The sequence below is a fragment of the Conger conger genome, chromosome 7 (genome assembly GCF_963514075.1).
Source record: "Conger conger chromosome 7, fConCon1.1, whole genome shotgun sequence".
NCBI lineage: Eukaryota > Metazoa > Chordata > Actinopteri > Anguilliformes > Congridae > Conger > Conger conger.
Genome location: NC_083766.1, coordinates 26,539,463 through 26,602,361, shown reverse-complemented (window position 1 = coordinate 26,602,361; position 62,899 = coordinate 26,539,463). Strand labels below are relative to the sequence as shown.

The 62,899-nt window shown below is 43.9% G+C and overlaps 1 protein-coding gene across 4 annotated transcripts; it reads left to right on the top strand.

The window, feature by feature from the left end:
* Positions 1–21,760: 21,760 nt before the first annotated feature.
* On the top strand, positions 21,761–49,723 carry gabra1 (gamma-aminobutyric acid type A receptor subunit alpha1). 4 transcript variants are annotated; one of them, XM_061248613.1, is made up of 10 exons: positions 21,761–21,862; positions 24,736–24,836; positions 28,786–28,898; positions 30,398–30,465; positions 32,334–32,554; positions 33,561–33,643; positions 34,374–34,517; positions 35,482–35,634; positions 44,345–44,547; positions 46,243–49,723. In XM_061248613.1, the coding sequence occupies exons 2-10, from the start codon at positions 24,760–24,762 to the stop codon at positions 46,558–46,560; spliced, it is 1,380 nt and encodes a 459-aa protein (XP_061104597.1). In that variant the 5' UTR covers positions 21,761–21,862; positions 24,736–24,759; the 3' UTR covers positions 46,561–49,723. The 4 variants fall into 4 exon arrangements, with proteins under 4 accessions (XP_061104597.1, XP_061104595.1, XP_061104596.1 ...); XM_061248611.1 differs by lacking the exon at positions 21,761–21,862 and adding an exon at positions 22,127–22,981; XM_061248612.1 differs by lacking the exon at positions 21,761–21,862 and adding an exon at positions 23,072–23,200.
* Positions 49,724–62,899: the final 13,176 nt, after the last annotated feature.

Here is a 62,899-nt window from a genome sequence, read left to right as displayed (position 1 = left end):
TCACATGCATAAGTAGTTCCTAATAAAGTGCTCAGTGAGTGTATATAGTTAAGCACTTATAGAATTATTACTCTCTATGTATACGGTTGGATATTTACTGAAATGATTCAGGTTTATACACCTCTTGCTTTTGGCTACAGCAGAAAGACTCCCTGGGTGTTGAACTCAAAAGCCTTCTGGTTTAAGTATCGTTCATTAAAACACTTTTTCTATGCCATTCTGTACTTGTTGACTCTAACCTTGCGCTTCACCTGACCCATCTTAGCTGTAGATGTGGTGTGCCTCAAGCGTTTTCACATGAATCTGACCTGAGTAGACACTGCAGGTATGATGGACAATGACCCAGAGCCCAAGGGAACTGAGAGAAAGGAGTGTTTTTACTGTGTGCTGAAGGTCTTTCCTGTTTGTAGATAGCATGGTACTGTTTGCATGTCCTCAATAGTTTAGGGGGTTTAAGAGTTAAACACTCCCCTGGCTTCACACACTGTGCATTAGGTCAACATTCGCTGCAATCCCTGTTGCCGCGGTTTCTCCAAAGCTGGAATAGCAGCACAGATCTCAATGGATAGTCTTGTTCATTTACATTGGGCACATGATGGAATTTGTAGCAATGGAGTGGTTTTCAGGAAAGGTCAATAGGATTAGCAGTGAGGATGCAGCCCCCCCCCAACCACCCACAGACACACAGCCACACACATAGACACGCACACACACAAACACGCTCACACATGCACACATACACACATACACACTCACACACACACACACATACACACTCGCACACACGCACATGCACACACATACACACTCGCACATGCACACACATAGACACACGCAAACGCACACGCACGCACATACACACGCGCGCACACTCACACACATACACACAGACACGCATACACAGGCACACAGACACACACACGCAAACACACACACACACACGCACACACATTTTTATACTTTTATTCATGTCCACATGCCAAAGCAACAATAAAGGACATAAACAATAGAGACACTCAGTACAGAATAATGACACAGGCGCTTGCAGGATTATTAGAGGTAAAGGTAGCAGCGCCGCCTCCAAATATGGAGGTTACCTGTCATTGCTGTCAAGAAGCAATATCCTGCAAGCTGCTTTGCTCGCAATTTTGGCATTCCTGCCAAATTCAGACCCCTTACCTACAGTCTGTGGCACACACACACAGGCATTATCTTTCATTATCCAACGTACACACAGCTAAGGTGGGTCAGTCGAAACCAAACTTTGATTGATGTCCAAAGGTTTAACATGCAAAGTCTTCTGCTTTTGTGCAGTAATGCTGGAATGTAAAAAAACTACAGTACATACCAAGGAGATTCGCTGGGACCAGGTTTTTGGTCATTTTTGTATTTTCTATGCACTGCGTGTAGTGGGAGTGATATAGCAGCTGTGCTTTATTTGTGTTCCTCGCAGAAACGACAACGGCTCCAAAAATGTCTCTTCTCTTTCCAGATGTTCATAAAATGTACGTGATGACAGGGTTGTCATCGCAGAATTGGCCAGTATACCGGTTTTTATTGTACCCAACATCAACATTACACATACATTTAGCAAGTGTGTGTAGCTGGGGCATTCCTTTACTCTCTCTTTTACTGGTCAGTGAGTATATGACATGTATAAACTGATCTAACTTTATTGAGTGTCTTAATGTGACATTATTTCAGGTAATATGTATAATATGAAGCTCTAGACTTTGATGCATATGTTGGGCATGATTGTTTTTGTTTTCCAAAACTTGTCATTTTACCTTGTATATTGTGACGCTCGTTTATTTTTTATTTATTTTTTTACCCTAGAACATTCCCTCTTGATGCTCAGTTTGACTGAAGAAAAATATTTTACTATTGGGATTTGATTTTATTGCATATTGTATTTATACTGTACCGTCTGATGAATGTAATGCTATATCCTTATATTTCTGATCCCACAGGGTTTTTATCAATGTTTAGTTATGCTGAATAAATTAATCTTGCATATTTATGTGATTGCTTCCTACCTACAAAAATAAAGTTTATGTACTTATGGTTCTTTAGAATAAATTGTGCTAATTACTTCAGGGTTGCACCCGATGTTGAGTTTGCTCCAGTTTTTCCTCTTTCGCACTGCTCGGGTAATGGGAGTTGACACTTAAACTTCATTGCTGGCGATGTAAGCTTAAATAGCTTGTGTACACTCCAACACGGCGGGATTAGGCTGCACATCCACTGTTGCATAATGCTATATTACATATTTCTCTCCCTACGGAGGGATTTTTTTACAATGTAAATCCGAATAGGAGAACAGCACTGCTGTTGGAAGCAGAGAGTTTTTCACGTTGTGTTTTGGGCGTGTAGACTTCAGGAAATAAATGTATCCCCAGCAACGGGGCTGCCTCGTGTTAACGGCTATGTAAGCAGGGTTGCCAGATTGGGGAGAGTTACTGACCCTCAAAAGAATTTGACTCTGTTTGGGCCTTTCAGGTGATTGGTGAAGGATTTTTAAGGTGGAAGGCATTGGTCTTTAAAAATATTTAGGTGAAGAGGGGGGGGGGGTTTGAGAAATATATTTGAGGGGAAATTACCACCAATCTGGCAACATTCCCTGAGAACAGGAGCACTGGCCCTAAACTCAGCTTTGGCTGGATGTTTGCCTTCCCTGCACCTCCTGTTAGCCTCCCTGTCACCTTTCATTTGCATTAGAAGCTTGAGATGGAATATATATATATATATATATATATATATATATATATATATATATATATATATATATATATATATGTATGTATATATATATAATGTTCACAGTTCCACTGAGTTCTTGCAGTTCCAGCAGACAGTCATACATAGGCATTTAAGTGCTTTCTGTTCAATAAACAAATTATGGTTCAGGCGCTGGCAGAAGATTACACCCTGTGGGACTCCCAGGCACAGAAATATCCCCAGTAAGGGCGCTGAGACAATGCGAGTGACAATCGCCAATTAGGCACAGGTGGCTACTGCAGGATTCTGCAGCCTGGGCTTTAAAATAAGGACGAGGACTCTACCAGAATGTGCCCTGCTTTGTACACAGCTTCCACCTCCAGTGCTCGGTGCATGTGCTTTTATCCAGACTGCTGCCCTGTGTACCTTTGTGAATACCAGGTCTGGGTGAAATACGTCATTGTTTTGGAGTCATACTTGTCTCCCCCTTTTCTGACTTAAGACACTCAGCTGTTTTTGTGTTTTATTTCAACGTTTGAAAAGTCAGTATGAAATTTCATCTGTTATTGATGAGATAATGCACAGGTATGTATGGTATCACAACATGTTCTGTCGGACCTATCTCTCAGACCAATAAACGTGTTTACCGGTAAAAGCTCAAGTTGGTTGGAAACCCTGGTCCTAGAGAGACGTGGGGTGTGCTGGTTTTTGTTGTTGCTCAGCACTTAATTGATCAATGAAAGCAGTTGATTACACAGTTGATCGGTTGCTGATTTTAAGGTGAAAACAATAAGCAGCACACCCTGTGGCTCTCCAGGACCAGGGTTGTGACTTAACATAATTGACATTAACAGTATGGTACTGTTTATGTGTATGTGCATGTGTACAAATTCCTTTGCATGTTTGTATGCATGTGAAACAGGCCAATATGGATCGACCAACATAAAGATCAATAATGATAAAAATCAATCAATGGCTAGGATTGTTTAAAATGAACTGGTAAGAGCTGGTAAGAAGAGTGCTAATCAACTGCACATACACTCACTGAGCACTTTATTAGGTATTTATTAGACTTATTTTTTAGACTTAAGTTTTCTGCTGCTGTAGCCTATCCACTTGGATGTTTGATGTGCTGTGTGTTCAGAGACGCTCTTCTGCATACCACTGTTGTAATGCATGTGTTTGTGTTTAAATATTTGCATTAACAAGCTGGTGTACAGGTCTACCTAATAAAGTGCTCACTGAGTGTATGTTCCTCAGCAGAATAGCTGTGTTGAATGGGCATGTTTAACCCTTTATGGTGTGAGGTCACAATACATGATTAGAATGTTGTTAGCTGAACATTCTAATGCTGATGTAACAATCATGACTGGTAACTGTGAATGCAGTGGAATTATAGAACCCTGAGTTTTAAAAAAAATCAGACTCTTCAGAGTATTCACTCAAGACACTGTATAGCATTGTAATTTGTGCAGAATCTAATCACCCATGACCTCAGGATGATTGAGGATGATGCCAGCAGGGGGGTTCCAGTGCCAGCCCTCTACAGAAGGGTCCGTGGCTAAATCAGGACGAAGCTGGGTTTAGACCATCGCGCTGCGATGTTTCAGCGTCTCTGACGCTCCCGAACGCCTCAGGGCTCCTTTTCCCCAGTCAAAAAGGGTAGAGTGCCACCTATTGGTGCACAGCCTGTATCCCTCTCCTCCTCCCCACCTCCTCTGCGCCTCCTCCCGGGTCCGCTACTCCATGCACGAGCAACTCCAGGGTCACCCGTTATCAGCGACTAGTCACCCCTCTGTTCATGCTCCGTGTTTTAGGTAGTTTTGTGGAAGTGCACAAGCTGTTGTCTGTAGTGTGTTTGACGTGTGTGTGTCAGATCAGAGCAGGAGTGTATAAAACAGGAGGGAGAGATGATTTCCCCGTGAGGAAGAGGAGCTCGGAGATGAAGAGGACAGCTGTGAGTCAGCTTCGTCAGGCTCAAGGTCCTGACGTCTCTCTGTCCCCGTCACAACCACCCCCCCCCCTCCATATCAGGCACATCCGCTTTGTTCAGTCTGTCACATGCAGTCTGATTCATCAATTTTACTGACACTGACAGACAGAGAGAGAGAGAGAGACAGACAGGGAGGGAGAAAGAGACAGGGAGAGAGAAGGAGAGAGAAGGAGAAGGAGAGAGAAAGAGGGACAGAGAGGAGGAAAAACGACTGAATAAATAAGCGAATCACAGATGCAGAACCGTTCCGTCTTTCCAAAACGCCAAGCCGGTTTCTCAAAAAAGCGGAAAAAAAGCGGCACGGCTGTGAACTCGCTAAATCCGGCAGCGTCAAGTGTCACACACATGGGTTCACGTGGCAGCGCGCCATCCCTGCTGGGAGGCAGAGCTGAAATAACCCACGCGGGGCCGATATAGACGCCCCTGCGATGGGGAGGGGGCTCTGACATCACAGCGCCGGGTGGGCACCCCCCGCTCCTGGAGAGCCGTGGGGCGGGCCGGCTTTCGCTGCTGCTCGCCACCACATCGATCACCGAGAGCAGGTGATCACGCGGTTAACGCCTCTCGCCTCGTTTCTCCGGGTTAGGGAATCGGCTGCTGATATTAAGGTGAAAACAAAATCCGCCCCCTCCTTGCGGCCCTCCAGGACCGGGGTCGCCGACCCCTGCCGTAACGGCTTGTCGATTTTCTTGCTGGGAAGGAAAAACGGGGAAAGGTCATTCGGAGGTCGTTGGCGGTTAATGAAAGCGGGTAAGCCGGTAACTGTTTCCTGTGCTGTTTATGATTAAATAGCAATAACGCTGAGGGCGAGGGCTCGCTTCTTAAGCATGGGGGGAGGGCTCAGGTTGCCATTGTTTGCTTGGGGGTGGGGGGGGGGAATTCATGATTCAGGGGAGAATTAAGACTTGACCCCCAATGACTGGATTTTATGTCTTATGGGGAAAACTAGCCAGGGATCAGACCTGGGTAAATGATGTAACTATTTTGGATTCAAATAATTTTCTGTGTTCCATTGATCTTGTCTGAAGTATTGGAACCTATGAAATACTCTCAAAAAAGCAAAAAAACCCACCTTCTAGTCCTCTCACTTGGTTCAATCGCACCAGGCAAGATCGGGTTTACAGGGCCCTTCACAGGTTCCAATACAGCAGACAAGCTCAGCATAGCACAGAGAAGTATTTGAATCCAAAACAATTACGCGTTTGACCCAGGTGTGCCGGGGACGTGCGGGTGAGTGAGGTTTGTCAGGAAGCCGATGGGGTCCTTCAGCTCCTATCTCTTCCTGTGACAGACGGCCTCAAAGCCCCTCTCCTCCTGAACAGGCCCAGCTGTTATCGGCCCCTCCTCAGGCCAGGATTTCTGCTTTTGTGTCTGCAGAAAAGCCCTGATCTCTATCCCCCGCGCGGGTGCTGCTGTTCTGCCACGCTGTCCCGCAGGAAGCTGTCCTGTCCACCGATCACGTTTTACGTTTCCTCTTCCATTCCTGTTCTTCCGATGAGCTACCGTTCGTCACGGTGAGGTCAAAGGAGCTGGAAGCATCTTTAATAACAGGTGAGCCGTTTATTACCGTTCAAACTCAGGTGTCATTCAAATCTTGGGAAAAAACACGGAAAATGACGGTCCTCCCTCCTTCTACTTTCTACTGAACCCAATATAAATTGGGATTATTGAATCAACTGTTGTGTGTCGAGCCTCTATCTATTAAAGGGAATCGTTCTGTTTAATTTGATAGGGAACAGCGTGTTCTAATTAAAAGCCCTCAAGCGAGATGGTTAAAAATAACTTAAATCACTGACAAGTGACCTCTTTCGATTTGCTCCCTCACTCCTTCTCCACACATCAGATGCTTGGGAAAGGGAATATCTAATGAGGGATTGAAATGAGACCCCCCACCCCCCGTTCTGACCCGAACGCGGTTACCTGCGTCTGAGATATGGCAGTCCTCCTCCTGACCTTGCTGGGGGGGTCAGCGACCGGGACCACGCCGGAGACGGAAGCCCTGAGGCAGCAGTATGGAATTCCTATTCCCGGTCTCCTCGTTCCGACCCCTTCCACCACCGCCTCCACACGGGCAGTAAGCTGGCATAAATTATCACAGGGAGTCAATCTCGCTGATTATGCACACAAACGCACGTACACGCATGCATATTCAACGGGAGATTACAGTAAGTCGGATCGACGTTTTCAGGGGAAATTTTCTCAATCGCCGGCATTGGGTAACTCAGGCCCAAAGGGCTCTAAGTTTTTGGGACATGCAAGGTTAATCACCTGTGAATCTCCAGCAGAACTTTTTACATGTGCGTATGATTAATGGAAACATTTAGTAATAAATACATAGAGGGTGTGAGGGGGGTGACTGGTTGACTAATGACTCACGCGAGATGTAACTGCAGGGTTCTAATCAGCAGGAAGCAGGCTGGCCAAAGAAGTCCTGTTGTTCTGTGGTTATATCATCCATTTCACAATTACCAGACCAACTTTTTATGCTAATTTTAAATTAGTACTCTTTGTGCTTAAATCTGTGGCTCTAAATGAAAACTTGCTTCTTTCAGTCTCAACTTACTCATGAGATAATAAGTCTCCATTAGTCAAAAATGAAAGCTTCACACATCCTTGATATTTTCGTTTTTTTCCCGCGTCCCGTTTCCTTGCTGGGGGCGTGGTCCCTGACGCACGCGGTGAGGTCGTATCCGTGGTGAGGTCGTATCCATGGTGAGGTCGTATCCGCGGTGAGGTCGTATCCGTGGTGAGGTCGTATCCGCGGTGAGGTCGTATCCGCGGTGAGGTCGTATCCGCGGTGTGATGGCGTACCGTTCCGGAACGCGGGAGGCGCTTGCGTAGACTCGGCCGACCGGAAACGTTGGCCGGCACGCGATCGGAACCCTCCCAACGCCGTGGCGACGTGGCTGTTCCGGGAATCTGGGTTAAGAAACAGTGACGCGCTAACGAGCGTGCATGCTCACGGGCCGCACGCTGGGGTGAGCGTGGGGGGAAGGATGGCTGGCGGTAGACCCCTCTGAGAGGGGGGAGCGGGGTGCGTGACTCAAGGCTCCGCTCCGCGGAAGCGAGGTCTCATTAAACCCTGATCACCGCATCGATTCCCCGCGCGCTCCCCGCGGGACAGACCGCTGAGCGAGGGTGTCCACCGCTCCCACCGCGTCTGACAGCCGCAGTACGCAAGGGCCCTCTACAGCCAGGTAATGCGCCAAATCCACAACCCACCAAAATCTAATGACTAAATTGGTCACTTTGACCAAAATTAAATGACTAAATTGGCCACTTCGACCAAAATCAAACGACTACATTGGTCAACTTACATACAATCCTTGATCACTCCCTACTCCCCAGCTAGACCACTCCGGTCTGCCAGCTCTGGTCGCTTTATGGTTCCCTCTCTACGTGCACCTGGCGGTCGAGCTGCACATTCACACCTGTTTTCCGCTCTGGTTCCTCAGTGGTGGAATGACTTGCCTACCACTGTCAGGACAGCAGAATCCCTCCCCCTATTTTGATGCAGACTAAAAACACACCTTTTCAAACTGTACCTTAGTCCTCCCTCCTGATTTCCCCCACCCCCCCCTTTCTGATATCCCTATCCCTCTTGCCTAACCCCCCCAAAAAAAAAAAAAAAATTGCACTTATGATGACTATATGTTTAGAACAACACTTCATGTGTATTTTACTAGTGGATGTGATGCTTTAACTTGTGGAAGAACCTATGCACTTGTAAGTCGCTTTGGATTAAAAGCGTCTGCTAAATGACAAAAATGTAAATGTAAATGTCACTTCGACCAAAACCAAGTGACTAAATTGGTCACTTTGACCAAAACCAAGTGACTAAATTGGTCACTTTGACTAAAACCAAGTGACTAAACTGTCACTGGAAATGTGAAGTGAAGAGGTCTCATTGCCATGAAGATCTGCTGTGATCTCAGGAATTGTTGCGGGATGTCTTAATGCAGATGGGCCTACAGTCCCAGGTGCTGGAGAGAGCACTTTGGACTAAAAGCTTCCAGTTTAGAGTGTTCTCAGAGACTACTGCTGTAGAAGTGCTCTAAGATAGTCTTTGGGGGAAAGAGACTACCCTTTTTTTAAGTGACATTCATACAAATCACCATTACATACTCTACCACCATTTCTTTATTTTTGTGATTACCTTCAATTATTTCTGCATCTCCAGTTCTGTATCTGTCAAGTCATTTAAAAGGTCAGGGGCAGGGCTGCAGGGTCTGCTACTTTCCTTTCTTACGCGGCACTTGACTAATCTAATAAAGCAGTTGAATACACATACTTATGATTACATCATGACCACAGTGGATTACTAATGTGGAATGCTTACTGAATATTACTTGTCTGTAATACTACACTACATAGACTAATAGCTAATACAACACTAATAGCTGTTGGCATTATCGTGATCAGCACCACCATCGTCATAATAAGTAATTCCCAGTTTACTAAGTATTCAAGCACGTCTCTATTCAATGTGCATATTACGGTCAAATCTGTATTATGATTTTGACATTTCGATGACTGGCATGCATAATTAAACATTATGACCATGGCCTGCCTGTCTACAAAATGGCTGACATGCAAAGCAACTGTCACTTTGTTTACACTTCTGAGTGATTAATTGATCTCCCAATATACAAACTTCACACTCAATGCAGAGACAGACTTAAGAGGAAGGTCGGTTGGTTATCAAAGTTTTTGACTGGTTTTGTGTTCCTCATTCAGATGTAACTCATTTCACTTGCTGACTTGTGTCAAGGACTGAAAGAGGAAGGATGGATCTGAGCCTCCAGGATGTGTAAGTAAATACACGATTCATCTATGTACATCAGGACTGCCCAACTCTGTTCCAGGAGATCTACTATCCTATAGGTTTTCATTTCAGCCCTTGGTTGGAACGCCTGATTCAGTGTTCTGAGTGAAAACCTACAGGACGGTAGATCTCCAGGAACAGGGTTGGGGAGCCCTGCTCTTGCTGTTCAATGAGGTGTGCTTTGTTAGGGTTGGAGTGAAAACCCACAGGATGATAGATCATCACAAACAGGGTTGGGTAGCCCTACTCTTGCTGTTCAATGAGGTGTGCTTTGTTAGGGTTGGAGTGAAAACCCACAGGATGATAGATCATCACAAACAGGGTTGGCTAGCCCTGCTCTAGCTGTTCAATGAGGTGTGCTTTGTTAGGAGCTATATCGACATCATCATGGTTAAACATTGGCCGTTTTGACAGAAAGCTTCCTGCTGGCCGTAGTCACACGCCCATGAACGGCTGTAACCTTCAGTGATGAGCTCCACCACTCTGGCACATTCCGTGGTCTGACGGCACTCTGCAAAAGGTCAGCGATTTCACTTTAGAAGATAAATAAAATACCGGAGCAAAAAAAAGGTCAAGAAATGACGAGCTGATGACTTTTCCAATATGACGCAGTAAGCAGCTTACTACTATACACGTGTAAGCCAAATGAGATATATACGGGGAATATTTCCCACACGGAGCTTCTTTAATATATAATCAGGACATGGATATAATTCTGCCACTAAACTTAAAAGCGAGATAAAAGGCTCTCCTCCGGAGTCTGGAGAGAGTTAGAGAGAGGGCCGCGTTCCGTGGCACGGGGACCGCTGCGTCAGGCCAGGGGCCCGAGCGGGAGGCGGCAGACGGAGGACTCTCTCAGCATTCAGGGCGTCCTGCTCGACTCCACGTTTGATGTTGGCATATCTTAAGCGAAAGATGGATGGGCGTGTGAGCGGGCTGGACGGAGGCTATGCTAATGAAGGCCTCTCCCGGGCGCCAGGGCAGGGGAACGCCTATCTGCCGGGAGAGAGCTCCAGCAGCCGGGAGACAGGGGGCCGAAACAGCTCTCCACATATATAAGGTCAGCTCCGCATAACCATGGAAACTGAAACCTCCACAGACTACAGTAGCAGAAGACTCCCTGTCAGGTAACTTGAGTTGGAATTCACTCCGGCGGAGAAATAATGTTCCAGCTGTTTGCCTATCTCTTGCTCTCTCCGCTGTGTGTGTGTATGTGTGTGTGTGTTGAGACAAAGAGACAGACAGAGAGACACAGTGTGTGTTTGAGACAGAGAGACAGACAGAGAGACACAGAGAGTGTGTGTTTGAGACAGAGAGACGGACAAAGAGACACAGAATGTGTGTGTTTGAGACAGAGAGACGGACAAAGAGACACAGAGTGTGTGTGTGTTTGAGACAGAGAGGCACAGTGAAAAAGTGTTTTGAGAGGGTGAATAGCCAACTGAGAGCTGTGCTATTCACCAGATATTCTGTTGCATAACAGTCTTGCCGTAGTGCTTTAAGTCTATGTGCCAAATGAATGTTTTTCTGGGTAATTTCTTTCAGCGAAGCCCCAGCCAGTACAGTGATGCTTGCGGAGAGCTTACATAAAGACCACTGTGTCTCGCTGTCACGATGTCCGCGGAGTTCAGCCAAGCGCACCGCTGGACTGGCCGCACGCAGGGTCGCTCGACCGAGGGGAAAGCGAGCCGGCGTCCTTCCCCCGCTCCGCGGTTGACAAAATCAATTCTGTATTCCGCTCCGCCATTAAGAAGTATTTAGCCATCCGACATCATTCCCGCCTGACATTTTGCGTTTTCATTATTTAAAAAGGAAAAACGTCAGTCACCACATTGATAATGCGTCACGCCCGCTCGGAGATGGGTGTCTGACAAGGACGAACACCCCCTCGAGAAACCCCCTCTCCTGGCCGTAAACTATCCTGGCAGACCGGGGCGGACGCGAGCGGAGGAAGGAGGGCCTACTCAAGCGTGCCACCTGTGCGCCCTAGCGAGTGACAGCGGAAACCCGGCACATACGTCTCCAGACCGGGCGTTTCACATCAGACCGAGGCCGTCCCTGCCCATTCTCCGCCCGGTCATTCTGAGCCAAAGTCCGCTAAATGAACATTTTGCAAAGCCAAACAAGTTGCCTGTTGACTTCTGAAGCTTCAGTCGTCAAACTTTCTGAATTTTAAACTGACACACTGCGATAGGCCTATTTCAGGTACAAACACATTTCATACATAATATAATATGGAATACATGTAAACCAGAACGACAAGTAGCTGTATTCTATATTAACAGGATAACAAACAAAAGAGTAGGATTTCTAATCGGAGGAATGAACCACCACCACCATATTATAGATCTGGAATCAACCGGTGTGCTTTGTGTGATTTGGCTGCATTGCATGTTTTTTTTCCAGTGAGTTGAGAAGATAAACAGATTTCTGCATCCCACCTCATAGTGACCAAATGTACATCTTATGTGGGTAGCTAAGCAACGGAGAACGGCCCCCTGGGAAAGCCACAAATGAATCATGCAACATTGTTTTACTTTAACACGTTATTTTGGGCTTACCAAGGGAGCCCTTGCCCTTCCAATAATAACTGCCTGTTTAAAAAAACACCAAATCAATCAAAATGCACGCCAAGTGTAATTTGTTACACAGTTGAATAAACATCTATAAATGCAGCCGAATAAATATGCATTAATAAGGAATGTAATTCATTAGCGGCTGAAATCTGAATGTGCTCGTACATCATACGTGGATATCACATTGATTAAAACGATAAATGAAGGCTGTAAAGAGCAAGGCATTGTGGGTACAGAATCATAGCATACCGATTCCACAGTGCGCTGCTGACATGAGGTAGTCAGTCATAACTGAGTGGCTGAGGTTAATAACAGAAGAGCATTCTCAAATATATACAGTGTTAACATTAACTTATGTTAAATTATGTATTGTAACTATGAGAAACTCATGTTTTATAAATGTTTTTCATTACCTGATGCAGCCTATGAATGCGCAGTCTGCATGTGACAGGGGGACAGGCTGTGTGCTGGTTGCTCTCCTCTGCGACACTGTCCTGAATGAGTACAGCGCTCACTAGAGGGCATGTTGCTGTTGCTGTTTCACAGACCCGTGCCTCCCCGTCATGTGGGGCAGGGCTCACACAAGCTCATCTCCATCTCCAGGGCCTCTCTGACCCTCTGTCCTGCAAGCATTACCCCCTCCAGGCTCTCTCAGCAGTGGACAGGCCATTTATATTTTAGCGGAGGCTAATTTATCTTGTTAACCCTTTACAGCGTGAGGTCACAAATACGTGATTAGAAAGTTCTAAACATTCTAATGCTGATGTAACAATCACTACTGGTGACTGAACACAATGGAGTTCTAGAACACTGCATTTTGTTAACTGAACATTCTAACGCAGATGTAACAATCATCACTGGTGACTGAACACAATAGAGTTCTAGAACATTGACTTAGAATTGTGTTACATAAGTTGTGGGAGTTGCGGAGGTTCTGAAGGAGCTGGATGCTCAGGAGACCCAAACAGATGCAAAGCCTCGCCCCCTCGTTGGCTCCATGGCAGGTTTCTGAGCTTGGTCAAAGCAAGGTCAGCCAGCTGTGGCGATGATGGATATCAATGTGATGTGGAACCGACACAATGCCAACTGTGATGGATCTGACTGTCTGCATAAGGTATTTCAGACTTTTACTCAAAAGACACTATGAACATGAAATAATTGACTTAAAGGGAAACAGCAATGCAAGGAAGAATGCTATGTTATTTTGTATTTGTATGATATTTAATCAAACCCTGAGAATCAAACCAATTCTGAAGGTTGTGACTTTGTCCATGTTTTCAGTAGTAGGACTATCATGTTGTGAGTCATTGCATATAAAAGTACTCTCTGACGTGCAGATCAAAATACACAATTTTGCACTTCAAAGTGATCGCCATCAGCTGAGAACAGCCAGCACAGGCCCTGGATATGGCTGTCGGGGCAGTGGAGTAGAAACACTGGATACCTGAAAGCAAGCCTACAGGCTGTAATACAGACAACATAAACAAATAAATAAATGATAAACAATGCATGAATAATTCATCAGGAATAACAGCTTTTTTACGGTGCTATTATCACTGAAAGACGAGCTCTTTACTTTAAAAATTTTAAGAAAACGAATGTCCGTTGAGCATTACAGAAAGGGTGGTTTCTTGACCAGCTCACTCAAGGAGAGGGTAAAACTGGAGATGCTGAAAGAAGCAACAGAAGTACCACTGGCCTCTACATCCCCACCTGCCTAAGCCTGCCTCCATCTCTGAAACCCTGCCATGCTCACACGGCGAGATCAAGGCTTCAGTCTTCAGCACCACGGACAGATCCACGCCCTAATGGAAACCTGCCATGCTCAAGCAGAGAGATACAGGCTATGGTATTCAGGGCCATGGACAGATCCACACCCTCCTGAATACCTGCTGTGGTCAAGCTCCTGTAATATAGACTACAGCCTTCAGGACCACAGACAGATTCACATTCTTATGACAACCTGCTGTGGTCAAGCAGAGATATAGGCTAAAGTATTCAGGACCATGGACAGATCCATACTCAATGTGTTTGTGAGAGGATGCATGCGAAATGAACCAACCTGCTTACAGTCCACAGGGGCAGGGAAAGGAAAGCTGCATTGAAAAGCAGGAGGCCTCAGCATAACCAAGAGGCCGTCGTTCAGTTGTCCGTCGCTCTGGGGTGAAAGAGTTGGAATCTATTCAACAAGTCCTTCTGTGGAATCCTTCAAACACAGAGTTGCCGCAGGGATACTGTGGATTAATGTGCATGTGTGCGCGTGTGTGCATGTGTGCCTGAGTGTGTGTGTGTCTATGTGTGTGCCTGAGAGTGTATGTGTGTGTGCCTGAGTGACTGTGTGTGTGTGTGTGGGCCTGTGTGTGTATGTGTGTGTGTGTGTATGCCTGAATGATTGTGTGTGTGTGTGCCTGAGCGACTGTGCATGTGTGTGTGAGTGTGTGTGTGAGTTTGTGTGTGTGTGCGTGTGTGTGTGCCTGAGTGACTGTGCATGTGTGTGTGAGTGTGTGTGTGAGTTTGTGTGTGTGTGCGTGTGTGTGTGCCTGAGTGACTGTGCGCGTGTGTCTGTGTGTGTGAGTGTGTGTGTGTGTGAGTGTGTGTGTTCAGAGTTATATGCTGGGTACCCCACTGTGTTCCAGTCCTCCAGATCAGTATGGAGTGTTCTTATTGCACACATTAGACCCACTCTTTGTTTCTCCAGCAGCCCAGCATGAGTCCTCTAACCTCATAAAGAGGCGTTTGGCTATCTCTGCTATGGATGAACACCCATTCATCAATCCCTCATCCTTACCATATCAGAGGTAAGCTAAAACAGGCTATTGTGTTTGGTTAGAAAAATATGAAGAGTTATGTGGCCAATGCTGCTCTGTACTTTACTGCAACACCAAGACAGGAAGTAGTAAGTAGGAAGTAGCATCTGTAACCCATGTGTGTCTGTCTCTCAGGTGTATCTCTATATCATGTGTATCTTTGTGTGTCGTGTGGATGTCATGTCTGGGAGGGACTATATATTTTTTAATATCATTTTTTTTTTTTCTGCAGGGCTGACACAAGCTTGTCATGTTCAGTGATTTATTCTGAACACAATCACCAATTCAAACCACACGCAGACACAAGATTAACCATCTATCTCTCTCCCTCTCTCTGCCCCTGTCCCTATCTGTCTCCCTCTCTCTCTGTGTGAGTGAGAGAGAGAGGAGAGAGAGAGAGTTATAGGCCTTGTGTTAATGCTGTTCTCCATATATGAGGTCTCTGACATGTTCATTGTACATAAGAGGCACTTCATTATACCTACTGCATGTGTGTTAAAGTAATGCACATAATGTTCGTATAAATCTTCATCTAACCACCATGTCACTGCTGTCACTGTATCACGCAAAGGAAAAAAGGCAAACATGTAGTGTTGTACAGGGTTAGAGCATCATATTCTCAAGGAAGTGTCCGTACAAGGCTACCTTATTTGTTAGTGTCTATCATGGAGTCACACCTCAATGGTTTGGTGTCTCGAACATGGCATAAATAAAACGATTTGATGACAGGTGTGTTATCTTGAAAATAGAATGTAAAATAAATAAATAATCATATTTACAAATATGCTGTCAAAAACAGTTTTCTAAAGTTTTATTTTATGTGGTCTTTCCTCTAGTATTGATTCCGATAATGTGCCAAAACATTGGAAGCATTTTCTCCTTGCAATGATTCATTTGAATGTCAATATCCTCTTCATGGTTGCCAATACCAGCTCACTGAGCGAAGAAATTTACTGACAGAACTTACACTCAAATCAGATCAAAAGCATGGATTGCATGACACGTTTAGATCCATCACTGGCGTCCTCTTTGTGACGTATTTCGAGACTGAAGTGGGTCTTACGCCTGTAACCTTCTAGAGTGTGTTTTATTGGAAAGAGAACAAGAAGGCAAAAAGTAAGACACCCAGCCGCAGCAATTTCCGCTTTGCTTTCTGTAATTCTGGAGGCTCCCGCTACCGATCTATATCTACACTACGCCGGCACATGTTGATTACGTAACCTTTCAAACCTTTCATTGGCTGTCCTCACCTCAAGCAATCATAGTAATAGATCCGCACACTTCCGTTTCGGGTTTAGTTGATGCTTAATGTAATTAATTGCACACACACACACACACACACACACACACACACACACACACACACACACACACACACACACACACACACATAATTATGACAAGAATATGTCCCGTTTTCACTTAAATGACAAACAACCAACATAAAATGCTTAAATAACAATACAGTACATATTGAAAATACAATAAAAATAGAAAACATATAATACATTCCTTCTCAGAGTTGCCTGCTATCATAGCCTAGCCTACATGTTACTCAACCTTCGGTCCAGTATATGCACTTAGCAGTGATTGTTCTGCCCATTACACAAACGATCGTTTTTGATATTGCCGGTGAACCAAAAAGTTCCTCCAATCCCGAACTGAAAAGCAGATAAAACGGATGAATGACTCATTAATTGCCTAGATAATTACGTTTACCCTTTGGCTTCCGCAGCGAAAAATTACTGCGCGGAAATGTCAGCATTGTGTGTTTTCTTGAGTTGGAAGTGTGAACTGACTGTGGTGGTCAACGTTAGAAAAATGCAGCGGGGAGAAGGGAAATAAGCAGAGGAACAGATGGCCAGAGAGGGTTTAATGCGAGAGCCAAACTGTTGCATTTTCGTCATTCTCGGGTTTATAATCAGTGTTATGTAAACTGCGGATTCCCTGCCTGGTTCCTGTATTACGCACTGGAGCCCGGAATGATTCGATCCCACATCTCCCATATGTACAAGCTTGTTGCAAATACTGGACCCCATCAGCACGTCAAAGTTTGCTTATTTATGCCAGATTTTTTTGTCACATCTGATCATACATAAATTATAATTCATACAAATGTACACTTGGACTAAACAATTAGGGAAATGTAATTCCAACCTCCACTCGTGGGGTCATCTGAAACTTTCATCTCACATTTAGAATTTTGTCTGCAATTTCAGGGACCTTCTTGGACGAAGAGATTTGATTCTAATATAGGTCAACGTATGTTAAAGGAATGCCAGCCAACAGGCCATAGCCTTCTATACGCAATCCGTCGGTGGGATTATCGGATCCATTGAACCAGTTGAAGCCGCCGAGAAATTGCTGCAATTCAGTGACAACAAGAACCACGTCAAAAAAGGAAGCAGACACCTCGCAGACCAGGCCAGCTGAAATAGAAACATACGGCAGTTGCTCAGATATCACCCGTCAAACAACTCAACTCATGCTATAGTAGGTTTTAAACAACTGAAGCATGAATTTAACGCCGGATATGTACACTTAAAATCTCAATTCCAATACGAATGCAGGGCCTCTATGACAGTGCACTGTTAAACAATGCCTTAATAACCAACCCGCCACGCCGACTCGCACCATGACTAATGTCTGCAGTGAAAAAGGGGAAATGTATCTAAACAAATAGTCGGGTGATTAAAGGTTAGCTGGTGTATTTATCTCAATATGACACGACTGGCTGGGCTGCAGATGCCGCTATGAACTTTGCATTTATAAACGGAGTCTGCAGACAGAGCGTGAAGGTAACGTGATGCCGCAGATGAGCAAGAGACCCGCCGTTTAAAGGAGATGTACGCGCAATTGAGGAATTATATCGCGACATAAGATAGAATAAAAAAGGTATAAGCCGATGATTGCATTCCCTGCGACGCAGCGTATGGTAACTTGCATGGATGAAGGTGGAACCAAGGTGAGCTGTTTCTCAGACTCGAGTTTAACGACAAAACGACCATATGTGTTCCACACATGAATAACACTAAAAAAATACAAAAAATTAACTTACAGTCGTGACAACAAAGTTTATGGAGATTCGTTATGTTCCTTGTTTTCTATTTCAGCTATTCAAGTTTTCCATTCACACCAAAACGAATGTAGCAAATATCAATTTGAAGAATGCAGTGGAGCTACTCAACTCCACATCCTACGGGCTGCAGTGTCTGCAGGTATTTGTGCTAACCAGGCACTACGCCACCTGATTTCATGAATGAAATGAGCTTACTTCCTGAACCACAGAGGTAAATAAATTAGAAAAACTTGGAGGAGTAGTGCATGGTTGGAGCGAGTACCTACAGACGCAGCCACGGGCCCTGCAGTTGGGTAGCGCTGCGACATACAGTAGTGACAGATTACTTTGGAAATGCTAATACTGTGAACACGCTACATAGCCCATCCAGGTTCATAATGTTTCTTAGCGTATAAATAATCGCTAGCCAGGAGCCTGACCTTCAGAATGCCACAGGTCTATGCGCCTGCCTTTCTGCAAGTCCTGCCAAGCTATTCCATTCAGGGATTGGACACAATAAAGGAAGAACCACTTTCGCAAGGAATTGACTGTTGCCTACATCACAACCACAAAGGCAGCTCAACGGGTGAAGCTGAATGCCAATTTGCAGAATGGCAGCTGTGAAAGGGTTAGTGTGATACGTGAGTATCCAAAGCAACATGAGACTTAGTGTCGAACAATGCTCCAAAGAACGCGAACTAGTCAGTTGACCGAATTGCCATCGCATCGGTCACAAAGAATTGCCGAATTATTTAACCGTTTAAGGCGTGGGTTCACAAATATATGTGATTCGGATGTTCTTAACTGAACACTCTAACGCTGATGTAACCTTCACTGCTGGTAACTGAAGCAATAGTGTTCTATAACTCTGACTTGGAATGTTGAAAAAAACGTTCCAACAAGCCTACTCTGAAATGGTTATTGTTGCAAGTGGAGCAGTATTCACACAGAATAAACTGCTTTGACATAGAGGAAGAATGACCACAAGCTTACCAATAGGGACAGATGGACTCTAAAAGGGATCGTTGCTATAATCCAGAACCATGGCCTCAAAATGCACCAGATAATTATTAACTCAACACCTCTCTGATCCAGCCTCAACAAAAACCGTAAGCCATTGGCCCTTTCTGTAAAAGATTAGACACCCATGCTCTACACCAGGGGTGGGAAATTCTGGTCCTGGAGGGCCGGTATGTATACAGGTTTGTGTTTCCACAAATTACCCTGGCTAATTGAGCTAGCTGGCTGTATACACCAACACTGGATCACTGGTTCACATTTCATAATCGGACACAAGAACAGTCTTCTGCTCTCCTTCATACACTGAAGCAGAAATATCAGATGGCATAAATATCAGGGCCTAATTAAGTAATTAAGGCCAGGAGTTGGCATGAAAACCAGAAACAGATTCAGCCCTTGTTGCCCATCGCTGCCCCGCACAGTCGTAAAACAGCCAAGCAACAAGACCTGGTGTACCCTGCAGTGCAAACACTGGACCCTCGCCTACTGTGTTCCACCTAAGGATCGAACCTGCTGCCCCCATGTAACAAGTCAACTGAATGAATATGCCGCCCCACTGTTTACCTCAGGCTGGATTCCGTAAGTAGTCCAGACATGCAGGCCCCACAAAGCCTGCTGGCGTTTTGCAGGTTTCTGAAAGCACTTTAGAATAATTGCATCTGGAGCACTGTGAGCCCATGTACACTTACAGTACAAGGGAGGCTTCACAAGTGAAACTCATGAATTGCACTGCTCAGCTGCGGAGTGATTGATGTGGGTATAAAGCTGGTATGGCGATGCAGCCCTTGTAAATCCTCTCTACCCTTTTCCTCGTTTCCTTTCACAAAGAGCTTCCACCCTGTGCTGTGCCCCTTAACGATATAATAGCGTTATAATATATTTTCATCTTTGAACCAAAGATGCTGAGAGGAAGGGGCATCTTAGCCGATGCTCTTCAGTGTGATACCTGCACCTTTATCATTATCTTAAATATGCAAACCTTCCCTTTTACACACTCATGCATACATGTATGCATACGCACATGCACAAATAAACATGCACGCATACACATGGACACACACACACACACACACACGCATGCACGCACAAACACAAACACACCTGCACACATACACAACACACACACACACACACACACACACACACACACATTAAAATCTGTCATTAACGTCCCTATGGTTCCGTTACTGATAACAAATGTAACTCTACAGTGACATTGTTATGCTATACATATATATGCTATATATCTCTGTTGTAAATATAGTACAGTGCAATATATACGGATCAATTCATATCTATATGTGTTATCTAATAATGCTGATATGTAGCATGGTGCTACATAAAGTGCCCTAGGGCCTTATCAGCTAAGAGTAGATCCTTCACATCTTGTAGTGTAGGTCACAGAGGACGTACGAAACGAACCGTTGCCCTTTTCAGCATGTGTATTCGATAGGACAATTACAAAAGTTTTCAGTGTGAATCATTTTCAAAGTTACCCCCCAGAAAAAAACTCCAAGTGCTTGTCAAACGTGATTGCGTATACCAGCGTTTCAATGTCTCTTCGACCGCACGAGTGCATGTATAGCGACATGCCCCAACAGACTGATTTTAAATTAGCCAGGCTTCCGCCGCGAGAAGGGGTCGTGGGTGACGCAATCCGCCAAGTGATTAGGATTCTAATGGCGATCGCTTTCACTGTGTTGCATTACATATCATTACCGTTTGTCTCCAAGTTCTCTGCGGCACTGTTGAATTTGCTTCAAGTCAAAGCGACATGAAACCATTTTTATTTCAGCACCAGCTGGTTTGGAGCTATCCGAAGTTCTGAAACATCTTTACCTTCTGGCTCGGAAAAACTTTGCTGTCACTATTGTGACACGATTGAACACAATCTGGCGCGGTGACTCACTATGATGGGACTCGATTTAACTTCTGCCGGAACTGATTCAGGCTTAGGCTCTGTTATAACAACAAAACAACCCTAAATGGAGAACAGACATGTTTTTTAATCGTATATGTGCAGAGGTAGGCTTTTGCGGCTTCTCAAACTTTGCCCCAAAATGAGGAGTTATTTACAAATATGGTCATTATTGATGTACCGTCGCCTCGTCTCTCATTTTGAGTGTCTTCTGTTGGAGGCTATGATCAAGTCTATGATCTAAAGTGTGATGATGATTATTATTATTATTATTATTATTATTATTATTATTATTATTAGTAGTAGTAGTAGTAGTAATAATAATAATTCTTTTTTTTATATAGTTTTTTTTATTATTCCTCGGAATCACCACACTACATGAAAACACCTGTTTACCTCTGAATATCTGGTAACACCAAAAAAAAACTCATTCGTGAACTTTCGTGCGTAAGTCTGATGATACGGACAACACCCCCCCCCCCCCCCCCCCCCCCCCCCACACACACAGACCCACACATACACACACACAAAAACACTAAAAAGCGTATGCTTTCAAGCTTTCAATATGTGTTAAACCAATGACTGGTTGGGTATGTTTGACATTACACATTGAAATCTGTTTCACTTTCTTGGCGCAGTTGTGATGCACAGTCGACATCAGTTTAAGGTCATAACAGTTTGGCTATTATTTCTAGTGTTAGACAACACACCAATCACAACCCCTTTAAATAGCCCATGTATTTACCCGCGCAACACTATCCGGTATCAATGCCCCTGATCTCGTTCCAAACGTGGGACAAGAAGCGAGCCGCTGCAAGCGCAGTAAACTAATAAATAAATAAACCATTTAGTCTATTTGCCATGTGATGGGTGATGATTTGCCTGTGAAGGACGTGTGGATTTCAGTCGTCTGTAGCAAATGCATTTTGAAGCAATTATTGAGATCGGTGGGTGTTCTGCCTTGAAGAAGTTATTTAGATAGGGAGCGACATCGCTCCTGTTTCCTGACATATTTCAACGATCGCCTGGCTTGTAGTTTTAACTTAATTTAAAACGTTAATGACAACGAAAGCTACGCTCAGTTTCGCCGAACGGCTTTGCGGAGGCATCGTACGGCATAGCCTGTAGAAGCTACAGTATTTGCTCACTCGTATGCTACGATAAATAGCAACGTGACATTATGCTGTAGACACAGACGCCGTGGTGCTGTTTAGAGGAGAATCCAGGTCTTTGAGAGCAGGCTACAGCGAGTAATTTAAGGTGATATTCGGAGTTCGGAGTCACATTAGCTCGTTCGGTGTGGAGAATACAGTGTGGATTTCTTAGGATTGGGAAGAATGTCTCCTTGAGAAGGAATTCCGTTTCTTAAAATTTGCATGAGGCATATTCATATTCATATAGTATTGCTTTTGACTTTATGAAATATTTGATTAAAGATCTTCGTTTTAGTATCAGCGGACGGTTATGCTTAATGTTTTTATTATAGAAATGTAAAACTGTATTTTCGATTGCAAAACATCAGAGATCCGTCTAGTGCAGGGAAAAGGAGGGGAAAAACAAGAGATCCGGGTTGAAAATGTAAGAGGATTTGATTTTGCAGCCACTGAAAAGAGATTAAGTCGACAGCAGTGGAAGTTAAATTGTGCTGCATATAAAAAAATGGGCGGATTGGTCTTTAGATGAGAGATTGGTACCACCTTCCATTCTAAAATAAAATCGCCCTGGCATGAAGTCACAGCCTATTTCACATCCGGTTTACCCAGGGACATATTACTATTGTCTTGGTAAAGAAAGGCTTTATTTGGCTGCAATCTCTGAATTTAGAGTAGATTTTGTAGTTAGATTACCAATTTGCAGGGACTGGGAAGAGTCTAACTCCCCACACGAAGGAATAGCGCGCGAGACCTGCGCAGGCTCGACATCGTCAGCAGCCGCTACACGAGCCTCCAGCTAAAATTCGGCAGATCAGAGATCTATGAGGATTTTTCGCAACGTATCCGTCTAGAAAAAAGGTATCCGTAAAAGTTGAAGGATACGACACAGTTGAATATCACTGGCATATCGATGTAAGTGGTTTCATATTTTTCATGTTGTTGGGCTTTTACCAGTTGAAAATTCGGAAAGGGGGGGGGGGGGGGGGGGTGTTGGGGGAAGGGGGGCTGTTGGGGGTCGACAATAGCAGTTGGAACTGCATTGAGTTCTGATTTAGCTACATAGTCAGGGTGCTGTGGAAAAAAAGAATCATAAAAGGAGTTTCGTGGAAAGTGTGAAATGATAAGTTTGAGGTAGGAACGGAGGTGCCTTTATTGAATATTGATATTCTTTAACTGCCTGCTATTTTCTGAAGGCTGACTTGTACGGAGCCTGCATAGCGGTTATACTATAAGAGCATACAGTTAGGCTACTTAATTGCTTGACGTGTTCGAATTAAAATACTGAGCATGTTTAGAAGAAGGCTGCGTGCATGGCAGGTGTATATTACATTGATCTACCAACTTTAAATATATTTAAAGGACGTCCATCTATGAAATTAGTTCCAAAGTCTAGTAGTATGGTAGACTTAATCTGCATTATCCCAGCTTCATCAAATCCTTGTCGAGTAAAGGAATTTTAACATTATATTAGACATCGATTGCATTGTACGTTTTCGGCACATCCTAGGCTGTCTTGGTCGAATTAAACCAGAATAGAATTCGCAGTTAGTATAGTGCACGTTTCAATAACACGTTCATCATATTTATTGCCAGTCGCCTGTGGCATAATGGTTTTTCTATTGATTAGAGCGTCTTTCGCCGGGAAATTAATTGCTTTAGAATCTCGAGAGTATTTTGTAATGCTTAGAAAATTAAACCGACTGAGCGTGAATTCTGTCAAATGTCATTTTCAGCAAATCATCACTCGGTTTCCTTTGTTTAATGCGTTAACCTGTTAGTTTTCAGCACTGAAACATAGTGTGTAGAAACGATATTATGATGGACGGAGGCAAAAACGACAGCGTATAGGAAGATTTGGTTGGTGCTGACTGTCTCCTATTTTCAACTATATTCGCGGATTATGCGCACAAGTGCCATGGTAACAAACGATGTGACATTTTAAATAGGTTTTTGTCAGATGTAAGTGACGGTGGAGCATGATTCCCATGCATTGTGCTTGTGTTTATTGTGTGTCTTGTGTTTATATGTAATCTGTCATTCACCCTCGTGCATTACCCGTTCGAAGGCTGCAGTCACGGGAAGGCGTTCTTCCGTGTGTGCTGCTGCCTCAAAACCTTGCTGGTTTTTGTAAACCACGGTGAGACTATTTCTAATGTGGAATCCAAAATCGTGAACAGCTTCTAAAGGGTGAAGCATCGTACGCCGCAACAGCACGCCAGGCGAGCAGCGAACAATAATTGGACCGATAGACTCGTTGGTGACACCGTTTACACCAAATGATAACATATTTGGATTCAGATGGTGTTTATGTAAGTGACACATGGTTCGGGCATAGCGCGTGCAGATTGAAATGTCACCACGACAGCGTTTAAAACGTATAGACATGCTCGATTCATGTCTGTTGACATCTGACAATTAGATACATCATTAACGTTTTCTGAAAATAACTAGGCATCTGTTGTTAAACAGACACCACGGTAGACTGCACGGTTCTAGAAGGGTGGTTTCCAAATGAAAGTTACTGGTGTAATTCTTGTGGTCTTTGGCATCGTCTTCCTGGTCTAAATTGAAAGTATCTCATTGTTAATCCATTAGCTTTCTTCATAACATGTAAATCTGACGGAACTGTTTTCTAATGCATTTGTTTGTCTTTCCTTCCCCTGTAGATAAATTTCCCTCAGTGAAAAACAATGTTGGGACGAACGGCATCAGCAGTACTGTGTATATGGGCCTGCGTGTTGGTGGTAAATGTCTACTCTGGAAAAAGGTAAGGACGCTGTTTCCAATGTTACGTTGACTAAGCCGGCGTGTTGCACAGAGCCTGTACAGTTAAGAGAAACAACGTGCATTCTGCACTAACTGCAAAGGCTGTATTCATCTTCTCTAAATCCCAGGTTGAGCAAAATGAAAAGTCATTTAATGAAGCAGAAAAATTATGTTTTCATAAAGTTCATTCTATTGTTGCCAAACTAGTGAGCTAACTGATCATTAGGCAGCCAGGGAAAGCGTGATAGTAATTATTGTGTTTCTGCACCTTCCCGTTTGTCCCGTATATATTGTTATTAGAGTTCTTTGTAATTAGGATCTTGATCCAAGATGCTCTGCTGTGACCTGTAATAAGTTCACGAATTACTCTGCGCTGGCGGTCTATAACACTCGAACAAAACAATTGTTGTGACATCACGGTCATTATTTGATTGAGCAGACGTTGTTTTGAAGAAGCGTATAATAGTTCATATTCTACGCACTCTGTAACTCATGGCTGGTGTTTAGGGGACAAAGCGTTTTATCAAGAGCACAACATCAGTGTGCCAAAGTTTTGCTCATCCTGTAGAGATGTGTGTGAGATTGCAATACTACCAATAACTGCAACAATAATATCAACAGCAGTATTATGTTTACAATTCTGCCAACTTTCTAAACTGTTATTATAGCACTTAAACCTGAAAATAACTGTAGCGGAAGGCCTGTCTTTTAAAAAGGGAGGACATATTTTGGTCACTTCCAGGTTGAAAATCTATGTTCAGCTAAATGTGCCAGATTTTGATGTGAATTTGACACAAGAAGGTTGCGAAAGATTTGAATTATAGACCTACAAAGCTGTGTGTGTGTGTGTTTAATTGCTTGCAGTTTGTTCCAAATAAATCTTGCCAGTACAAACCTAGAATATTAATGTACAAGCACCATAGAAAGTGGTTGTCATGGTGCACAGATGCTACATTTGGATATATTTGAATTGTGTACGTCATGTTTTTTTTACAGGCCCGAGCATTTCATTTAAGCTGCCAGCTTTATGTCTATCAAACCTATATATATCTTATATATCTATCAAACCTAAGAAAATGACATGTATTCCTTTTATTTAGAAACCTTTTGTTTGTGGTCATAGCATTGATATGCTTTCCCTAAAGTGCTTGTCTTTAGTGACAATGTCAGTGTCAATGGGCTGTAGGTACTGGGAAGTAGTCATAACCCTTTGAAGAGTATTTTTTTTGGAATGTTTTTATTTATTTTTTAGTGTTCTGTCAGTTAGTCAGTGTTCTAGAACTCCATTAGTTTCAGTTACCAGTAGTGATTCTTACATCAGCATTAGAATGTTCAGGTAAGAGCATTCTAAACACATATGATCTCACACCACGAAGGGTTAAAAGTGCTTTAAAAATAGATGGGCAGCGTATTCTCTGTGGTACCTAAACTGAGTGTCATGTTATTAGCGCAAATCTGAAGGCGTGTGTGCTTTAAAAAAAGAAAGAAAAAAAAACCACGGAAAATGTTAGAAAGATTTCTCTGTGATGAGTCCCAAATAGTGTGATACATTTCCTCCCTTTGATTGGCGTCTGCATTCCTGTTCAGTTGGAATGAAGTGGCGCGGCGGAACGCTGAAGCGGCCGTGCGGACACGTTTCCAGCCGTAACGTGCCGTGCGTGTGCCGAGATCCCAGCCAGTCTGCGGAGTGCCGGGAGGACTCCTGTTAATGTTCAGATGACCTGTAGATGGGGATGGTGTACAATATTTTATAAGGAAGTGGCCCCAGCCCATAACATGTGTGCGGCTCACGCCTCATCTGCACTTTTACTCCCCCAAAACATATATATTCTTTCAGATTCATTTTCATTATTCACACTGTGAAGTACTCCAAGGCACGCGCCATTCCGGCGACGGCTAGCGTTAGCGTCCACTGAAGAGTAATGCCACAGTGTATCAAAAGCCTTGAGCTTGTGTGTGGCTTCACTAGCGCACAGTCATAAACAAACATTCCTTCATTTGGAGGTGTGTGTGTTGGGGGGGAAGGGGGGTGTGTTTGTGGGTATGGGGGTAGTGTGATGTACAATATAGCCACACCTGACTTTGTGTGGATGTGCAATGGTTAGATTTTTTCATCTTTTCTGTTGGTTAACTTGAAAATGGTCCACATTTTTAATTGGAGTTTTGGTGCTCTGTCCGGGGTTGAGAAGTGGCCGCTTTGCTGCTTCTGTTTGGATTAAAAGGTTTAGCTGGAGCTAGACTGCAGGTGCATTACTTGACCAGGGAAGCAAGACCAGAAATTCATGTTGCATTCGTAGTCTTTTTTGAGATTCCCTTGGAATCATTATATTCAGGGTAGTAGTGCAGTTTCAAATGAACATGTTCAGATTCTGAATATACTGTAACATTGTGCATCCCCCCTAGTAAAAAATATTTGCATTGGGGTACTATTCTGAAATGTGTAATTTGGAAGAGGCGTGGAGATAGCATCAGGAGAGTGAGCAGTCTGGAAATTAATAATAGGAGCAATTAAGCCGGTTAGCATGTAGTTCATGACATGACGCTGAAAGCAAGTCTTGATTTTGATAATCATTTAGCAACATGCGTGAAAATCCCCTGCTCGTTCCCTCAGTCCTAAGTGCCTTTCTGTTCCTTCTGCCGATCTTCCTGCCTGCTATTTATTTATTTCAACCCCCCCCCCCCCCCCCCCTTGTGAGTCCTTGTTAACTAATCTTGATGACCTCCTCCTCTCCTTGGGGCAGATGCAGTATGGAGTTTGTTTTGAAACAGGGAATATATATTCAGCATGCAATCAAACCTGCGTGGTCTGCTATCAGAAAGAGAAAGGAAAAAAATGTGATTTGCATCCGGTGGAAGATTATTGATGTGAGCAGATTTTGGTTTTGCAGTGATTGTTTTGCAAGAGCAGAAATTGCCCTTCACAGGTAGAAAAAAAGGCGCGTTCGCCCACCTTTATTAAGCCAATCATTATGTTCCAAATCAGTGTTTGTGGGAGGGAGGCTCGCCTGTTTTTAGTCAAATTTGAAAGTGCTGTTTTTTCGGCTGTGGTATTCATGTTTCTGAATGTATTTCATGGTGATGAAATGTGTGCATGCACCAGGTTCATTGATATAAAAAGACTATTAAAACATTAATACTGCATCATAAAATTCATACATGTTGTTTTCCTCTGTGTTAAAATGATACAGGAACACATTAGCTTTCTTTTACTCTCTGACATGTTCATCGGCATTTGCGTGTATTCAAAGTGTGTGATTTTAAATGTACAACAGGATGCGATTTGGTGGAGGTCTGTGTAGCAGCTTAACCCCTCCGCACACTCACACAAACGCACACGCTCACACACTCACGCTCTCACACACACTCACACACGCTCTCACACACACACACACTCACACACACCAACACACCCACACACACTCACACACGCTCTCACACACACACTCACACACACCAACACACCCACACACACTCACACACGCTCTCACACACACACTCACACACACACACACACTCGCCCACGCTCTCACACACACACTCACACCCTCACACACACACTCACACATGCTCTCTCTCACACACACGCACACACACACACACACACACTCAAACACACACACACACACTCACACACAGACACACACACTCACACACACACACACACTCACATGCACACTCATGCACACGCACACTCACACACACACACACACTCACACACACACACACACACTCACATGCACACTCATGCACACGCACACTCATACACACACTCACGCGCACAAACACCCACACACACGCACACACTCTCGCACACACGTACTCACACACTCACACACACACTGACACACACACACACGCGCACACTCACTCACACACACACAGACACATACACACACATACACACACACACACACCGGTGTTATTCAGGCGTTCTCCCATCGCTTTTCCAGCTCCAATCAGAACAGCGTCTCTGACGAGCAGAAGGACAACACCACTGTGTTCACCCGCATCCTGGACAGCCTGCTGGACGGCTATGACAATCGCCTCAGACCTGGCCTCGGAGGTACGGCCCCTGCCTGCCACTTACACACCATCCATTACCACTCACGCTGCGCAAAATGGCCTCTCTCGCTGATTAACAACTTACCCAGGGATGTTTGGGTCGGTCATTTTGGACACGGTCCACTTGACAGGTTCAGGCGTGTGTGTCTGCGAGTGTGTGTGTGTGTGTGAGAGAGACAGAGAGTTATGTTCATAACCGTTTGAAAGTCCCTGCTTGGGTTGTTTAATGGCCCTTGCCTGTTGCTCAGTCTTGGCTCAACTTTACAGCATGTCGGGGGCGGGGGGCTGGATGCAAACAGGGCGGTATTGAACGCACTGACCTGGACGACAGTGTGGTTGAAGGGCGAGGGAATTGCACAGGGCCCAGGCGATCACAGAACACTGATTATATGGATATTGCGCCCTGTTTTTACCACCGCAAGGACAGCGCAGAAGGACAGGACTTCATTAAACACTTTGTACGAGATAGGTTCACCAAGGCGTGGACAATTACTCCCTCGAGTGCACAAGATCAGAGGAGCGTTGAGGTTTGAGTGTCCCTCACCCGCACATCTAAGGTTACATTACCCAGGGTTTCTTAACCTTCCAGACACACACGCCAGTCTATTTATATCTCCACCCAACATAGGGCTGACCACGTCTAATTCCCACCCCTAATTTTAAATGTCCATCGATTTATAACAATAAATAGTTCAAGAGAAAACCTTAGCCACTGCGCTACAAGCTGCCCAAGTTAGTATAAACATCCATGTTCCTCCCCCAGAACATGCAATATCGGCACCCTAATCTTGTATACTGTACACTGTAGCCGACAGCCATGCTTGCATAGGGTGGAGTCAGAGGAAGACCTTTCGTAGGCAGCTTTGGCCTGCAGTTCACGGTTCTAGTTCTGATGCTAAACTGACTGAACCCTCCCACACCCTGTGAGACATAATCTAGAAATCTAGATTGCTCATCATCTTCTAGATCTACAGGCAGCACTGACATGGTCTGGATATAAATCTAAGACCAATGGAGCTCATCCATGCACCACAGCATGGTGCCTTAACCTGATGAGCCACCCAGAAGCACAACAGTCTATCTTAGGTACGCCTCAAACAATTATGTTTCAGTGACACTGACAACCGCTACACACATATAACTGCTGCAGCAACCACATACAGTGACATCATGAACGCTTGATTACGGAGTGCAGCACAACCACACAACGCATGCATGCACACACACACATATACAGACACGTACACACACACTCACAGACCGTATATTCATTTGAGTTTTTTCTTGCTCTATTATGACCCTGAAACAGCCAGTCGCTCTTGAAAAAGGAAGTGCAGAAAAATAGGCAGTTGACAGTTGAGCAGTTGACAGTTGGGGGCTCGGTGACAATTTGGGAATGATTAGATCAACAGTGAGCAATACTCCTGAGGAGTAAGAGGTAGTTGGAGCTAACGAGGGACACTGATTGACACTCACTCTGCTAATTTCTTGCTTCAACAGAGCGCGTAACTGAAGTCAAGACTGACATTTTCGTGACGAGTATCGGACCCGTCTCAGACCACGACATGGTACGCCCATCTTTCCCTCTTTAAATGTCGCCACCCCTCCATATCGCGCTCACCCCGAACCCTCTCGTCACGGGAGAATGACGGGACCATTTCCGTGGGTCTGTTCACTTCATTTCCCAGAAAGGGGACAGTGATTGATTTGTGGCCCTTGGGAAATAATGCCAGGGTGTTTAAAAAAAAAAAAGAAGAAGAAAAAAAAGATCACTGAAATTATTAGTCGTTCGATTTAAACCACATATTGAAATTCCTTTATCTTGGTCTACTGATGCAGGTCATTTTATAATTAGCATTTCCTTCCATGGGGTTTGCAGTGGCAGCAGAAGGCTTAGAAAAATACATTGCCTTCATTTGATTGTTACTCATGATCTCCATTCCGTCTTCTGTGGATAACTGTAGGTTGATGTAAGCGTTTAATTTAAATATTTATGAAATGCGAAATTATATACTTTGTTCACGCAGCTATTGGCAGATGTTTCCCCTATTGGACAAATGCCTTGGAATCTTGGATATCTTGACCTTGTTCTAGACAAATCCATGAATTGAACCCTGTGACATGTGGAATGGCTGCTCCTTTCCAGTGACAGCTATGCTGTCTTAAAACAGTGACAGTAAATCTCTGGCAATTACCTCTTTGAAGAGGAGGTTTGTGGAATGTTTTTTTTTTTTTTCAAAATTCGAAGTCAGTGTTCTAGAACTCCATTGTACTCCTTTGTAGTAGTCATTATTACATTGGATTTTTGAGAACATTCTAATTCCGTATTTCTGATGTCACACCTTAGAGTAGGCATATCACTGGGAAAAAATCCAACGAGCTCTCGTATTAAAACAAGTAACAACACAGAATAAAATTGTCACTATTGAACATGTCAAATTTTGGGACGGGCTGTTGTTTCCTCATCACGTTCGAAGAGAAAGATTATTTTATGGCCTGGTGCGCTGGAAGGAGACTTCCCTCCGTATCCATCTTGTGTTATTATCTTCCTTTGTTGTTTCATATTTGTGAAGCCATAGCATTCATCTCTTCTGCCATGTGTTTTTGACATGATGTGAGATAATTGCTTTTTGTGACATATGGGCCCACGGTTTCTGCAGTGTTCAGTCACTGAACAGGCTGCAGCTAACCTGTTTTTTCCCTCATTTTACGTTCCGTCTGCACCGCCCGTCAACTTTGTTACCTGCCAGAATAATTAACCTACTTTGCAGGAAAAGGCATAGTGTGATCTATTTGGCAGGGTCTGTCAGGGAAAGTGAATGAATTAAAGAAGAGCCTCAGTCATCATGACCGTTACTTAGTGTCTGAGTCAATGCGGAAAAGGTGCATTCTGGTCAGATAAGCACACAAATTGCGTGGCGTGAATTTGCCACACTTAGGTAATGTAACTTTTATGAAAGCCCTTAAATCTAAAGGAAAAACCCCATTAGGTTTTTTTAAAAAATGGGCCACTGCAGATTATTGGAAGTGGGATGACATGCCAGAGAGAAGGGTTATCAGAGCGCTGGGTTTTCAGCTCCGGGTATTGAATGTGCTCTTAAGAATTAAAAGCTGTAGAGAGTGGAACTGGAGGGTTGGCTGGGAGACGATGGATTCAATTAGCATTTCATAGGAGTACACCACAGACATCTCCTTACACCTTTTCCCCTTTCATAGGAGTACACCATAGACATCTCCTTACACCTTTTCCCCTTTCATAGGAGTACACCATAGACATCTCCTTACACCTTTTCCCCTTTCATAGGAGTACACCATAGACATCTCCTTACACCTTTTCCCCTTTCATAGTTGTAAACCATAGACATCTCCTTACACCTTTCCCCCTTTCATAGGAGTACACCATAGACATCTCCTTACACCTTTTTCCCTTTCATAGGAGTACACCATAGACGTCTTCTTTCGCCAGAGCTGGAAAGACGAAAGGCTAAAATTCAAAGGGCCAATGGCCGTGCTCCGTTTGAACAACCTGATGGCCAGTAAGATCTGGACCCCGGACACGTTCTTCCACAACGGGAAGAAATCGGTGGCCCACAACATGACCATGCCGAATAAACTGCTCCGTATCACGGAGGAGGGGACCCTGCTCTATACCATGAGGTAAGAAAATACTATAGGAAAAGAGTATGGGATGCAACGGGCGGAGGAGGGGGCACAATGAATAGTTCACATCCTTTTGTTGTCATTCGGCCTTCAAAGACGCACCCCATTCTCTCTGCGGTCTTCCGCCTTCAGGCGTTGATCGCTTGTTCGATAGCCCGTGAAGGTCAAGCTGAGGGAAACGTATCATTAATAAATTCTTTCCTAAGAGAGACACTGTGTGGGGCCTCCACTTATATCCCGCGGTTGGAAGGCACGGATCACGCTTGGATAACCCTTTGTGAGAACGGAGGCTCCAGAGGGAGCGCAAGAAGGATCTCGCCTGAGATGCAGGCGACGCACGGGACAGATCTGTATGAATCTGCCTGGAGGACCTATAAATTAAAGTGGCACGCATCAACTTTCAGCTGTCCTGTAAAGAGCGCTAATGTCCGGGGCGCTGGGGACTCGATAAAGCATCTTTTAACGTGTTTATTAGGAGATTAGGGCCCGGTGTGAGTACATATTTATGTCAGGCGGATGACGAATTGGAGACATGTCCCGGTTATATCGACGTTCCTTCACGCGGGCTGTCAGAGACGGCTGCGGGGCCCTTGGAGTCTGTGGTGGATTCAGGTTCAGTGGTGTGCCGTATTCTACCGGTTTTACAGTGGAGAATACCGCTTTGTTCACAAGCCGAAGGCACCACAGTGTGGTGTGAATAGCTGTATTCAAAAGCCAAAGGCAGCAAGGTTTGGTAGTGCATACTGAATGCCCTCTCTTTCCTGGTCTCCTTCTCTGTCACTGCATTTCTCTCTTACTCCCCTCTCTCTCTCTCTCTCTCTGTCCATCTGCTTTTTTCTCTATCACTCTATTTCTGTCACTGTTTCTCTCGCTGTCTATTCCTATCTCGCCTCACTCTCTCTTGCTCTCTCCCTCTCTCTCCTCCATCTTTCCCTTCGTCCCCTTCTCTCTCCTCTCTCTCTCTCTCTCACCCCGCCCTTCCTCCCTCTCTCTCTTTCTCCAGATTGACGGTGAGAGCAGAGTGTCCCATGCACCTTGAAGATTTTCCGATGGATGCCCACGCCTGCCCATTGAAGTTCGGCAGCTGTGAGTGCCTCCTCTTCCCTCTTATAATGACAGAACGCTGAGAGGTCCTCTGGCTGTGTGTTAACGAGTGGCTGTCGTCACGGCGACGTGACACACCCGAAGCCTTGTGCCACCAGGGCCGTTGACCCTAAAGAGGGAACGTGAGCTCGCCCGCGACCGACTGTGCAGAAACCACGTCATGATATGAATTTCAAAAAGCAGCCGTTACCTTAAAGCCTTAAATATTTCATTGGTGCCAGAAAACCCGGCTCTGCAGTGCTGACCTGCTGAATCGCAGGAAGCGAAATGTTCTCTTTTTGGGGACAAACATGGCAATTACGAGTTTTACGCTCTCACCTTTGGAAGCTGCTGTGAACAGGGTCACCCTCTTCCACAAGCCCAGAAAACAGTCTGTTCAATCAATAGAAGCTCTTCTTCTGGCTATCTCATGCTACTCCCTGTATACCTGTTCTTATTCACTTATTAGTAGTGTAGCCCAGTATGGGAAAGCAAACACCAATACAACTGGATTCATTTGTGAGGTAATTAAAGGTAGGAGCTTTTCAAACTTGGGACAACAACAGTATCACATCTGGTTGTAGGTCCAGTTTGTTGCTGTGAATTACTAGGTCTTAGGAGGTTATACGGAGGTGTTCAGGATGATTTCTGAGGCGTGTCACTTTCTCCAGTTAACCCGTGTGAGATTATTAGGGGCTCCTGTTTCTCATGTGTTCTGATGCTTGGCCCTCAGATGCCTACACGCGTGCGGAGGTGGTGTATGTCTGGACGAGAGGGGCCGCCCAGTCCGTGGTGGTGGCTGAAGATGGGTCTCGACTCAACCAGTACGACTTAATGGGCCAGACGGTGGACTCCGGCGTGGTCCAGTCCAGTACAGGTCAGTGTTTAATTTAAACCCGTTTTCACACCGTGAATCACTCAGAGACGGAGAGAACCCTCTGAGATGTGCTCACCTGATAGGACCACTAGCGAGAAAGAACGTGACTAGTTCTTTTATGACAATTCTTGTGGTGGGTATTTGACGGTTTTTAGCGGTTTTGTCCCACTGATACGAACACAATAAATGCCTGCGGTAAGAAAGGCTGTTGTAAACTGTACTTTGAATAAAACCACAAGTTAATAATGCTGAGACAGCCCATTCAATGCCTCTTTTACTGGCTATTGTTTAAAGTGTCAGCGCAGATCGGTGGCGAATGAGTGCATGTTAATTCCGCAGAGTGATTGATTGGAGAGGGCCCGGCTCATTCTGCATGGCTATTGCTTAAGCACTTATTGATTTGTTTTCCATTGCATGTGTCACCATAGAATATACATACCGGTCTATCATGACCTGATGGATACCCATATTAATACCAATTACTGTCCTAGCCCATACCGCTGGTTGGTTCATAAACTTAAACGTTCAGTTAATTACGCGGACGCTGATTGGGCCTGCGAGAACTTCGATAAATCCATCTTCTCGCAAAAACAACTTGCGATAAGAAATAGCGTTTTATTGACTACGGCGCGGAGAGCCTGTGGGAGACAGATGTCCCCGACGCCCGGGTGTAATTGTGGGAACCTGCTGAGTCGGGGCGGATATGAAGGATGTTATCGCGCTGCAGGGATCAATAGGTCAGTGCGTTCCGCCGTTTCCAGCGGCCGTCGCCCTGACGGGATCCGCCGGGGGAGGGATCGGGAAGACCGACAGAAAGGCTCATCTGGCGACCCCGCCCCCTCTCCCCCGCGCCCCCCGCTCCACGCCGACGCCTCGTTTATTTACCCGCCGCCACTTCGCTTCGCGTCATCTGGGTTTTCATATTTGTGTCTATATAATCTCTTTCTTCATCTTCCGCTCGCAGGAGAGTATGTTGTCATGACAACACACTTCCACTTAAAGAGGAAGATTGGCTACTTCGTCATCCAGACCTACCTGCCCTGCATAATGACAGTGATCCTGTCCCAGGTGTCGTTTTGGCTCAACAGAGAGTCAGTACCCGCTAGGACTGTGTTTGGTGAGTGCTCGTTTTTCTGTTTCATGTTGATCAAAGATCAGGGGACATGACAGAGTAATACACGACCCACACACACACACACACACACCCACACACACTGGTGAGCCGAGTTATCACTAACCCTGGGCCCAGTCCTTGTGAAGGACTTTCCAAAAATAGAGATGAACAAATACTGACAAAAGATTATCTGCCGCCAGGCAAGATACCGTGAACCCAGGGAGGTTTTTAAAAACTGTCAAGTCACAGAATTCTTTTTTTTTGGGGTGTTGCTGTTGTTAATCTTAAGAGATGTGCAACTCCTCTTGTTAAATGTGAAATTAAGCTATTGTTTCTAACAAAAATAATATTATTTTAGTGTTTTATTTGAACAATCACTAATTACAGCTGTGCAGCCCCAGTTAAGCAGGGTATGCAGTTATACTCACTCGCTTGCTTTCTATCATTAACCCTGTAGGCTGTGACATCACATGTGATTAGAATGTTCTTACCTGAGCATTCTAATGCTGACGTCACAATCACTACTGGTAACTGAAAGCAGTCAAGTTCTAGAACACCGATTTAGACTTTTGAATTGAAACATTCCAAAAACCCATACTTTTCAAAGGCTTTAAGGCATGGGCTAGATCCTGCTCCTCTTGAAAGACCCTCTGCTCTTTGTCTAAGCTGTACAATGCACGGTGGCCTTATTTCCCAAGGAGATTGCGCACGCTGACGAGTTGAGTCAAGGGCTCTTTAAATCCCCGAACAGACAGAACTGCGGTGGTGTCCTGTCATAAGGGGAGGAATCGGAGGGAACCCGGTGACTTATGTAAGAGAAGTTGTTGAAGGGAGGGAAGATTTTTTTTATTATTTTCGCTTCTCCACTGCGGGCTTGCCGGCTCGGTGTCCTTGCTCGACCTTACTTACGCTGTTCATCGGCGTGTTTGGGGTAGTGAGCGCTCTCCTCCCGGCTGAATAATTTAAAGTTGCACCCTGCGATTCTCAGGGAGGGAGCCTGGCGTTGTTTATCCCACACCCACCCCCCCTCAGCCTGAGATTAGATGCCCTTCTCACAATGAGGCCTTTCAGGCCGAGACGCAATCCAGGTCAAGATGTATGTTCTGTTCACGGGACGTTGGCCATACGCGTCCCCCATGCGCTGGCATATCTTTTGTCCGGGCGTCCTCTCCTCTCCCTTTCAGATCAGCCCGCTGTATGGCTTTTTATGCGCTGTGCACATTCCCTTCTGGGCTACTGGGACACGTATCCGGGAGGAAATAACCCCCCCATCCCCCCCCCCCCCCCCCCCCCCCACAGCACCCCGTGAGGATGTTTAACTAACTGCAGATAATGAGTGCATGACATACCCGATCCAAGGGTATCTGAAAACAACAGTGACCAGGCCTGGGTGTAAAATAAACAAAATCTCACTAATCCAATGCGATGCGATTCATCATGCCCTAAAATGAAAGGAGGATGGGGTGGTGGTATATTTTATTTTTAGCACAGCATTAGCTCACCAGGCCCCAGCAGTGCTTTTCTTACAGAGCCCCCATAGGCAGCTGAAACTAGCACATGCATCCCAACCTCTGGGCTACACCTGGCGTCCTTCATATAGATTTTAGGCTAAACATTTTTTTTTTTAAGAAGTCCTGCTTGAAATATTTGTCCCTTCTGGAAGGGGGAAATATGCAGGCTCAAGCTGGGTTTTTTCACTGGTGTAATTAAGAGGCGATTGTCTCCGTGAGCCGGGATGGGCGATTGAGACCTCAGGCCCGGCTCTCCGTGAGCGGGGTGGGCAGTCGGAGAACACGCCGTACGCAGAGGCTGCCTTTTAGATAAATAGGCAATCTGAGAAGCCGGGAGTGGGCACGGACGTCTATTTGTCACCGCGCCGATTAAAGCCTGCTGATATATTCAGAGGACCCGGATAAATAAATAAATAAATAAATAAAGTGCTTTCAATTGCTTTATTTATCACAGAAATGAAAAAGCCAGACAAAGGGGCTCTAATATCAAAGGCAAATGGAATTAATATGTTCCATTATTCTTTGTTTTTACCGCATACACCCCCCCACGCCCATTACTGTCAGTCAGCGCCAACAGCAGCACTGAAAGGGTTAATGTCCCTCCTTTCCCTCGCTCTCTCTCTCCCTCCCTACTTCTCTCTCTCCTCCCTCTCTCTTCCTTCCAACCCTCCCTCTCTCCTCCCTCTGCTCTCCCTCTCTCTCTCTCCCTCCCTCCGTCTCTGCCCTTCCTCCCTCTCTCCCCCTCTCTTCTCTCCTCCCTCTCTCTTCCTTCCACCCCTCCCTCCCTCTCTCCTTCCTTTCCTCCCTCTCCCTCCCTCTCTCCCTCCCTTCTTCCCTCCCTCTCTCTCTCCCTCCCTCCCTCCCTGGCGTTTAGAGCGGTTCAGGGCGTATTTTCAGCGGCTGCAGTAAGCTGCGGTTGTGATGTATCTGCTGATTAAGGGCCGGAGCCCGAAGCGTCTCTCAGGCCCGGTCCGGAGCCTCCTCCGGCGGACCGAGAGCGGCTCAAAGCCCCCTGACTCTGTCCTGTGAGGGGAGGCCCCTCGCCGCGCGTGATGAAGACGAACGGCTGCCCGTGACGAGCCGAGCCTCCTCTCTTTTTCTCCCATGATGCCGCCCGCGCAGGCCCCGCTCTGTGGGCGTGCGTTCTGCGGCACACGGCGCGATGCTCGCTTTTTACATTCGTGTATTTATTATTTATTTACTCATTTGGCTTGGATGCTAAATACAGTCGCGCGTCACATTGGAGTTGGAGAATTAACTCATTCATTCATCAACATTAATTAATGAAGAGGCGGCCTGTAGCCTAGTAGCTAAGGCGCTTGACTGAGACTCAGGAGGTTGGTGGTTCAAGCCCCAGTGTAACCACAATAAGATCAGTGCCGCTGTTAGCTGCTTAATCCAACAGCCTAAACAACTGTAAATTGCTTTGGATAAAAGTGTTCGCTAAACCACTGTAATGTAAGTGAAAAGATGAGGTCCATTTATTTGATTCCTCTTGGGTTCTGAAGATTGAGACTGATAGACCATGAAGAGCCCCTCGATCATCTCCCATCTTGTTCCTCACCTGAGGGTGATAATCTTATTTCCGGGGGCTGTGGTCTCTCGTCATTTCTCTTAATCTCTCTGAATTCCTGCGTGCCCCTGCAGCGTTTGTCGGGGGACACCTCGTTAAGAGACGCACCTCATCCGAATCAAATGTCCTCGTCTCCACGCGCGGGATTAAATCGGGTGAAAGAGGCACAATAATGGAGTTAGCGCGCGATTCGTCGGTTTCTAAACTTCTCGTATGAGCGACTGTGTTCGTTTAGGGTCTGTGAGCCCATCGTGGCGCATTAGCCCACGTCAGAACTGTCAGACGGGATTGGAGACCATCGCTGAAAACCCCCTTTCAGTCCCTGCCCCCCTCCTGCTGGTTACAGGTGCGGGAAAGGGATTGTGGTGTGCGCTTCGGGTGGGGTAAGGGTCAAAATAGCCGTGCAGCCTGTAGCCTAGTGGCTAAGGTACATGACTGAGACCCAGAAGATCCACACAGCCGTTGGGCCCTTGACCGAGGCCCTTAACCCCACATTGCTCCGAGAGGGATTGTCCCCTGCTTAGTCTAATCAACTGTAAGTAGCTTTGCGTGAAAGTGCCAGCTAAATAGCAAATTATTATTATTAAAGTGCTTGAAACAAGCATGTTAAAAAGATGTGACCTTTGGTCAGATTTCCGGGCAGGATCCCGTCCGGAGGACGTTCCGGATGGCGCAGGAACGCCACTCCCTACTGCAGCTCCGACATTCCGGGCACGGCACACAAGTAAAGCCAGTTACCGCATGTGAAGTAGTAGTTTCCATGGCAACGCAGCTTTGTGTCTTCGCCGTGCGTAAGATGGTGGATCCTCTCTCGCTACCTCTGAGGGAAACGGGGTCGGACGGAAGCACCCCCACCCTCCCTCCCCTCTCCCCGGACGCAGCGAGGCTTTTCGGTACCTGTGCCCCGGGGGCAGTATGCCAGCTGGCCCGGTGCGGGGGAGTGCGTGGGGGGGCGCGTGGGGCCCTCGTGACGCCGATCGCTCGCAGCACAGAGCGCTCCGGAGCTGCTCTCCGCGTTAAAGGCGAACTCCGCCGCGAAATGTTTATTTGCACGTACCTCAGCAGCCAAGTGCGTCTCCCACAGCTTCGCACTCCAGCGTGGCTCTGCTTTCGCTCGTGTTAGCGGCTGCGATGTCAGCTGGATGAACCTTTCGTATTTACACCGGCGTAGACGTCTCTTTCTTTCCCACTGTGTTTACCGTCGACGGTAGATGCAAATACAATATGATGTAACCTATGCTAGTTTAATATGCTGCCATGGGTTTTCAGTCAGGAAATATATCATTTGTTGCATCCAGTAAACCAAAACTAACAGCGCTTGGAAAACAAGATGGATACCTCTGTTCGACAGACCTTCCTGCCTACCAAGACACTGTTCAGGCTCACTGTGCGGACATCTGTATAAAACCATGCCTTTACTGGCACGGAACAAGAGGCAGAATGTGAATTTTGCATTGGGTTTCTGATATTTTATTCTGGAAACATCCAATATTCGATAGAGGAAATATTGGCAAGCACTTATCCACTCTAGACTTTATGAAAACGGTTTACACCTAGCTTGCATCACAAGGACATTTCCAGCTACCTAAACTATGAAACGACATCCTGCATTGCTACCTGCCCAAAGCTACCTACCCACAACTTTCTGGCGAAGGAGTACACCATCAAATAAAAGTTTTGGGCCATTCTTGCCCTTGTGTTGTTTTAATGTAAAAAATGACACGCCACTATGTTTAGCAGCAGAGAAAACCCCCTAAACAATATTTTTTCATCTTGAAATTTGATGACAAAATTTGTGATGAGTGACACTTAATAGATTTTGGGTTGAAAATTCAATTAAGCGCTTTATTTTATGGGTTGAGTGCAGGCGGGTAATTTTTTACCCTTAGGACAAGGGGAGTATACAGAATGTTAAGACTACACAAGGGTTAAGGTTTAAAAAAGGGAGCATTTTCCCTCCATGCTGATGAATGGCTTGTGAGCCCCGTGAGGGAAACAGACATTGTTTATGAACCGAGGAGGCTTCTGAACGTGAAGAGTTTAGAGACCGACACAGGAGTATGATACAGCAGAGAGGGAGAGCCCTCGGTCTTCTGAGCGCAGGCCTGCAGACCCTGGCTCACCCACAGTGGGAGACTCTGTGCAGCCTGTGCAGATACTATGTGCTGTGCTGTTTGGGGAATATCACGGTATTTCCAGGGTTGTCCGATGCCTGGGATGTCGGGTTTTGTCATTATCAGCATAGGACCGAATTGTGGTCCTGACCGGACAACACAATGTCTGACCTGAGTAAGCTATTGAAAGAATGTAGCGTTTGTTTGTAATGTAATGAATTTGTGCCGTTTGTTTGTAATGAATGGGCATCTAAACCACCCCCGGCCTGTACTTCCCCCTGATAGCTTCGCCCCCTGTTTCGCAAAAAGGTACCGTTAATGAATTGCCCCATCCATCACTGTTTCCAACTTCCTAACCCCCTCTCCCCCCAAGTGCATCATTGGTTGGCCCTTCACAAGCTCCTACCTGGATCGCGATTAAGCTTCTGCTTAATTCGCTTTCTTCTGAATCTGGAAACCTGGAGAAGAGGCAGGGGTGGTCTCTTAAACAGCAGTTGCCCAAGACCTGGGTCCATGAAGGTGTAGGGTGTCTTTAGGGAGGGTTGCGACCGCACTGTCAACCTCGATTTCAATACCATCTCCCCTTCCGATCACAATCGTCACACTATCTCTCCTCCAGGTCTGTGATAGCAATCTCCCCCAAACCCCTCACCCCACGGGAAATCATAATATCACCGTACCCCCAACACTCCGCCCCCCACCCCCCCATTCTGTGTTATACAACGTCTTTTTGATGGGGGTCCGCCAAAGGTCTGGGTGGGGGTCCCTGAATCTCAAAAGGGTGAAGTCTTTAGCGATATGGTTATCGAAGAGGACCTGTATCCAAAGGCTGGTGGGTTCAGCTTCCAGATTGCACCCTGCCACTGTTGATTGGGTTGGGGTGTTTAACCCAGACTACTTCAGTTAACATCCTTCTTTACAAAGTGGACAGTACTTAAACTGTACTATAGGGCACTCTAGAAGTGGGTGTCTGCCAACCATATAAAACATACTAATTAAACCAAACTGCAAAAAAAACATACATTTTTAATTCTGCTAATTAGTAAGTTCAATCAAAAACGACACCGTTTGCATTGTATTCCACTTGATTTATCACTTGCTGTGTTATAGCAAAGTGAAATGTAATGGAAGCCTGGTATTCAGATGGGTCCGGGTAGTTTATTTTCGGAGGATTTGTCGCACTTTAGCAGACATCGCTCAAGGCTCGGTTCACCACCGACGGTGGGATGTTTATCTTGTTTCCCGCTCTGCCCCCTGAAAGGGAAGCGATGCCGGAACCTTCCGGAATCACGCGGCTGCCAGCCGCAGCGACATTATTAAAACGCTACCTCAGGCTCAGCCCCGGGTCAAACGGCAGGAGCCACAATCCGGCGTGAAGTGTGCGGTGATTCAACATGTCCCCAAACGAAATGCGTTTCTGCCTCCTCCTGTCATAAACGCGTGTCACCGGTCCGGCGGAGAGCGGCCGGTAATAAAGCAGGCTGGAACATCTCGGCGAGAGAGGCAGACAGTTGCGCCGGCCTGCAGAGTTGGCAGGTTTCGCGAGACAAATAAGCGGCTTCAGAAGCGTCGACGGAAGGAGCCCAGGAAAAGTGGAAGAGAACCGGGGAGGGAGGTGGAGGTGTGCGCAGGGAGAGACTGGAGAGTAAGGTGGATCGCTAATAGCTACATTTACAACTTAATTTGTGCAATTAAGCCGTACGTAACCATGAATGAGCCCAAAAAAATGAGCCCGAAAAAACTCAACCCACTACTAACAAGTGACTTTGGAGAATAAAAACAGACCGTTTTATAAGCAGACTTGGCAACACCGCGCTTTTCAGCTCACCTGTGCATGTAATGAGAGTCCTGGGTTATTGATCAATATCTTCAGAGCCTCTGAAAATGTCGCACCTTGGAAGCCGCCACGCTACGAGGATACTATGTTAGCAGGAGCCTCTGGGTGCTCTTTGCCAGGATGTCTGGGCAGCAGAACATTGTGGGCTTCTGACGGGGGTAGCCTGTCGTCTAGTTGCTAAGGCACGTGACTGGGACCCTCAAAAGATCATTGGTTCAAGTCCTGGTGTAGCCATAATAAGATCCACGCAGCTATCGGGCCCTTGAGCGTGGCCCTAAACCCTGCATTGCTCCAGGGCAGGTGTTGTCCCTTGCTTAGTCTAATCAACTGTAAGTCGCCTTAGATAATAGCGTCATCTAAATAACAAATTATATACATTTTCTCACAAGCCTCCTCGTCCCTGAGTGGTTAACCTCATAATCTCAAGGCACTTAGCCATTTGTCAGCAAAGGGGGCGTTTAACTTTTAAATTATTCTGTCCTTCCCTCTCTCTCTTTTTCTGCGACTATGTTCCTACAGGCTGCGTGTGGAATATTGCTTATGATGTCCTGAAGATCAAAGTAGCGTAGCATGAAGCTTCAGTCCCACAGTAAACAGATTGTGTGCTTGCATGCCTGCATGTTTAAAATGCACAGCCTATGACGGGCTGCCTGTCACATTGTTCATGCGACACGGGAAGAGGCAAATCCAGGGTGCTTTTTAAAAATTGGCAAGCTTTGCGCTAGCTAATCTAAATTTTATGCTAAAGCTGTCAACTTAATGGTAGCTTATGCTTCATCCATTTAAACAGTTTTACTGTATCCAAATATGATGATACAGATTCAAGTTTCATGATTTTACATATGTCTACAGCAACATGTTTTTTGTTGTTGTAATTGTTTGTTTTTAATAGACAGAATGGGCTTGCATGCAAGTGAGGGTATAGCTTGGACTATTTTCTTAAATTCTTAACGACTGGTGGTACAGGTTCCGCTGTTCCAGTGCAGATCAGAGAAGGACCTGAACTGAGTTAATTACTGTATGGATGCAAAATATTTCAGTTGCAAGTCATGGAAGTCACATCTTCTAATACTACTACTAACTATTAATAGCTGATATTATAATAATTCTACTACTGCTACTACTAATATAACAATACTAGTACTACTCATAATAATAATAACAATAACAATAATAATAATGATGATGATAATAATAATAATAATACTAATAATAATAATAGTTATTATTATTGTTATTATTGTTATTATTGTTGTTGTGTTATTATTATTACTACGACTACATTGGCCACATTGGTTTCCTCTGGGTAGACATGCAGGTTAGATTAATTGGAGAGTGTAAATTGTCCTATCCTTGGGGTATGAATGTGTGAGTGTGTGGGCCCTGCGATTGGGGACTTGGCCTGTATTTCTGCCAATGTGTGCTGCCCCACCCCCCCAACCCGGAGGAAGTGGTTTAGAAAAGAAAATGGGGGTGGGAAATAGGAATAGGCGAATAGGAAATTTGATTCATCTTTTGGATTTTTTTTCTTGGGGGGGCACTAACAGGACCTTGTTAATTTCGGGGGGAGGGGAGGATTTGATGTCGTGTCCCCTGCGACCTGCCCGGACCCTTCGTCCGTGATGGTGCACCCTGCACAGCCTGACTGCATCCTTCCTTCCTTGTTCTGTCTCTGCAGGAGTGACCACTGTCCTCACCATGACAACCCTCAGTATCAGTGCTAGGAACTCTCTTCCGAAAGTGGCCTACGCCACGGCCATGGACTGGTTCATCGCCGTCTGCTACGCCTTCGTGTTTTCCGCCCTCATCGAGTTCGCCACGGTGAACTACTTCACCAAGAGGGGCTACGCTTGGGACGGGAAAAGTGTTGTGCCTGAAAAGGTGAGTCATCACTACAAGCTCACCAGCTGAAAACATCATGTAGCTGGATGTTGTTTCCCAATATACACCCAGGGAGCACTTTATTAGGTATTTAGACTTATTTTTACTTCTGTTGCTGTAGCCTATCCACTTAGAGGTTTGAGGTGTGTTCAAAGATTCCCCTATGCATACCACTGTTGTAATGTCTGGTTATTTGTGTTATTGTCACCTTCCTGTCAGCTTCGAGCAGACTATCCCTTCTCCTCTGACCAACAATCATTCCACGGTCAAAGTCACTTAGATCACATTTCTTCCCCATTCTGACATTTGGTCTGAAAAACAGCTGAACCTCTCAACCACTATGGTTCTATGCATTTAGTTGCTGCCACATGATTGGCTGATTAAATATTTGAATTAACAAGCTGGTGTACAGGTCTACCTAAAAGTGATCACTGAGTGAATATCAAAATACAGAAAAAGCCTGTTACCCTGTAAAATGTTCAGTGTTAAATGAACTCATACAGGGTGCATATGATCCTTATTGGAGTTGAATTAACACTGGCCATGTTTCCGTGCATTAGTTTAATAACTGCACATAGGGATAGCGGTAAAACTTTTCATCTTTTAAAAAAAACATTTGATACTACACTTAGAGTAATGAGGATGAAATTATTGTGACTGCAGCTTTTCATTATGTCATAAATATATTCATCAGTATTCAGTGGAATGATGTTACGTTAAAACAGATGTTAGCCATTAAGGAAATTCCATTTGGAGCTTGAATGTGATTGTTCGTAGGTTGCAAAATGGCTGCACACATATAATTCATCTGTCTCAACGTCAGCTGGAGTTATGGGACATGACATCACCACTAACGGGTGATGCTTTCTTTAGTGACAAATCCCCCGTCACCCGTCATGGCCAACCCAGTGATCAGTGCATGATATGAAGCCACACGCAGTGAGCACTTAATTAGGTATTTGTTGGACTTATGCCTGCAGAACTGCTGCTTATTGTGTTTATTGTCTTTCACATCATTCTCTGCAAACTCTGGAGACTGTTGTGCGTGAAAATCCGAAGAGATCAGCAGTTTCTGAGATACTCAAACCACCCTGTCTGGCACCAATAATCATTCCACGGTCAAAGTCACTGAGGCCACATTTGTTCCCATTCTGACATTTGGTCTGAAAAACAGCTGAACCTCTTGACCATGCCTGCAAGCTTTCATGGATTTAGTTGCTGCCACATTATTGGCTGATTCAATATTTGCATGAACACACTGGTGAACAGGTCTACCTAAAGTGCTCACTGAGTGTAGTTTAGGTAAGCTAGGCATTACGTACCCTTTAGTGGTAGGAAAATGGTGGCCATTGTTGGGTGGAATGGCCTGTTCATTCGTCATTTTGTTATGTTATGTTGTGCTATTTTATTTTGTTATGTTATGTTGTGTTATGTTAAAGCTACCGATTCAAAGTACTTAAAGCAGAAACTATTCTGCCCCCGTAGATTAAAAGAACTGAATCTTTGTAAATGGTACTTTTTCATTTTTTTGAAGACATTAAAAGCACATATTTGGGCAGATCACAGCACAAAGCTTTTGTGGGGTTGTAATTCATGTGAATTATTTAGTCAGTTTGCTGCAGATTTTCAGCAGTTCTCCATGCATGGCATTGTACCCTGCGACCACGCTCACGTGAACGCTGTTTTCTCTCGCAGCAAAAGAAGAAGAAAGAGTCCATGCTGAAGAAGAACAACACCTACACGGCTGCCACGGCGACCGCTTTCGCCCCAAACATCGCCAGAGACCCTGGTTTGGCGACCATCGCCAAAAGCGCCCCCCCACCGCCCACCGAGCCAAAAGAAGAGCCCAAACCCAAACCGCCGGAGGCCAAGAAGACCTTCAACAGCGTGAGCAAGATCGACCGGATCGCTAGAATAGCGTTCCCCCTCCTGTTCGGAACCTTCAACCTGGTCTACTGGGCCACCTACCTCAACAAGAAGCCCAAGATACAGGGGATGCTTCAACCACACTAATCTTCGCTAGGTCTCCTTTTCTCTCTTTGTCCAAATGTTTTGTTTGAGGAAAAAAAAAAACGGTGTCTGAAGTGGTCCAGTTCCCACAATGCTTCTGTGTCACACAAAAATAGTATACCTTCAAGATTAAAAAAACATCTCTTAGTATCTGGGCAATGTGGTAAAAATGTAATGGAACCAGTTTGAGGGGGATTGTGCTACTCTATTAAAACAATATGCTACAGTAAAGTATACGCAAGAGAATGCTATTCTACAAATGCACATAGCCTAACTATTGTTAAAGATCTATTTTTTTTTCTAATATTTTGTTGTGCATTACACCATCAATACGTAAACACAGTTATATGGGAAAATGTAATATTTGCATGGGCTGATTTTATTTCTCTTTTTTTAATGATCAGTCAGCATCTGACAAATGGCCTATGGTTTTTTCTTCCTGTTATCAGTCACAAAATGCTACCTTGAATGAAAGTCAGATATTCTTCCATACCTTGTAGTTAATTCTTTTTGGTTTATGATTTATCGGTTTTCTTTATCTTTCTTGTTTTACGTCAAGATAGGGTTTCAGCAATAGCAATAAAACATGTCTCAGTGGAAACAATTTAATTCCATTCATGGATTTAAAAAAGAGAAAAATATCCTTTGATTATCACATGCTACATTAAGCATACAATTTATTTAGTTTTATTGTAAATACTAATCAAGTGTTAGAGATGTCAATATTAAGTTTAAGATTTGCAAAATGTAACTGTAAGATATAACTAATCTAAACAAGGGAAAGAACACGTTTTTTTGAAGATCTGTGTATGAAATATTGAACATAATCGGTGTGAAGAGAGTATTTATTGGTTCACTTTTACCCGACTGTTTAGTAACTAAGTTAGTGTTCCATTAAATGCTGGTTTAATTTGCCAGTGGATATTGCAGATATATAAATAAACAATATCCAATCTTATATATCTGTGTGTATGTGTACACACTTAAAAAATATGTTTTAAGAATGGGATAGTGATGAGTAAGAATGTAACTGTAATTTAAATGTCGGAATGCATTTTATATTTAGAATTGAATCACTCTTGTTCTTTGTTTTTGGTTCCTAGTTTCTCTGGAATAGACACTTAGAAATGGCTGTAGGTCCTGGAGGACCCACGGGTTGGGTGTTTAGGTGGAGCTCTGCCAAAAGCCGGTGAATAGGGCAAATGTATCGAGAGTGAAGAGCAGTGCCTTTCAAGTTTTCAGGGTTGACTGATCGTATGAAAGGCTGTTCCCTCCGCTCCGAGATCCCACCCAACTTATGTTCTGTCCTATCGCTGGGGCTCTCTTATGTCCCCCTACCCTTTTAGACCATGCTCAGAAAGTACCAGCTACACTGCCTTCTATCTCAAATGCCCTTGGAAGATAAAGACAGTTTTTTGTTTTCCTTTTCTAACACACTTATAGCTGCTTGTCAAAAGAGAGACGGAAAAAAAAGCACCAGCGTTATAGTTTAGTGCTGTATCCTGGACACTATGATGTCTTCTGTTATCATGATGATGATTAATGTTTTATTTTTGTTGCATGAAATCAGTCCCTCCTCCAAAAAAAACAAAACAAAAAAAAAAACAAACAACAGAAACCAAACCACGACAGATAGATGGGGGGGAAAGACTTTTGGTTTAAAATTTTCACTCTGAATACAAATATGAATTGCAACTTTCCTTTGGCTAAAAAGCTTTCAGTTTGTTTTGTTTTTTTAAATTACGTTAATGTAGCAATATGTAATTAGTAAGGGCTTTTTCACAATCTCAACAAAAAAAAAGTTATTTGAGGTGGTTTCCACGGTAGCTTTAGGTTGACCTCAGAGGGAAGTATAGACGTGTACAATGTTGAAAAAGAAAAAGAAAAAATAACTTTTTCACCACATATCGGAAGGAGATGTTTTACTTTTATCTTGCCCTGGTCTTAAATCAATTGAAAAGCTGATGTCACTTCAAACTCATGTAGATTAGCGGGGAGGGGAGAGGGTTGGTGGGTGGGGAGGTTGGGAGGGAGGGACATGTCTGTTGTGGGTTTTATGGTCTCTAAACTCAAAATAATTCCTCTGCACATAGAGTTGCAGCAGATCCAACAGAGGACCACCATGGTAGTGTCAGGGTATCAGAACACGGGCCATAGGGGGCAGCTGTCTGCCCACCAGGGACAGTGAGGGGGTGGGTTCGGTTTGAGGGGGTGGGCCTGTTCCTACCGCAGTAGATTTTATGCAAGCGCACAGTTACAGAGTCCATTGGAAACTCTAAGGATGAAGACCCTTGAGATATGATGTATAAATGTATAGATATTTTGATTCAAATCTATTGTATGGATGTTTATCATGCCTAAAGTATATATATATATACATATATAAATATTTAATAATACTAATAGTAATAATGATAATAAATATTGTTTGTATCAACCTATTGGTATGCATTTTGCACATTAGAGCATAATTTACATTTAAGTAGTCTGCTTTGTGCTATGCAAGAACAGCTTTGAACCACTTTAATTAGTTTTCCTTTTCATTGTATTTAAAAAGAACCAGATATTGTATACAGCTTAACTCTTTACTAGAGCCAGTGTATCCTATTTAGCTTCTATCCATTGTTTTGCTCTGTATTCACTCGCCAAAAGAGTATTACTTTCAAAATGTGTATCTAAATGGAGAGGTTGAGTGTCATTCGTGGTTGATTCAGAAATGACATTGAATGTTAATTGAATATCTATTCAGAGACATGGCAATAAAAAATTTAAATTTCATATTTCCGTAAGGAAACGTATAATTAATCCACTAAATTCCCATATTTCAAACGCTACTGTGAAAAATATTTAAGGACATGACCTCAGAACATGTCAAATACTATGTAGAACCATGTTGCTGTGTTTGCCAAATACGATTTGAGCTATAAATGATGGCACATTCAGATTCAGTATCAAATTTAATTAACAAATTTAAACAAAAGCTCGTTTTTTTTCCAACACACAATGTTTTTGTATTGGTTTCTGCATTTGTAAAATGTACTACACAGATCATCGAAAAGGTTTCTCATATTTCTCATATTTCTTTGTCAATTATATATTTCCTGTTGCTCTATGACACAAGGTTTCATTTATTTCATTTCTTTCTTAATAAAATCTTTTAAGTGCATTTCCTGTTTTTCAGAATGGACAAGTGGCCATAGTTATATGGACACCCAAATTTGGAATTGTATAATATTAGCGCACAATTTTAAACAGGATAGTAAGGTTACATTATAATATCATACTGGAGCCCCTCTTGCTCAGAGTAAATAGGCTGTATTTTCCCTGTATTCTCAAACATAGATTCTAGAATACGTAAAGTCAGGCTAGCTCTACAATTCACAAACACTTCAACTAGCGTGAACCCCGGTGATTTTAATGTCCAATTTATTTGTATGTTTTTTTCAGAATATCACTTGCGTTTCAAACTTGGGTGTCTGCTAACATGGACGTCTGCAATGTGTGTATGCGTGTTTTCTTTCTTTTTCTCTTGGTCTGTGTTGTTCAAATAAATATACATCTGGTGGAGACATGCAACCAAATTGTTTAGAAAGCACAAACGCTTGAGAAGAGTTTCAGCGAGAGCGAGCACTCGAATGCCGCCTCGCTTCTCGGCCAGGGCGAACATAGAAGATGGCGGGTGGGCATCCAGCCCAGTACGTTGCAGTGAAATCACTGTTGGTCTCCATATCACAGAGAACATATCCGCCCCTTCGTGGGCACTGAAATTAGGGTCATTCCAACAGCTTTAAAGGCACATATCTTGAATTATTCATTATGACGGAGGCGGTTGTTGGGGGGGGGGGGGGGGTGTGGGGTTGGCGGTGGTGGGTGGGTGGGGAGAAGTGTTATGCATTCTGTAATGTTTGGTTTTGTTATGGTATGGCCTTGTAGAATCAGAATCTCTGCATTAGACTTCAAATAAACGAGGGGAAAAAAATTATGTTGAAATTTTTATTAATGTTTAATAAATTCCAAAAGAGGCCAACAGGTGTTTTACATTTGTATCTTGCTTTGGTTTTTGAGCTTAAATGACAGAGCTGTATCGGCACTTTGGTATTTTGTTAAGCTTTGTAAATACATTTAACTGGCAGTAGGCTAGTGGTCACATTCTCAGTCGCACCATTACACATGACCATTGTCCATTAAAACATTAATATTACAACTTGTATCCAAGTCTACGCTAAGGAGTAAGCTTGCATTGTGACATAGTTTATCTTAATTTAAAATATAGAGATCTGTAAAGCAGTCCTATTTTTGGAACAGTTTTATATTCAAAACAGTTGTAAAAAATTGTATCACACAACATGCATTTTGTGAATCAGTTGTCCAGCCATTCGGACTATATCCATGGTCCCAGTTGGCCTTTTAGGAATGGTAAGGTTTGGAATTTGAAATGCCCTCATCTGCAGTATTAGATGCTGTTCCTGTCTGCAGCAAGACAGAACGATACCTGCTTGATCCACACCCAGCTTAAATAAACATAATTGTTAGAATAAAAGTGGATTCTGTATTTATTTATTCATTCATTCATTCATTTATTTATTTTTAAATAAACATGAAGGTATATTGCATGATACACATATATACATAAAAGAAACTACAGTGTAAATTTCTTCCGAATGATGATGAATACATAAACCCAGGGTCCTGTATCACAAAGCAGGATGGCTGAGTTAGCTGGATAACTGCACGCAAGTAAAACCCAGAACCCTCCCAAATCTGAAGCATGAACTGAAGCAAAAAGAGATCGTTTGGGGTTTACTCAGCACAGTTATCCAGCTAACTCAATAATTCTGCTTAATGAAATACCCCCATGAACAGCCAACCAGTTCTTAGCCATTCAGAACAGCTGAAATTATCCCGTAGATAGACGCTTAGTACCCCTAATTATGTATTCCGGGAATTCATGTTTCAGTCACAAAGACTTCTGATACTTTCCCTAGGAATGAGTGCCAGTAGGCCCTTACTGAAGATATGAGCGAACTCACGTACATGAAATCAACAAGCCGTCTGCTTCAAACAACACCATTAATACACAGGGGAAGAGGAAGTAACGTTATCCATAAACATGTAGGTCTAACTGTTTTAATATGAATAACTGATATAATTTATGGGGGCTATGGTGCTGGTGATGTGGTGGCATGTGTAGGTGTTGTGTGTGTTTATATGTAATTGCATGCATCCACTCTGTATGTGTTAGTGTGGGTTGGTGCACGGTAGCAGCAGAAGACCAACCAACCACACACCAACAATAATTGTTCAATCAAAGTTAATGTGTGCATTCCAGCAAAAGACATTTTCATGTGTTAAACTCTGATTCATCATCCTTATTCAGATTCTGTTTTTCCAACACGGATTAGAAAAGCTTGCCCACTCATACAGCAAAGATGTACTGTACAGAGTGATTCTGGGGACTGTCTGTATCGCGTTATGGTACATTTTGAAAATAAGACAAATTAATTGCAATTTCAGTCTGTTGTTTCTTCAATAATAAAAATTGCCACATCGCAGTATTAGCTGCATTGTAACTGCTATGCATTTACACTTGAATAACTTACACTAATTACAAGGGCTCTCAAAGCTAACGTGTCAATTTAAAATGCTAAATATGATCATGTTTTAAATGCAATTAATACACTTTCCCATAATTGCATTTTACACCAAGATGTTGCAATTTGCATAGATAGACGAACTTGCAAATGTCTATAGTGAATTATGGACAGAAATTATGATTGAAACAGGTAATCAGCAAGGGCCTTTGAATGAAATGTTAATGACATATTTCATATGTTGAAGCAAGCACACATACCTCTTGAGTCCATGTTGTCATCCATGTAAGAAGTAGCCAAATATAGGAGCACAGCTCAATGTGGTATGTACAGTATATCAGGGGTATAGTGCAAACTCAAAATGTGAATGGTTTATGTCCACAATACAAATCTTTTTTTCCCTCTATTTTATTGCCAAGAGTGGCAGGATGACACCTCTAACAACATTGTGCAACAGTAAACGGTGGTGCTGCAAATCTATCAAGTATTAGCATGCATTATTACATTACACGTCATCTAGCTGACGCTTTTATCCAAAGCAATTTACAGTTGATTTCACTAGGCAGGAGCCAGTCCCCCCTGGAGCAGTGTGGGGTTAATCCCTTGCGGGGCCCAGTCATGTACCTTAGCCACTTGTCTACAGGCTGCCCCATTATTATGTGTCAAAAATGTACAATATACTATACAGTCTGTGTGTATGTGTGTGTGTGTGTGTGTGTGTATGTGTGTGTGTGTGTGTGTGTGTTTGTGTGTGTGTGTGTGTGTGTGCGTGCGTGCGTGTGTGTGTGTGTGTGCGTGCGTGCGTGTGTGTGTGTGTGTGTGTGTGTGTGTATGTGTGTGTGTTTGTGTGTGTGTGTGTGTGTGTGTTTGTGTGTGTGTGTGTGTGTGCGCGTGCGCGTGCGTGTGCGTGTGCGTGTGTGTGTGTTTGAGAGAGTGAGTGAGAGGAATCTGAATTTTTACGTGTTTTATTCCCCTGCAACATGACATTCCTCAACCAGCTGAAATCTGAATGATCTGAACGTATCGTCTTTGTGACCATGATTATGACCCCCCCCCCTTTAGAAAACAAAACGCATTCACGGATAATGAAAAACACAGTGAGTCGGCATTATCGCACAGACTTAGCACTGAATAACTTACATGGCATGACGAATGCAGCACGAGGTTTAAATTGCTCTGATACAGGGGAATGATGGGGGAAATCCCGCCTCAACGCTCAAATCGCTCACAGCAGCGCAAGCAAATAATCTGATCAACTCCGGGCTTTTACAAGGTGTAGGGTAGCAACAGGGAATCTTGCTTTATTCCTTTTGTCATTGTTGACTTATTCCTGTTGTCTTCAGTATCTGGCTTCTTCATTGTCTATTTTCCACAATACCATTTTACATAATTGGATAAATCATTAATCTGCAAAGAGGTCCATTAAATAAGATCTAGGCTTTATAATCTGCCTGAAGCCACTGTATGTAACCCCTGAGACATTTATAAGTAAATTAAATTGACACTTCTGTGCTGTGAATCCTACATGTACACTACTTATATAAACTCCAATATGTTTGGCCACACTCAGTGACATAAGTTTCATAATGTGTGCAATAAAAAATACACGCAGTTTGTTGTTTTAAATTTTTAATAATTTTACTTTAAACCTTAAATAAGTTTGTACACATATAGGGCTACAGTGACGACGAGCATAGAAAGCAATGACGTTAAACAATATATTTATTTTTATCCGTGCTACAACAATTCTGGAGGGCACATTATCTCCAGTATATATACACACAGGGTTCATTGTGTCCTTTTCAGATCGCACTACGGCAGTAATTCAGAAATACAGGTCTGAAACAATCTAATTACAATGCAGTTCACACATGGTAATTTATTGCGTTAAATGATGGTGATTTGGGATGGGAAGTCTGCTGGAAGAAGCAGAAAAGATGGCGTCTGTGAACTGAAGGCTGGCTATGAAGGCTGGTATTTCGGTGCACTCTGCGCGATAGTGGAAGATTGGAAGAAGGCTTCTGTTTGACGTTAAATCCCATGACATACGTTATTACGACAGTGCTCTGTGGAAGGGGCTCTTCCTCTCGGTCTGCTCCATTAAAATAAACAAGTACCAACACGATGAGAACTGCTGCACAAACAGGAGAAATGTAAAACAGGCTGCTTATTATTCAGGATGATTCAGCTTCACCTTGTCCCGGAGTGACAAAGAACACAACAGAACCGGCTCTGTGAACACGCAGAACAGGCCAGCCGGCTCCTTGTTTCCTGTCTTTTCTTCACCAAAAAAAGGTTGCAAAAGATTAATTAGAAAAATTTAAAAGGTTCTTTTAAAACCGCCTTTTCAAACCCTGTCATTTACCTTTGAATTGCGTAATTCCAGTGCATTATACTGTTAGTGTCAATTTAATAAGAATTCAATTGTGCGAGTTTCATAAAAGCAGTGAGAGCGTAAGGTTTTGATCCTCTGCTGTAGTCCTCTGTGCTTTCTACATCTTTATTCGCATGAATAAAGTAGAAAACACCAAAAGGACCACCCTGTTCTCATTCTTTAAAAAATAAAAACATAAAAATACACCTCCATCATTTTTGCTCTTTTGGCTCTCTACTCCAGCACACTGGATTAGAAATAAGATAATGTTTATGAAGTTGAAGTGCACATTAGTTTAAGGGCAGTTGTATTCATTGTAGCGCAGCGTGGACTCCTGAGTTAAGGTAACCTTGGAATGAACTACAGGTACACATTAAGAGCTTATGAAATAAATATTTTTCAATCACACCGACAATTCTGAACTTCCCCTCGGAAAAGGACACCGGCTCCAGTTCAGCACATTCCCGTCGGAGCCGGCCGCTGGGTATTCCCCACACAGACACGCGAGGACCGGCACATAATCGATATCCCTCAAAAACTATTTTCCGCATCTGCGGGAATGGGAAATACAGTCCTCTTGAAAACGGTTTATCGCTGTACCGTCTCCCGGAAATACCTCTCAATTGAATTGTGTGGAACCGCACAAGTTCAGTCAGTGCTGAAATACAGTTTTTAGTTCAGATCTGTAGTAATAACAGTAACGCCGTGGCCTGTTGCAGCATGTACCATGAGGAAGTCATTGGCTTGCAGCAGCAGTAGAGGAGTTGACACTCCAGCTGTAGTGGTCTTTGTCAATGCAAGAGGAGCACAATAGTGACTCTACACGTGGCATTGTTGTGAACTGGAGGAGGGGTGTTAAGGGGAGTATGGTGAATGATTTTGTAGAGTGTGACTGAATACCCTACAATGCGGGCACATGAATTGGCATTAACTGAAGTAGCTGTTAACATAAATTCCTTGAAGGACAAATACATCACTTGAGCATGAAATTAACTTTTCATTAGTTGATGTATTCGTTAACTAGGAACCAATGCATTAGTTACATGATTATACATTAGCAAACCATACATATGATTAGTTGAACATTAATAAATACATTAACTGTTTTTGATTCCAATATGAATTGAAATTAACATGTAGTTATTGACATGATGTATATATTCCAGGCTCTACAGATTAACATCTCAGTCGTGACAGTAGTTACTGTAGTTAACAACTAAATTAGTTCAGGCCAATTGATGTAACCTTATTGTGCATTATTCTTCCATTCTGAATGTTAGAAGATGAGATGAGAAGAAACAACGGGCATAATGTTGATGGGTTTTATTCACAAATTGTCGTCAAAGACTGCTTTTATACTGGCTTTGTTACCGAAATCTTTCACGCAGGGCGGAATTAGGCGGAAGCCGGGAACAGCGCGTGCCTCCCCGTTCCGTCGCTGCTGGAGCGACTCCTTCCCTACCGAATCCCAGCAGGCCTCGGGGGCCTTGGACATGACAGCCTCGCCCGCTGACACCCGCAAATGAGGCCGCGCGGCACGGCAATTATCTCAGGAGCGTCTCCGTGTCTCTGTCAGCCCCGTTACGAAGGCAGAAGTGACTGCGGGGCTTGACAGACTCCAGGGTTGTGCCTGTGTAGCAAGCACCTCCCCTACCCCCAACAAAAGCTTCAGTTCGGCGCTGGAGACTTGGCCTCTCGGTCTTATTGCCGGGGGAAAACCACCTACTGTATTTAACGCAAGAAAACTGATGCCCTGAGAATACAGAACCAAGATGGCTGGATGACCAATCAACATGCAGGGCCAGCAGTGATCCATCAATTTAACCTTTTAAGGTGCAAGATCACAGAGAGTATGTGATGAGAATGTTCAGCATCCAAGTGCTGATGTAGCAATCACTACTGGTAACTGAAAGAAATGAGTTCTAGAACACTGACTTTTTTGAAAAATGAAAACATTCCAAAAACACCCTCTCTCTGAAGGGTAAATGGAGTAAACAGAGGTTTGGGAGGTCTGCTGTATTATATATATATATATATATATATATATATATTATTTAGAATCTCCAGAGGAGAAGTTCCTGCTGGCATCTTAGCTGTTCTCTCAGTAGCCATGGCATCACCACACCTGTCTCCATGTCAGACGTACAGTAATAACATAGGGCAGTTATTTACAGGACAGCAATGCCACTGTATTTACGTTGCATTACTGGACTGCAGTTCACAGGATCACCATTTCACTTCTCACTGTAATAAATTACACCCCTACTTGCTCAATGAAATTAAGAGAAGTTGCCCGATGAATCAATAATATTGTGTCTTATATCAATTGAATGAATTATATGATGTTGTATTTATTCAGTGATAATATTTGTGATCTGTCACCATCATTTCATAGGGTAGATATGGTGTTTTGTTTTCTTACAGTGTACAGACATATTTTGAAGATCCAATAAAAAAACATTGGTAGTGCAATGCTGACGGGTGTTCTTGTGTCCTCGTTATGTTCACAGACAGTTTGCAGTTCCCTGTGATTAAGTAGGACATCACAGCTCAGAAATGATCTATCAAGGAGCGAGAAAGAGCTGGAAGACTAGACACACACATAAGTTATATACATCTCCGCCCAAAATGTGTGATTTATATATATATATATATATATATATATATATATATATATATATATATATATGAAATTTGGAAAAGGTTTTTTGTTGTTGTTGTTGAAATAACAGCGGCAGGTAAGGGCAATTACAATGAGGGATGCACCTTCCACATTCTTTTGAAGTATTTAGAGATCATTTTTTATCTACCCAGCTAACTTGCTAATATTAGCATGCTGACTCGATACATATTTTTGTTATGCTCATCATCATGTGTTGAAGATATACTGGTTTTTAGAAGAGTTAGAAGTATATGACCTGCATTGACCAAACTATTAGCTATTGCTAATTTTTTCTTGAATAGGATCATCTATTTAAAGCTCATAATTTCAGAACTGAGATCATATACAGAGCCAAAATTTGCCAATCTGTGCATGTCATGAATAATCATTTACTCAATATGTACTCATTTTCAAAGTGCAATTTTAAAAGGCTGATTTTCTGAGATGGTTACATACCTTCTAAATCTGAGAAGGTATTGCGTTTTTCATGCACATAAAAGTGGCCATTTTTCCTCTAAATGGAAATAATTGATGGCATTTGATTAGGTTTTACACCTATGGGTGATATGCATGGCTTATACTGAGTAAATACATGTAAAAATACTTTCAGTGTTGACAAATGGGATCAAATACATTTACACATGATTGCTTTAATGCTCTTATTGTAATGTTTCACACCATGTACCACAACATCAATATTTCACAGTTAGTTACTTCAATTATTCAGCTCGGAGGTCATGTGCCAGCATTCTGATTGGCCAGTTCACTGCTAAGCTTCCCTCTGTTTTTTTTCACCTTCCAGAATACCTCACTGTTTTACCTACAAGCATTAACTTGGATGCTGGAAACTAAAAACAAATGAATGTTTAATGCCATCACTTTTCTCTCATCATTTCTGGTACAAGCATGAAAACCAGACCCTGTGTCCTGTAACAACAGCAGTTGCAGCAACAACAACAATTACAACAGAAACCGCACCAAACCAAATCCCCCTCCAGGATTTTGGTTTCATTGTGGACCCTTACTGTTCTTGTGTCTGGTTCTTTGTTTATTCCCAGGGGAGCATCTCCTGTGCATCATTGATTTCTGACACAATATCCCCAGAAGGTGACACCAAACATCTCACTAATAGAGGAAACCTCACAGAAGCCAGCAGTAATATCAATGCATACAGACAGCCTCTACAGAACAAACGTGGACATCTTTGACCATGAACACCTCACTTAAATGTGTTTAGACTATAATTGCGAATGTCCTAGGGATGTTTGTGGTTTGCGAGAGGGAAAGGGTGTACAGAAAGCAGAGAACTCACATGGTGTGAATTATGTATCGAATCCTGAAACTGCAGTGTGTAAGGGAAGCTTCTTCCACAGGGCACATTAAAGATAATGCAAATTGTGCAGGCCCCTGAATCCACTCTGACAGGTTCGGCTAAATGGACTTTCCATTACCTGCTAAACTTCAGCAACTCAAGATCTGCTAATGAGGCAAAAGTTGCGAACGGCAAGGCTTACGCTTCCCCAAGAGTGTAGGATTAAGCTATGAAGCCTTAATGATATTAGCAGAACAGAATGCACAGTCTTGTGCTTTTCATTAAAAGCCAAGCCTCACCTCTCTCCATGCCTGTTTATTTTGCATGGGGTTAGTTCCACCAGGCCTCAGTGGTCATTCAGTTGAACTTTCTCATCTCTTTCCACCATCATCTGTGAGATTGCACATTTGTGGTTAGAATTTTCTTCTTTAATGCTGACCCTGCTAAAATAAACAGCACAAGCTAGGTTTTGAGACAGCTGGTAACTGGTTGAGCAGTTCAGAACCAGCTTAACATGGTTTGTCCAGCTCAAACTATGTTTTGAAACAGCTACCTGCTCAGATAAGTGACCAACACAAGCTGGTTGACCAGCTCATACCCAGCTTGACCAACTTCATGACCAGCTTGCCAAGCTCAATTCTCAAGCAGGTCGAGCAGGTTTTTACAGCAGTGTCCAAAAAAAAACCAATTCACTTCTGTTTGTTGTACAGGTGGAATACAAGCTGGGTTAAAAATAAATAAAGAAATAAATAAATAAAAAACCACCATGAGTAATGCAGTTGTGAGGAGGCACAGCTGTGGCAGACATATTCCTCCTGCTCCTCCACGATGAGATTCCATCAAAACCCGCTGCCTCGCTGCGTGGAGTGCACGTCGTCAAGAGCCCGTGCCTCTACCGCTGAACCGGCAGCGGTGCTTTCGCACGTGCGCGTACGCCTGGGCGTGCCAGCAGCCGCACGCTGAACCTCCGTGTGACCGAACGCCCCGCGTCGCTCCCCGCGCAGTCTCATGTTCTGCGAAGATGAAAAAGCGTTCTCACCGCCGTGTCAGATTTATATAACCCCGATCGTGAATATTCTGACTAAAGCCGGCCGGAGTGCGAAGATCTCCCGTCAGTCGGCTGTCGGGAAAGACAGGATGAAGGAGGAGAGTTGAAGAGACCCGGGCACCACAAGGTCCCTGTCTCTTTTGTGCTTCCTGCTTTGTGGAGGGGAGTGATGTGACACATCGTGGAGGGGGCTGATAGTGATTACGGAAAGTAGAAATCAGACGCCTGGGTTCTGCACTCGTCTGTTTTATACATCATTGTCTTTCTTATTGTTTTCTCTCTCTCTCTCTCTCACTCTCTGTTTTCTCTCCCTCACCAAGTCATCCTGTGTCTCTGAAAGGAATTTCATAAATGAAGCAACACCTACATGTTCTTCTTTTTTTTTTGTTGGCAAACCGGACTTATGCAACAAGCATTATGTAATAAAATTAAAACTCCCTATCTTTTCATGCCATTGTATTCCAGTTCATTTATTTCACTCTGGTCATCAACGTCCTCCATTTTACTGTGATTGCATTTGTCAGCAGGCTTTTATTTAGGGTCTGCCGAACAGCACCGCTAGTACACAGGCCCAAATGCTTTAATGTGACACATCACACGCTGTACGTACCCATCATAATTATTTTTTTTAAGATTAAGTGTTTATAGTGTATGTTTCTCTGAAAAACATAATGATGGAAAAATTTCAGACAGTGAGCAGAACATAAAAATGAAAAAAAAGTGGTCTACTACCTAATCAAGGCCGAAGGTAGAGCTGACTCCATACCCTCTGACTGCTCTTTTGTACGTAATCTCTTATATGTTGCACTGTATATACAAGCTATGTAAGCTGCTTTTGAAATGACTATTTTCTCAACAACAGAAGCCATTCAGGTGATGAGTACAATGGTCCTGACTCTCCCCGAGGCCTAAACCTTGAGGATTAAAGTCTGCTTACAACGCCTGTTCTTTTACCACTCTACCTCACAATACATTACATCGCCTAACATTACATTACCACGCTGTGGCAGACGCTCTTATCTGGAATGCTCTCCCCCCCCCCCCCCCCCCCCCCGCTGCAGATGTTTTTATTCTGCGGTACGGTGGGGGTTGGGCCGCTGTCTCTGAGATTCTCGGGCCTGGTAAACAGGGGCAGTCCCTGAGGGTAATGCACTCTGACCGGCCTGGCTGAGAGTGTTCATTAGGGGAGACAATCACCTGCACCACACATCTGTCCGGCTAGCGCGAGGGCGCTAGTGCGCTAGCGCAGCTCGTTAAGCACACACTCTCCTCCGCGGCTGTGTGACTCACAGGCTGTGCTGTAGGGCCACCGCGGCTCAGCCGCGCACCGCTAACATGCCAAACCAGCCTCTTTCTGCTGGTGCGCTTATTAATCACCCTTCTTCCCGAAGAACAAATACAGCATGCGCTTCCAAATTCTCTCTTCACACCTACCTACACACTCGTCTTCACAGAGTCCACTTTATGCTGTGCCAAATTAAAAAATCATGTAAAAGCAATCCCATCATTTCACAATCAGATCTGAAATCTGTATTTTGTTTGGAAAAACAAGCTATTTACGGCGGAGAAAATGAAACATAAGTTCATACATAAAGCGGCAGAGAGTGTTTGTTTTCTGTCGGACTGCTACTGTGAACAATATTTCCACAGATGCGGTTTTTGGTCACACTTTACAGTAAGGTTACATGAATTGGCGTTAACAAATGTGGTTGTTTACCATGAATTAGTGACGTTCACATACATGAACAAAGCCGTACAGATGAACTTCTCAGTAATTAGATCGTTAACAACTACATTACTTAATGGCAAGTGTTTTCTTGTGTCTGTGATTGTTTGACCGCAGTGCTTCTACGCGCATGCTGGCAGATTTATGTCTGTTTTGAGTGCCTAGATTCCGATGGGAAATTGATACAGTTATAAAACACCCCACATATATCCAAACTCAGCCACGAAAAAACAGTCAAGGACAGATCCCATGGGCTGAAAATGTGTCATAAAATATTCAGGCGGTGCAGGCAGGGGGAGAGATGTCAGTAATTATGAGATATGAGCGATGTCAGCTCGGGAGATCATTTTGTGCTCTGTGCACTAGTTTTCCGCAAGAAAGACTCAATCGGCACACTTCGGGCGTTCAATTGGCTTTGTGTGAACACGGCTCCTATAGGCTCCTCACGCTGTAAATATCAGCACGTATGCACATGCCTGACATGGGCTTAAAGAAACCAGGCCAGCTTCTGCTTTTAACAGCATCAAGAGGCTGATTCAGAGCGCTGATGTAACACATACACTGCATTAACTGTGCAGTTTCCCAACCTGGCGAGTATATCACAAAGTGGGATTACTGAGTTAGCCGGATACGTTCACAGAGTAAATCCCAGAACAGCCGTTTCTGCTTCAGTCTGTGTTATAGTTTCGGAAGGGTTCTGGGTTTTGCTCAGTGAACTTATCCGACTGGATAATCCTGCTTCGTAGTATACCCCGCTGGGCAGACAAGTGAAAAATATCAGTGACCCCTACTATCACCACAAGGATTTGGCTTCCCTTGAATCGGACCCTATTGGCGACAGATGTAGTGACAAAGGAAATGACCTAATATGCGTACATATTCACTCTGGATTGGAAAGCCAGTGAGTGTGATGGCTCTAGATCTGGGCTCGGGAACCCTGGATCTGGATCTTAGCTCGAGTTTGATGGATGATTAAAAGACTCTGAGCCTGAATATTCAGAATGGTGAAAGGCTGAGTGGCAGCAGCGTATGCAATCATTAAGCCTGATTAATGACTGTAAAATGAGCCCAGTAATGTAACCGTATGTTTAGCAGAAACCAGGACCATCTCTGGCACTGTACTGTATACCCCTGCTCTAGACTGACCCAGAGACCTACAAACGTCATCCTCAGAATTAGGGGCAGTCGAATGATTCTTTAAATCGCTTAATTATTCATCATTTTAACACTCTTTAGCGGCCCTCACATCTCACGGGCTTTGGTTGATTCAGATGTTCTGCTGCGCATGGTGGTCAGTCATGCATTCAGTCTCAGTATTAGTGCCCATTAAGACCGACATGCCCTGGCCACTTGAATAACTGGAGCACGCTGTACATCCGTGACATATGTTCACCACCATTTCAGAGACGAAAACATCGAGATACATCACGCTCATGTCTAACATCTGCCTTTCCCTTTCACCTTACCAGTTTTCATATAATAGAATGCATTGAGCTTTTCACTTTGTTCCATCAACTTTGGATTTTCTTTCAGGTTAATTAAAAGCGATCGAAAACAACAGGCCTAATTTATTATAGATCAATGCTGTTTAAAATAAACAGCTTGAAATAACCTCTCACAACTTGAGGA

Excerpts from the sequence above, each read along its gene's own strand:
- gabra1 (XM_061248613.1), top strand. The coding sequence starts at position 24,760 with ATGTTGGGACGAACGGCATCAGCAGTACTGTGTATATGGGCCTGCGTG. Across the intron at positions 33,644-34,373 it reads CCCATTGAAGTTCGGCAGCT|ATGCCTACACGCGTGCGGAG; the intron begins GTGAGTGCCTCC and ends CTTGGCCCTCAG. Across the intron at positions 35,635-44,344 it reads ACCCGCTAGGACTGTGTTTG|GAGTGACCACTGTCCTCACC; the intron begins GTGAGTGCTCGT and ends CTGTCTCTGCAG.